Here is a 72,089-nt window from a genome sequence, read left to right on the forward strand (position 1 = left end):
CACATACAACAGAAAAGCCATATCATTGTGATATTTGTGGTAGATCCTTCTCTCAAATGTGTAACTTGATTCAGCACCAACATACACATACGGGAGAAAAGCCATATCATTGTGATATCTGTAGTAAATCATTCTCTCATAGGAGTAACTTGACTAAGCACGAGCGTACACATACAGGAGAAAAGCCTTATGATTGTGATATCTGTTGTAAATCATTCTCTGATATGAGTAACTTGACTAAGCATAAATATACACATACAGGAGAGAAGCCATATCAATGTGATATCTGTGATAAATCATCTTCTCAAAATTATCATTTAACTAATTTCAGATACATTCATACAAGGGAAAAACCTTATCGTTGTGATATCTGTGATAAATCATTCTCTGCAAATTGTGATTTAACTAGTAACAAACATATTCATGCTGGAGAGAAGCTTTTATCATTGTGACACCTGAGGTCAGTCATGCTCTTGCGAATGTACATATTCATACCACACAAAATCTACATCATGGTCCAATCTGTTGTAAATCATTCTCTCATAGATCTAACTTAACTGTAAATGAATGCATTCCTACAGGAGAGAAGCTATGTCAGAGTAACATCTGTGCTAAACCATTCTCTTGAAAAAAGCTACATCCATACACCTGGGTATTCACAACAATTGTAACTGTACCAATGTCAGGATTTATTAAAACATTACAACAATTAAGTCTGTTTTGCCAGCTGTAATGCAGGGTTTTTCCCATCATCAATTTTGATGTCATCAATTTGAATACCATCAGTGTGAATCTCAAATCTGTCATCATCTGTCAAAATATTGACTCTGAGTTAACTTGATTGCTAAAAATGCTTGTGTTTGGATTTTGAGGAATTTGCTACAAAAGAATAATGAATAAAAAATCAGAATAAAAGTTAGACCATTTTGTGTTCGTTTTGTTACTCATTATCTAGACACTGTCTCCTCTATACCTTAAATCTCTCAACTGGCACAATGGCACACCCGTTCAATAGTAACTGCCCACCTCCCTGTTGTGGGATTTTTTGTCACCTGGGGATTTGGTGACCCTTTTGACGCTGATGTTACGTGTCCTTACATACTGTTAAAGTGCTGCTATTAACAGTGTATTATTCAAATTCCTTGTTTCTATTGGCTCCTGTAATTTATATGTAATCTTTTAGTCTTTTAATCTTTGACGTATTTCAGTCATTTGACTGAGGCCATGCTGGAGCACCATCTCCGAGGGTGTCAGTGGCAGAAATCGATCCCAAGACTTAGTCTTTGTAAGTCTAGTACTGATTTTATCGTTGACTTTTGCTAAACCGCAGTTACAGGGACATAAACACACCAGTACCAATGATTAAGCGCATGGCAGGTGGACAAAAAAAGACACAGACACATACCCAAATACACATAGATATACACTTATATACTCTCTTTATTCTTTTACTTGTTTCAGTCATTTGACTGCGGCCATGCTGGAGCACCGCCTTTAGTCGAGCAACTCGACCCCGGGACTTATTCTTTGTAAGCCCAGTACTTATTCTATCAGTCTCTTTTGCCGAACTGCTAAGTGACAGGGACATAAACACACCAGCGTCGGTTGTCAGGCAATGCTACGGGGACAAACACAGACACACAAACATACGTATATACGACAGGCTTCTTTCAGTTTCCATCTACCAAATCCACTCACAAGGCTTTGTTCAGCCCGAGGCTATAGTAGAAGACATTTGCCCAAGGTGCCACGCAGTGGGACTGAACCCCAAACCATGTGGTTGGTAAGCAAGCTACTTACCACACAGCCACTCCTGTGCCTATATATATATCTATACATTTATATATATATATATGTAGTAGCCTAAGGTCGAGTTGAGCTGGCAGAAACATTAGCACCCCGGGGAAATGTATAGTGGTATTTCATCTGGTGTTACGTTCTGAATTCAAATTCCACCGAAGTCGACTTTGTCTTTCATCCTGTTTGGGTCGATAAATTAAGTACCTATTTCTTTATTACCCACAAGGGGCTAAACACAGAGGGGACAGACATAGGTATTACATCGATTACACCGACCCCAGTGCGTAACTGGTACTTAATTTATCGACCCCGAAAGAATGAAAAGCAAAGTCGACCTCGGCGGAATTTGAACTCACAACGTAACGCAGACGAAATACCGCTAAGCATTTCGCCCGGCGTACTAACGTTTCTGCCAGCTCGCCGCCTTAAATTAAGTACCAGTTACTCACTGGGGTTGATGTAGTCGACTTAATCCCTGTCCTCGTTTGTCCTCTCTGTGTTTAGCCCCTTGTGGGCAATAAAGAAATAAAAAATCAACCCCAAGACAGGGACATAAACACACCAGTACAGTTGTTAAGCGATGGCAGGTGAAAAAACATAGATACACACATTTATACACGTACCCAAATACATACATGCATACACACACACATTATCATTATCGTTTAACGTCCGTTCTCCATGCTAGCATGGGTTGGACGGTTCGACCGGGGATCTGGGAAGCCAGAAGGCTGCACCAGGCTCCGGTCTTATCTGGCAATGTTTCTACAGCTGGATGCCCTTCCTAACGCCAACCACTCCGTGAGTGTAGTGGGTGCTTTTTACGTGCCACCTGCACATATATAGTAGCCTAAGTACCCAATGTTGCCCCTTTTGATACCAACCCAGCTGACACCCCCTCTGACTCTGCTTTACAAATGTCACGTTTTCATAAGTTTTGAATTTAAATTTTGCACCAAAATTCATTCACAGTTTATGATCCTGAAACTAGGTTAATGATAACCACCAAGTTATTTTATGAAGCTGTTTGTTATAATTATAATGAATTAAATGACACACAGAGCATCTCTACAGAATTCATCATCATCATCGTTTAACGTCTGCTTTCCATGCTAGCATGGGTTGGACGATTTTGACTGAGGGCTGGCAAAACAGATGGCTGCACCAGGCTTCAGTCTTGATCTGGCAGAGTTTCTACAGCTTGATGCCCTTCCTAATGCCAACCACTCAGAGAGTGTAGTGGGTGCTTTTACGTGCAACTGGCACGGGGCCATTCAGACGGTACTGGCAACGACCTCGCTTGAATCTTCTAATTATGGTAACAAAAGTGTTAAAGGAAATGAATGTATTTATTCTGATAAAACATATATTTTCAGAACAATTCTATCAGATGATGTGTATAAACAATATCAGTAAAACAAATCTTGGAATCAGTCGCAGTTTAATTTTGTAGAACTTGCAAATTTACAATCTTTTCAGCACCCACTACATTCTTGGAGTGGTTGGTGTTAGGAATGGCATCCAGCTAGCAAGAACAAATTGCAGCCTGGTTCAGCTTCGTGAGTTGCCAGTCCTCAGTTGAACCGTCTAACCCATAGAAAACAGGTGTTAAATGATGATGATGATGATATCATACAGGGTCAGGCAAAATGATCTGACACATTTGTAGGTTAAGTAAAAGGCATTGTTTTTCATTTCTTTTTCAGTTGCTGCCATGAATTGGACTGGTGAGCATCGCGCTTTCATTGTGGAAACGTTTATCAAAACAAACGATTCTGTAACTGCAACACAAAGAGCGTTCCGTTTGCACTTCAATCTTGCTAGACATGATCCCGTACCAGCTCGAAACACGATCTTGTTATGGGTTACCAACTTCAGAGCTACTGGATCTGCATTGAAACGAAAATCAACCGGCCGACCTCGCACCGCCAGAACTTAAAGATGCAATTCGTCAAGAAATTACTGCCATTCCACATGAAATGACCCGCCGAGTTATTGACAACTTTCGTGAACGCCTTCGACAGTGTGTGGACAATAATGGATCCCATTTGACTGATTTAATTTTTAAAACATAATGAAACAAAATGGCATTATATGTACTTTTCAAAAATAAAAACACTTTTTTGTTTCTTTACCTCATTTGCCTACAAATGTGTCAGATCACTCGCTGTCTCTCTCTTTCTCACTCACTCAACACAAAGAAGACACGTGATTTCCTCGCCAAAAATTGCAAAGGGAAACTGCTTTAGCGTTTCAAATTTATTCTGCCATCTGGGATTATTATATCTTATATATTTTATATTCAGTGACTCTAACAGGTATAAAAAGATAATTTTGTTTTAATATTTATACTTTTAGTTGTTTCATGCACAAACTAACATGCATTTCTCTTTAGACTTATTATTGATCCTTATTTCTCTCTCCACTGTCTTCGGTACCACTGTAACTTCAATAAGCTCTGCTTTTTCACTTATTTATTTCAAAATTTATTTATTTCAAAATTTTCAATTTAATGTAATCCACACTCTCTTGAAAACATGTTTCTGCAAAATGTCATCTAAAAATATGGGTAGATAAAGAAACAGCAAAAAATATTGGGGTGGCGTGTAGGCTGAAATGTCTGACGCTTCCACCACACCCCATCCTGTGTTTCAAACCACAAAAAAAGGGTTTTTGTGGCCTAATATGAGGTCACCAGAATTCATTCAATGACACAAAAAAGATATTTCCAATGATTCTGGGATGTGCTGTGGTTTCTCACCCACCCCATTTTCTGAACAAAAATGAGGGGTTTGCAGCATATTAGGTCAGGGTATTTGATTCCACACAAAAAACCCGAGATTTTTTTTTTTTTCTCAGTGAAAATAAGGGGGAAACAACTCCAGCAGCACTTGATCTTCATGCCAATTCAATTATTAACTATGCTAAACATCCTTTTGAAGGGTTCGGGTCCTTGCTTCTGATATATATTTATATATATATATATATCATCATCATCGTTTAACGTCCGTTTTCCATGCTAGCATGGGTTGGACGGTTCAACTGGGGTCTGGAAGCCAGGCCCAGTCTGATCTGGCAGTGTTTCTACAGCTGGATGCCCTTCCTAACGCCAACCACTCCGTGAGTGTAGTGGGTGCTTTTTATGTGCCACCTGCACAGGTGCCAGGCGAGGCTGGCAAACGGCCATGATCGGATGATATATATATATATATATATATCTACACACACACATATATATATATAAAACTTAGATATGTTTCGACCAAAGATTGGTCCAGGCTATGTCTAACTTAATAGTACCACCTGATAGGATTATCTAAATCCTGTTTAAGTCAAGTTTTGTTTATGGTCCATTCAAGTAGTGAGTTTTTGTTGGGTGAGTTGGATCAAATTATGGGTGGCTTATCTGGTATTCCTTGAAGGAATCTATCCAGACTCCGTTTAAAGTTGATGGGATCCTTTTCTTCTTTGATCTCTTTCGGGACAATATTAAATAGGGCAGGGCCTGTTGAGGAAAAGAAATTATGTTGCAGTGTACATGTATGCTGTGATCTTGAATTGGGCAGGGGACGTATGGCCCGTGGTCCCATATATATATATATATATATCTACACACACACATATATATATATAAAACTTAGATATGTTTCGACCAAAGATTGGTCCAGGCTATGTCTAACTTAATAGTACCACCTGATAGGATTATCTAAATCCTGTTTAAGTCAAGTTTTGTTTATGGTCCATTCAAGTAGTGAGTTTTTGTTGGGTGAGTTGGATCAAATTATGGGTGGCTTATCTGGTATTCCTTGAAGGAATCTATCCAGACTCCGTTTAAAGTTGATGGGATCCTTTTCTTCTTTGATCTCTTTCGGGACAATATTAAATAGGGCAGGGCCTGTTGAGGAAAAGAAATTATGTTGCAGTGTACATGTATGCTGTGATCTTGAATTGGGCAGGGGACGTATGGCCCGTGGTCCCATATATATATATATACATATTTATATATATATATATATATAGGCGTTAGGAAGGGCATCCAGCTGTAGAAACATTGCCAGATAAGACCGGAGCCTGGTGCAGCCTTCTGGCTTCCCAGATCCCTGGTCAAACCGTCCAACCCATGCTAGCATGGAGAACGGACGTTAAACGATGATGATGATGATGATATAAATTTGACATGGGCGATTCTTGTCCTGGAATTAACGATCAAACGGCTGGGTGGAATTGCACTAAAGATTACACAGATATGTAGATTTACTTTCTAATCGTAATCTATACCCTGTGAAAAGTATTTATATAAAATTTCATTTCAGAGAAACCCCATTTTCCTAAAAGTTACGAGTGTAAAACTTCGGATCTTGTGTATTTTCCGAAGGCTTCCCTCCAGCCCCATTGCTCTCCGCACATTTTTGTCTTCAGATTTGTTTTCTACACCTTCTTTTACACCCGTTGCACCATTTTCTTCTTTTTTTTTTTTGTTTCTTTGGATTTCGTTTCTGGGTAATAATGTCAACATTAACCGAAATCAATTTGTAAAATGAGAGGAATGTGGCATAACTAACTGGTGACATGAGAGGAAACTGATTCAAGAATGGATGGAAGCACTCCGTCGGTTACGACGACGAGGGTTCCGGTTGATCCGAATCAACGGAACAGCCTGCTCGTGAAATTAACGTGTAAGTGGCTGAGCACTCCACAGACACGTGCACCCTTAACGTAGTTCTCGGGGATATTCAGCGTGACACAGAGAGTGACAAGGCCGGCCCCTTGAAATACAAGGTACAACAGAAACAGGAAGTAAGAGTGAGAGAAAGTTGTGGTGAAAGAGTACAGCAGGGATCACCACCATCCCCTGCCGGAGCCTCGTGGAGCTTTTAAGTGTTTTCGCTCAATAAACACTCACAACACCTAGTCTGGGAATCGAAACCGAAATCCTATGACTGCAAGTCCACTGCCCTAACCACTGGGCCATTGTGCCTCCACTGATTCAAGAATAACACTTTGATAAATGTTGTCCTGTTGTTTATGAAGCACTGATAAAACGTTCAGTTGACGAAGATTTCCTTTATGGTTATATTAATAATACTAATCATGATGAGGGTTTCAAATTTTGGTCCGGTGCCAGCAACATTTAATGCTCGCGGGAAGTCGAATACGTGAAACCCAGTATTTCCCGAAAGAGATGAAAGGTAAAGTCAACGTTGGCTGTATTTGAACTCGGAACTCTATACCGAGCTGGATTTTTGCCTTTAATTCCTTTCGAGATGCACAAAATAATACATCTATAGTAAAAACGATTTTCATGTCATTCATTAGCTAATACATGAGTACAACTGAGCACCTTTTCAAACTCCACCCATCTAACACCCGTGGACATATTTACAAAATCAGAAAACAGCACAGCTCCCATGACTTCAGGAAACATTTTTTCACGCTGAGAGTTACTGAAGCATGGAACAAACTGCCGGCATCATTTGTTAGTTGTTGGAGCACTGCATCCTTCAAAACTTCCATGCTTCCTGAGATTCGCCAACACTACACCTGATTTTCTCCCCTCCATACACATGCAAGCATGTATCTGACTCTTGCATTGTTCGCTTTCCAGACATTTGTACATTACTGCATATACTCTGACAAGTTGTGGTGCATCTGAGCACTGTATACAATAATTTCATTATTATTATATTATAACTACACTGAATATGAGATGAATTCGAAGAGAATTGATGCTGGCAGCCAAACCAATTAGATCCCTCAAAGGGGTGATAAAGTGAGAGAGGATTAATTCGATATTACATTGATATAGCTTTTCCCCAGTTTGAATAGTGTTTCCAGGTGAAGTGATATTCCACCAAGTTCAAACATGTTCACACCGAATATTGGAAAGAAATATTTCTTCTCTGACAATCATTTACAAGCGTCACACAATGTCAATATCCAGCTGTGGAAACTCTACTACAGCAGATGGTCATGCTTGGTGCAGTCTCCTGTCGTACCAGCTTCTTTCAAACCGGCCTGTACATGCTAGCACGGAAGAGAGACATTAAACGATGATGGTGGAAGCACTCCGTCAGTTACGACGACGAGGGTTCTGGTTGATCCGAATCAACGGAACAGCCTGCTCGTGAAATTAACGTGTAAGTGGCTGAGCACTCCACAGACACGTGCACCCTTAACGTAGTTCTCGGGGATATTCAGCGTGACACAGAGAGTGACAAGGCCGGCCCCTTTGAAATACAAGGTACAACAGAAACAGGAAGTAAGAGTGAGAGAAAGTTGTGGTGAAAGAGTACAGCAGGGATCACCACCATCCCTGCTGGAGCCTCGTGGAGCTTTAGGTGTTTTCGCTCAATAAACACTCACAACACCCGGTCTGGGAATCGAAACCGCGATCCTACGACCGCAAGTCCGCTGCCATAACCACTGGGCCATTGCGCCTCCAAATGATGATGATGATATATATAAAACAGTTAACATGAACCCCACGACACAGAACCCCTGCTGAGATGGGGTGATAATCACAAATTGGATTTGGGACTCGCATATTTATGGTATCTTAAAAGCACTTGGTGTCTACAAAAGCTGTTTCCTTTTTCTGAAAGTTGTGTGTTTGTACCTAGCCCTTTTTGGGTGTTCTTGTATGGTGATGTGTTTTGATTCTCAAGGAATGTTTAAAACTAATTTCTATATATATCATTCCAACATACTCTGCATATCAAAGTCTATTTTGCCATGTTTGTATGGATTGTCTTACTTTTATTATAAATCTCAAAGAGAAAGGCTCCTAAAACTAAGGATAGCCTTCTACAGGTCTTTGGATAAAGCCATGTGATAACTGCTGTTTCTAGCATACTAAATGACCAGCAGAGGATGAGCTACTTTTGAATTTGTTTAAAAGAGAGAAGAGAAGTTTTTCACAACTAATTTTGATATAATTATAATCTATGCCACTGGAAATTCATTAAAACACAACTTTTAAAATAAACTAGCACTATACCCGGCGTTGCCAGGTCATAGTGCTAGTGCATGCATATACAGTTGCGTGCGTGCGCACATACACGTGAGTACTGTCCAAATCTCCGAGCAATCACATACAGCTAGCTGGCATTCAATTGGCGTATCAAGTTTTGGGCATTTTGATAGAATATTCACAAAAAAGTCACTTCTATTGATTTTTTAATAGCTTTGCGGGGAGACTGGGGTAATGTAAAGATGTGCACGACCACCCTTGGACGGTTTTGAATGACCATAGAAAGTGCGAGCCCTCTAACTGAAAAATTGTGGATTTGTATAAAGGACACACACACAGACATTTTGCCATTTATATAGAGAGAGATTATGAGGAAAGAATATCGAGGTGTGTAAATCATTCTTGTATATCCCACTGTCTCCGTAAAAGGTCCTCAAGACAAATTCGTATGTAATCATAATCTATACCATTGGTAACGTATTATCATTGTAATCTGCATCATCAGGAACGTAGTCATAGAAAATTTTGAATCTTTCATCTATTTCTTTTATATCACGTCAGACTGAACCCCAAGGTCGTCATCATCATCGTTTAACATCTGCTTTCCATGCTAGCATGGGTTGGACGATTTTGACTGAGGGCTGGCGAACCAGATGGCTGCACCAGGCTCCAATCTTGATCTGGCAGGTTCTACAGCTGGATGCCCTTCCTAACGCCAACCACTCCGAGAGTGAAGTGGGTGCTTTTTACATGCCACCGGCACGGGGGCCAGTCAGGCGGTGCTGTCAATGACCTCATTCGAATCTTTTTACACGTGCCACTGAAGCGAGGTTGGTAACAATCACGCTTGAATGGTGCCCTTTTACACGCCACGGGTATGGAAGCCAGTTGGCTGCTCTGGCAACGATCACGCTGTGTTTTTGAAAATAAGATCTAAGATCTAAGGTGTTTTGACTTTGTCTTTCATCCCCTTTCGGGAAATACTAGGTCTATTTATTCAACTTCCCACTTGCATTAAAGATTGCTGGCCCTGTGCCAAACTTTGAGACCCTCATCATCATTGCTATTATTAATATAACCTTAAAGAAAAACCTTTGTCACCCTTTTATCAATGCCTAATAAACAGGACAACATTAACTGATGCGGTATTCTTCAATCGGTTTCCTCTCATTTTGCTTATTATGTCACATTACACAGTGGAGGCACAATATTCCCAGTGGTTAGGGTAGCGGACTCGCGGTTTCGATTCCGAAACCGGGCATTGTGAGTGTTTATTGAATAAAAACACCTAAAACTCCACAAGGCTCCGGCAGTTGGTGGTGGTGAACCCTGCTGTACTCTCTCACCACAACTTTCTCTCATTCTTTCTTCCTGTTTCTGTTGTACCTGTATTTCAAAGGGCCAGCCTTGTCACACTCTGTATCATGCTGAATCTCCTCGAGAACTACGTTAAGGGTACACGTGCCTGTGGAGTGCTCAGCCACTTGCACATTAATAAAATGAGCTGCGATGTCACTGGTGCCAAACTGTATCGGCCTTTGCCTTTCTCTTGGATAACATCGGTGGTGTGGAGAAGGGAGGCTGGTATGCATGGGCGACTGATGGTCTTCCTATAAACAACCTTGCCCAGACTTGTGCCTTGGAGGGTAACATTCTAGGTGCAATCCCATGGTCATTCATGACCGAAGGGGGTCACAACAGCACATTACACACATTTTACAAATTAATTTCCTTTATATCACATGCAACAGTCAATGATAGGCTTTCGTAATTAACAGATTATTATTTCGGTGTGGACAAATTATTAAGTTTGCTTGACGTTTTACAAATGTCAGAGAGATTAAAATTTGAATACTCCGTGTCAAAAAGGTTCCGACATGAATAGGCAGAAAAGAATTCTGTTTATATAATCAGCTTGATTGGTCACCTTCCTCTGTCAGTTGAGTAAAGTGTCATCCAAGCTGATGTTTATTGGTAAGGAAACTTAATTTGCAACACCTGTGCGTTTTTATCAGCCTCACTTTTGTTGGTAATTCTCGTCAACAACTTTTCTTGTGATCATGATTTGATAAGACATACAGCAGTATGCTAAAGATCGGACATAATCTCTTGAGGGCAAGAAATCATATCTATAAAAGGCATGATGTGTGTGTGTGTGTGTACGTGATTGTAATTTATGCACATCCACAAATTAGCACGCGTGTTGCTCAAATTTTAGGAGGACATTCGTCAACATCCTATCTGGGTTTTGTCAACTTATTTTTTTCCCCCGAGGCACCCGCGGATAGCGTAAAAATCTATTTTTAGCCATAAAATATATCAGCCATGGCTTTTTTGATGGCGTCTAACAAAATAAAAATAAAGAAAAGTGGAAGAGGGGCAGAGAATTTCACAGGAAAGACAGAGGGAGAGAGAGAGAGAGAGAAAGTGACGACATTCATAAAAATAAAATGTAAAATGTTTTGTTTTTTCTTAAACATGAGATATAGTGTTCAAGTTCAGGATGATTTTGAAAGACACTATATTTTATAATCATAGTATATATACTTTCTCACACAACAATTACAATATATTTATTTTAATTCATTTATTTATTTTAAACCGTCCATCTTTCTCCTCCCTCTCTCTCTCACACACATTACTTTCGGTGCGAAAGAGTTTTGTTTTTATTTTACGCCGAGTAAAAAAGTGTTTTGTTGAGAGTCGATATTACTTAGTTTGGTTTGAAATAAAGAACTTGATTAGCTTAATAATCGTAACTTAATCTCGGGCAAGGCCAGGTTATACTGCTAGTGTAAAATAAAGTTTATTATAAACAACACAAACACTTAGTAATTTAATAGCTTTCAATGTGATACCTGTTCAATAGAAATTATCTTTATTCAATAAAAATTTAATTAAATCCAATCAAGAGTAAGTGAAATTCTGCTGAATAAAAACTAAATTAAAAATATTTATCCCTGGCTGTCTCGGCAATACTCAGAACTTTCAGGTGAGAATTTTACATAAGTAGGACAGTTTTTGGATCTTTTCGCTTTGACCGGCAGATTTTAAAAATAATTTCTATGTAACTTCATATACTGGTAGAATGTGTTTATAAAACATCTTTTTCTCTTGGCTTTCTTGAGAAAATTCTGTAGTTTGTAACAAATTTGTTGTTTAATTTCTTGCATTTCGGCAATTTCAACCAATCAATGACATCTATTGATGTGAATTCAATTTCTGCCGTAACATTTTCTGGCAGCGTCATATGAAAATGTCCCTTACATATTATATATTCGTTTAAGAAACAGATTGGGTTTATTTACATTTCTGAAGAAAAAAAGACACCCTTCCCCCCACCCCTAACCCTAAAACAGATTGAAATGCAATAGATCGATACTAGGGTCATAATTATGGGTGGACACTAAAGAGGGAACGGTTTTGTTATCCAGCTCTGTTTACAAGTGACCCCTCAGTTTATGGCCAGAGGGTATCTTTTTTCTCATAAAAAACAGGGACATTTTCATATGACGCCACCAGAAAATGTTACGGCAGAAATTGAATTCACCTTAATAGACGTCATTGATTGGTTGAAATTGCCGAAATGCAAGAAATTAAACAACAAATATGTTACAAACTACAGAATTTTCTCAAGAAAGCCAAGAGAAAAAGATGTTTTATAAACACATTCTACCAGTATACGAAGTTTAAAATTTTTTAGTTACATAGAAATTATTTTAAAAATCTGCCAGTCAAAGTAAAAAGATCCCACTTGTTTTAACAAATATCATCCTGAAAATCATCTCTGTCAATTACACGGGTGTACATAGGTGTTTACAGTGCTTGTGTTTAGTCAAGTGATACTTTTTAGAAAATGATTTACCAGATTTACCAACCACATGGTTCTGGGTTCAGTCCCACTGCGTGGCACCTTGGGCAAGTGTCTTCCACTATAGCCTCGGGCCGACCAATGCCTTGTGAGTGGATTTGGTAGACGGAAACTGAAAGAAGCCCGTCGTATATATATATATATATATGTATGTGTGTGTATGTTTGTGCGTCTGTGTTTGTCCCCGTAGCATTGCTTGACAACCGATGCTGGTGTGTTTATGTCCCCGTTACTTAGCGGTTCGGCAAAAGAGACCGATAGAATAAGTACTGGGCTTACAAAAGAATAAGTCCCGGGGTCGAGTTGCTCGATTAAAGGCGGTGCTCCAGCATGGCCGCAGTCAAATGACTGAAACAAGTAAAAGAGTAAAAGAGTAAAGAGTATATGTATGTGTTGAATCAAGTTACACCCATAAGAGAATGATTTACCACATATTACAAAGATATGGCTTTGCTATTTGCCAGTGGCACGTAAAGAACACCATTCGAGCATGATCGTTACCAGCGTCGCCTTACTGGCACCCATGCCGGTGGCATGTGTAAAAGATTCGTGCGAGATCGTTGCTAGTGCTGTCTGACTGGCCTCGTGCCGGTGGCATGTAAAAGCACCCACTACACTCTTGGAGTGGTTGGCGTTAGGAAGGGCATCAAGCTGTAGAAACTCTGCCAGATCAAGATAGAAGCCTGGTGCAGCCATCTGGTTCGCCAGCCCTCAGTCAAAATTGTCCAACCCATGCTAACATGGAAAGCAGACATTAAACGATGGTGATGATGTGTATGTTTGTGTCGAGTCAAGTCCTATAAGACATTATAATGATATTTCTTTTCTCCTGTATATGTATGTATGTGTTGAATCGAGTTGCACCCATAAGAGAACGATTTACCATGTGTTACAAAGATACGGCTTTACTGATGCATGTGTATACTCGTGTTTAGTCAAGTTACTCCTTTTAGCGAATGACCTATCACAGATATCACAATCATATGGCTTTTCTCCTGTGTGAGTACGTTTATGTTGAGCCAAGTTACTCCTACACGCGAACGATTTACCACAGATATCACAACGAAACGGCTCTTCTCCCGTATGTGTGCGTTTGTGTTCAGTCAACGTACTCCTTCGAGAGAATGATTTACCACAGATACCACAATCATATGGCTTTTCTCCTGTATGTGTATGTTTGTGGTGAGCCAAGTTACTCCTACAGGAGAATGATTTACTACAGATATCGCAATGATATGGCTTTTCTCCAGTATGCGTATGCTTGTGTTCAATCAAGGTATTCCTATAAGAGAATGATTTACCACAGATTTCACAGGAATGTTGCTTCTCTCTTGAATCTGGTTTTTTTGGTTTAGCTAATTTGCTCATTATGAGAGAATAATTTATTATACATATCACAATGATAATGTTTCCTTCATCTCTATAAACATCTTTGTTTTCAGTTCTGCCACTTTTTCTAGAAAAGAATTCGAAGCTGTGTTTCTTTCTCCTGTGATCTTACTTAATATCTAAATCTGCAGGTGGAAATTGTCATCTCGTTTGTAAAGTTATCCAACCTTAATTAACCTGTAAGGCAATCACTTCCTCTACATTCCAAACAGTGAAGACAAGAAAAAAATATTGTATTCTTAGATTGTATTCATATAAATTTTGATGTATTGATGAATGCTCCTGATAAATTATGTCATCTTGCTTTAGTTGATGAAACGACGTAAAAATATGAAAGGCACATCTGAATGAAGACGTTTCTTGTGGGTCAACATAAGGTGATATTCTGAAATAGGAAAAGAAACATTAAGATAAAGAGAATAGTTAAATGATACAGTAATTCAATGTTGCAAAATTTAACATTGTCATCCATTAAATGGTTCCAGGGGTCAGAAAATTGTAATTTGTTTGTTTAACGTAGTTTAATTTTTCGAATTTTAACCAATGAATCGCCTCTAGTGAGCTAAAATCATTTGCTGCGTCTAAAACTGAGACAACATTCTGTCACTAACCCTAACCCTAACCCTAAATTTTAGCCTTTCGTTTTTTGTTTTTTTTTCTTAATTGTAAAATTAATTTGATTGTTACGCGTGTGTCTAAAATTATTCGCTTAGTTTTTGTTTTGAGTTTTTGCTTCGTTTTAGCCTTTCGTTATGTATACGTATGGAAAGCATGTGTATAAAATTATAGAATTATTTTGTTTGTTAATTGTTTAAATTATTTTCCATTGCTTTCGTTTTTTTTTTTTTTTTTCCTTAATTGTTATCCTTAAATTAATTTAACAATAGGGCCCTGTACATCTTAAGTTTCAAAGCACGAACTCATTCCAGTTCGACTTTGCCTTGCATCCTTTCCAGGTAAACAAAATAAGGAGCTCCTTTAGAAACGCATCTCTCCAAGAAAATGAAATGCAATTGAAAAAAAAAACCATGAAAATATATACAAAGTAAATGATGTATGCAAAAAAAATTAGAAAGATTTATCTGTTTTTAAATATTTTATACTAAAGAATAAAACAGACGGAGAACGTTGCTGGTCCCAGGCCAAAATTTGAAACCATCATCGTTATTAATTTATGCAGCCCGAAAAAAGAAGTCCAGCTCTCAGTGGAAATAGGGCCGAGGTCGTATTTGCCTTTCATCCTTTTCGAGAAATACTTGTTTCTTTACTACCCACAAGGGGCTAAACATAGAGGGGACAAACAAGGACAGACAAAGGGATTAAGTCGATTATATCGACCCCAGTGCGTAATTGGTACTTATTTAATCGACCCCGAAAGGATGAAAGGCAAAGTCAACCTCGGCGGAATTTGAACTCAGAACGTAGCGGCAGACGAAATACTGCTAAGCATTTCGTCTGGCGTGCTAACGATTCTGCCAGCTCGCCGCCTTTTCGAGAAATACTGAGTTCAATGTATTCGATTTCAGGCTCGCATGAAAGACTTCTGGCCCCGGGCGAAAATGTGAAACCATCATTACGATTATCAAAATAACCTTAAAGTAAATCTTCGTCAGCTTAATGTTTTATCAATGCCTCATTAACAACAGGACAACATTATTAATTAATGCGGTATTCTTCAATCGGTTTCCTCTCATTTTGCTTATTAATTGCGCCGCTTTACTTTCATTTTACAAATTAATTTACTTTATATGACATGAAACAGTCGATCATTGGTTTTCATAAACAATAAATCAACATTTCTGTTTGGAAATTATTAAGGCGAGGAAATACATTTCCCTATTGTTATGCCTTCGAAATAATTACTCTAACATCGAGAGGGTCACATAATTCTATAATTTACATTATTATTATTATTATTATTATTAGCATTACAGCCTTAAAGAAAATCTTTGTCAACTTACCGTATTCAGATACAAACAACGAGTCAGTGATCAGTAATTAAGCACCTTAATTAATAATTCACTTGGTCGTCGCTTGAAGTGTTGTATAAGTTACTTCCCTCTATATTATTGTATTTCTTCAATTCTCCCATAGATGGCGCTTCCCACCACTTTACTTTCGTTTTATAAATTAACTAGCAGTATCGCCCGGCGTTGCTCGGATTTGTAAGGGAAATAACTATATAACCATTTTTAGAGAGTTATAGCCAAAACATGGCAAAAAAATGCATTAAAAATGGAAAAAAAATGATGGTAAATTTTTTTTTAAATCGTTGACTGGTCGTAGACATTTTTAGAGAGTTACTTCCCTTATATAATAGCGAAAAAATGCATTAAAATGGAGAAAAATGATGGTAAATTTTTTTTTTTAATCGTAGACTCATCGTAGACGCGCGCTAATACCCAGAAGAGCTCGATATGAATCACGACTGTAAAGATACCCGGTTTTGGTTAAACTGCACCGCAAAATGTGGGAGTAGTTAGGAATCCAAATCGTAGGAGACAGACACACAACTTCACTTTTATATATAAAGATTTCCTTTATATGGCATGAGACAGTCGATCATAGGTTTTCCTAAACAATAAATCGACATTTCTGTCTGGAAATTATTAATTAAGACGAGGAAATGTATTTTTCTGTTGTTCTGTTTTCGTTTCAAAATAATTACTGTAACATCGAGAGGTTCACAGAATTCTATTAATTACATTATTATTATTATTATTAATAGTATTATTATCACCATTACAGCCTTAAAGTAAATCTTTGTCAACTTACCGTATTCAGCTATAAACAGCGACTCAGTGTTCGGTAATTAATCACCTTAATTAATAATTTAATTGAATGGATGTTGATGTGCTGTAGAGGTTATTTCCCTTGTGATAATTCTATTCCTCATTTCTCCAATAGATGGCTCTACTGACTGGCTGGATTCATTCGTCTTTTTCTTTGTCCCATTCTGTCAGCAAATTTGCATCTTTTCGGTTTGACCGGCAGTTTTCTAAAATAATTTCCACGTAACTAAACAGTTTTAAACTTCGTATACTGGTAGAATGTGTTTATAAAACATCTTTGGCGAAGTTTCGCATGTCGTAGCACAGATTTCCGTCGATTTCCGTAAAAAACTTTTATTTTTTTACATAAGTAATGAGAGCGAAAGAGACTAAGAGGAAGCGATTTTACGACGAGAAGGTTTCTCTTTGAAGTCGGCCTGTGTGTGTTTGATGGGGTGTGGGAGACAGACAGTATGTTGTGTAAGTGAAGTGCTTCTGTTAGTGTGTGCGAAGAGACAGAGAGAGTAATGTGTGAAAGAGATAGATAACTGATTTTTTACTCGGTGTATGTGTATATGTATGTATGCATGTATCTATGTATGTGTGTGTGTGTATGTATGTATGTATGGCCGATTCATCGTAATTTTTTACTCGGTGTATGTGTATATGTATGTCTGCATGTATGTGTGTGTGTGTATGTATCTATGTATGTGTGTATGTATGTATGGTCGATTCAGTGTAATTTTTTACTCGGTGTATGTGTATATGTATGTCTGCATGTATGTGTGTGTGTGTATGTATCTATGTATGTGTGTATGTGTATGTATGTATGTGTGCATGTATGTATGGTCGATTCAGTGTAATTTTTTACTCGGTGTATGTGTATATGTATGTCTGCATGTATGTGTGTGTGTGTATGTATCTATGTGTGTGTGTGTAAGTATGTGTGTGTGTATGTATGTATGTGTGTGTGTGTATGTATCTATGTATGTGTGTATGTGTATGTATGTATGTATGTACTCGGTGTATGTGTATATGTATGTCTGCATGTATGTGTGTGTGTGTATGTATCTATGTGTGTGTGTGTGTGTGTAAGTATGTGTGTGTGTATGTATGTATGTATGTGTGTGTGTGTATGTATCTATGTATGTGTGTGTGTGTATGTATGTATGTATGTACTCGGTGTATGTGTATATGTATGTCTGTCTCTTCGCAAAAATTTCAGTTATCTCTCTCTTTCACACATTACTCTCTCTGTCTCTTCGCACACACTAACAGAAGCACTTCACTTACACAACATACTGTCTGTCTCCCACACCCCATCAAACACACACAGGCCGACTTCAAAGTGAAACCTTCTCGTCGTAAAATCGCTTCCTCTTAGTCCCTTTCGCTCTCATTACTTATGTAAAAAAATAAAACTTTTTTACGGAAATCGACGGAAATCTGTGCTACTACAACCGAAACTATGCCACGCCACATCTTTTTCTCTTGGATTTATTGAGAAAATTCTATTCTATTTGTAAGATATTTGTTGTTTTTTTTCTTTAATTTCTGCAATTTCAACCAATCAATGACGTCTATTGAGGTGAATTCAATTTCTGCCGTAGTGTGTCAACAACAATTATTTGCAGTGTCATATGAAAATGTCCCTGTTTTTTATGAGAAAAAAAGATACCCTGTGGCCATAAACTGAGGGGTCACTCGTAAACAGAGTTGGATAACAAAACTCTTTAGTGTCCACCCATAATTATGACCCTAGTATCGATCTATTGCATTTCAATCAGTTTTAGGGTTAGGGGGGGAGTATCTTTTTTTCTTCAGAAATATAAATAAACCCAATCTGTTTCTTAAATGAATATATAATATGTAAGAGGAACATTTTCATATGACGCTGCCAGAAAATGTTACGGCAGAAATTGAATTCACCGCAATAGACGTCATTGATTGGTTGAAATTGCCAAAATGCAAGAAATTAAACAACAAATATGTTACAAACTACAGAATTTTCTCAAGAAAGCCAAGAGAAAAAGATGTTTTATGAACACATTCTACCAGTATACGAAGTTTAAAATTTTTTAGTTACATAGAAATTATTTTAAAAATCTGCCGGTCAAAGTGCAAAGATCCTCCTTCTCGAAGCTGAGTTATTTTCAAAATCACCCTGGGGCGTTTTTGAAAATAACGGATCTAAGACAAGGAAGCATATTCTTCCAGTGTTGTTACGTGTTTTCGTTCGCCTTTACTCAGAAAGTGCGAATCACATCCAGTTCGCCTTTGTCTTTCATCCCTTTCAGGAATTACTGGGTTATATGTATTCAACTTCCCACTCACATCAAAGATTGCTGGCCCTGGGTCATAATTTGAAACCACCATCATCATTACTATTATGAATGTAACCTTAAATAAAATCTTTGTCATCGTTTTATTATTGCCTAATAAAGACAGCATTAATTAATGTGGTATTCTTTAACTGTTTCCCTCTCATTTTACTTATTAATTGGAAAAGAAGGACTTGGAAGCTTAAGAACTATTCATATAGTCAGAGATTTAGGGATATCCTTACCGAGAAATTTGATGACATAGAAGGCAGCTCGGAATTCCTGCGAGACTGCTTGCTGAGTGACACAGACCAAATCTGTGACTGGTGCAAAGTCCTTTCCAGACCTAGGGGGCGAATTACAACCGTGTTTCATGGTCTGCTACCACAACAGCTCCTTTATAGGATCCAGTTAGCTCAAGACATCATCAGGCGGAACCACGTCCGGTTTCGGCCCCTACTCCTCTACTGTTTTGACATGGTGGGGCCCTCCCTTTCGGAGGTGTCTTCAGCTCTGGTGTTGGGTGCATGTCTTCTTTCTTTTGTTCCCTGGCCTCTTCGATGTATCATCAGCAAGTGTCAGCTGGTGACTGACTGACTTGTCAAATTTTTCCCTTTAAATACCTACCGCTAGGCTCCAGCAGGAAGCCCCAGCAAGTTGTCACGTGACACTGTCTCACCTTAACTGGCTAGTGAAGGCGCGTAGTTTTAGCCCGCGCATTCCCTAAATGATCGTCACCTGTCAGTCAGCGAAGCTGATTCAGTGTCAACTTGTCTCACCTAATGATGTTATAACATGGTGGTGGAACAATACTGTAGACAGGACCATTAGTGCAAAGAAACAAGCCTGGAATGCCTGTAAGAGTTGGGGTAGCAGGAGAATGTATCAGATAGCCAAAGGGAAACTAAGAGACAGGGAGTTGTAGAAGAGAAGAGGTTTGCTAATGTTCAGCAATGTGAGGACCAGAGAAATGAAGTATTTTGGATTTCAAATGTGTGAGAGAAAACCGTGATGTCATAGGAAAGAAATGTGTCCGCATAGATGATGGTGCCCTTGCGTTTAATGATTCTGCAAAGAAAAAGGCTTGGCAAAGCCATTATGGAAGACTGCTGAATGTGGAGAATGAATGGGAGGAGAGACTGACAAATATTGACCAAGTTGAGGGACCAGCTATCCGAATCAACAGTACCCAGGTAGATGAAGTAATTAAGGATATAAAGACAGGGAAAATCACCAGGTCCAACAAGAATCACTGCTGAGATGCTTAAAATATTGGGTTGTGTTCGTTATGGTCTTGTCACCCACATCGTAAATCAGGTAGTTCATGAAGGAGTCATACCCAATGACTTGTGTAGCAGCACCATAGTCAACTGTTACAAGGGGAAAGGTGATACTTTAGACAGAAATAACTACAGGTGTATCAAATTATTGGATCAGGTGTTGAAAGTCACAGAGAGGGTTATAGCCCAACAAATTAGGGAGAGAGTTAGCCTAGATGAGATGCAGTTTGGTTTGTGATGGGCAGAAGCACCACTGATGCTGTATTTCTGGTAAAGCAACTGCAGGAGAAATTTACATAATATTGGTGTCATTTATTCTTTTGTTGTCATATTATTATTAACAATATATAACAAACAAATTAATGTGCCCTTTTAAAGCGTAGCCAGGCTCATGGGCCCGGTTTCCAGGTTTCAATGGCATATGTGTTTCCCAGCTGGATGGGACGCCAGTCCATCGCAGCGTTACTCATTTCTGCCAGCTGAGTAGATTGGAGCAACATGAAATGAAGTGTTTTGCTCAAGAACACAACGCGTCGCCCGGTCCAGGAATCGAAACCACAATCCTACGATCATGATGCTGATACCCTAACCACTAAGCCACGCGCATCCACATTAATAATATATATATATATATTCTTATTCCCCGTCTGTCTTGATAGACAATGGGTTGCGCCAAGGGTGGGGCCTACTTTGATGATGTGCAGCGTCTGCTGACTGCACATATATATATATATGTATATATATATATATATACAGATATATATATATATATATATATATATATATATATATATATAAACACTATTCACTGAAGGAGGAATTATGCTAAGAACAATTAGTGTAATTTATAGGGTTCTTTCTTCTCGAATTTGTCATCGTCAGCCTCAATTTCGTCACTGCTGTTAATATTGATTTCATCATGGTCAAACTTCAACATCGTCACTATAAAACAAAAAGCCTGATCTCATGATTATACATTGACATCGGTAATTATTTGTAACGTATGTGTAAAGAAAAAAATGCAAACTTTAATAACTCTGTATAATAAAAATGAGTTTTCAAACAGGGGAGATAAGCACCTCCACCCAGCAAAGACTAGTTTCAGAGCCATAACCCTTCATCAGTCTGGAGTAGCTGGGCTTGCTAGCTGTGAATGCTTTTCCCAATGAATTAAGTAACAACATTGTAGACAGAAATTGGTTCCTTACACACACACACAAGAAGCTTGCTTCCAAACTATATGGTTTCATGTTCAGTCCCAGTGCACAGCACCTTTGGTAAGTGTCTTCTACTATATACTTGGGCTGACCAAACCCTTCTGAGTACATTTGGTAGAGGGAAATTGAAAGACGCTTGTATATATATATATATATATGTCATACGATACAGTGTATATTTAAACACATAGGGAATCCACATGAATTCATGAATTTCTAAATTTATTCCTGTCGAAGTTTATCCCCAATTTTGTGGTTGTGGAGTTTGGCTGCTCTTTCTAGCGTGTGGAATCCCTATGTGTTTATATATACACTGCATCGTATGACTAATATATAGTCTCTTTGACTAAATTTTTTTACATGTTAGACCACTGGATATGTAAATTTTAATTAAATGTTTTTAATTTTTATTAAATTCCATTTCCCTTTGATATGATTATATATATATATATGTGGGTGTATGTATGTATGTTGGGTAGGTGGGCTCCAAAAGGGGTCTCAGTGAGTGGTGTCCCTGCCTTCCTAAGCTAGTTTTCAACCACATTTCTTAAAAACCATGGCATGGTAGAATCCATGTATTCTGGAATACTCATGTCTAGAAACTGAGGTTGTGGCTAAGCAAGGGCATGCTCCCCATAGAAAATCCAGCTCCAAAAAAGCCTCATGACAGCAGGTAAAAATGGGCATTAGCAGCCTGAAGGTTGGGGTGGGCTGCACCTGCCTGCCTCAGTTGCTAAAGCATTGAGATAGATCCGGCAACCCCAGTTAGCGGGGACAAATCCTGGATTTAAAACACTGGATGATAATGATGATGTACATATGTATTTGAGTATGTACATATGTGTGTGTGTGTGTGTGTGCATTTTTCCACCGGCCATCGCTTAACCATTGGTACGGGTGTGTTTATGTCCCTGTAACTGCGGTTTAGCAAAAGTCACCAATAAAATCAGTACTGGACGATTTCTGCCACTGACACCCTCGGAGATGGTGCTCCAGCATGGCCTCAGTCAAATGACTGAAATACGTCAAAGAATAAAAGACTAAAAGATTTCATATAAATTACAGGAGCCAATAGAAACAAGGCATTTGAATAATACACTGTTAATAGCAGCCCTTTAACAGTGTGTAAGGACATGTAACATCAGCACCAAATCCCTAGGTGACAAAAAATCCCACAACAGGGAGGTGGGCAGTTACTATTGAACGGGTGTGCCATTGTGCCAGTTGAGAGATTTAAGGTATAGAGGAGACAGTGTCTAGATAATGAGTAACAAAACAAACACAAAATGGTCTAACTTTTATTCTGATTTTTTATTCATTATTCTTTTGTAGCAAATTCCTCAAAATCCAAACACAGGCATTTTTAGCAATCAAGTTAACTCAGAGTCAATATTTTGACAGATGATGACAGATTTGAGATTCACACTGACGGTATTCAAATTGATGACATCAAAATTGATGATGGGAAAAACCCTGCATTACAGCTGACAAAACAGACTTAATTGTTGTAATGTTTTAATAAATTCTGACATTGGTACAGTTACAATTGTTGTGAATACCCATGTTTATGGATGTATCTTTTTCAAGAGAATGGTTTAGCAAAGATGTCATTCTGACTTGGCTTCTCTCCTGTAGGAATGCATTTATTTACAGCTAAGTTAGATCTATGAGAGAATGATTTACAACAGATTGGACCATGATGTAGATTTTGTGTGGTATGAAAATGTATAGTTAAAACACTATTTTCAAAAAACAAATGACCACAGGTATTGCAATGTTATGGCTTCTCTACTGTATGTGTCCATTTGTGTTTAGTTAAGGCACTTATCTGAGAGAATGATATATTAAAGGAATATTTAATTTAAGTTTTATTTAAGGGATAGCATTAATTGACAGAATTGTCAACATACAAATCACTACACGGCTACACGGCATTTCTTCCAGCTTTATGTTCTGAGTTCAAATCCCATACTCTTACTCTTTTACTTGTTTCAGTCATTTGACTGCGGCCATGCTGGAGCACCACCTTTAGTCGAGCAAATCGACCCCGGGACTTATTCTTTGTAAGCCCAGTACTTATTCTATCGGTCTCTTTTTTGCCGAACCGCTAAGTGACGGGGACGTAAACACACCAGCATCGGTTGTCAAGCAATGCTAGGGGGACAAACACAGGCACACAATACACACACACACATACACATATATATATATATATATATATATATATATACATATATACGACGGGCTTCTTTCAGTTTCCGTCTACCAAATCCACTCACAAGGCATTGGTCGGCCCGGGGCTATAGCAGAAGACACTTGCCCAAGATGCCACGCAGTGGGACTGAACCCGGAACCATGTGGTTGGTTAGCAAGCTACTTACCACACAGCCACTCCTGCGCCTTTCATTTTTTTTTTTTTTGGGTCCATAAAATAAGCATTTATCAAGTACTGGGGTTGATGTAATCGACTAGCTCTCTTCCAAAATTTTACCTATTATAAGAAAGAATTATATAGTTATATATATAACACATTTCAATCCTCTTTTAAGAGACCAAATTAGAAAAATCGTTCAAAACTGTAACATTTCTTTGATAACTCAGTTACCTTTCCATTGACACGCAACTGAGACATTCATATTTAAGTGGATTACCTCAAAAGACGGTGGATTGGCAGAATTTTTAAGCTAAATACCACCGAGGTCAATTTCACTTTTCATTCCTTCTGGGATCGATAAAATAAATGTTCAATGACAAGGTCCCTTGGGAGATATATTGGTCACAGGGCAATCTTTCGTCTCAAGTAGACCTTTCCGTCGATTTCCGTTAAAAAAATTTTTTTTTTACATATGGGCTTGCGGGAACTTTTGAAGTAATGAGAGCGAAAGAGACTAAGAGAAAGCGATTGTATGACGAGGGAAGTTCTTTTGAAGTTACCGTACATGGGAAGCATTGATGTACATGTGTGTGTGTGTTTGATGGGGTGTGGGAGACAGACAGTATGTTGTGTAAGTGAAGTGCTTCTGTTAGTGTGTGTGAAGAGACAGAGTAATGTGTGAAAGAAAGAGATAACTGAAATTTTTTAGTCGGTGTATGTGTATATGTATGTATATTACTTCAAAAGTTCCCGCAAGCCCATATGTAAAAAAAAAAAGATTTTTTTACGGAAATCGACGGAAAGGCCTACTAGAGACGAAAGATCGCCCAAACATGTATAGAGACTGTTGAAACTGAACATAAAAGAAACAAAAGATGGGGAGAATTTCGAAAACGGAGCAACAATCTTAAAATACGATAAGTTATAACAAAGTTATCTCCCTTTATTCAGTAATCTCACAGACACACACACACACACATATGTATTTTGTTATTGTTGTTCTCTCCTTTCAGTACTAAACAAGTAGACATATGATCAAAAGATACACCACTTGTGATCATCCCGTCTTTTGTTTATGTATGTCTTTTTAGATAGAGTTTATCTAGGGCTACATTATCCAATGTATCCTTTTAAACTTTTTTATACAGTAAGATGGCATTTGAAGAAAATTTGGCTGTTATTTCCAGCAAGCCAAGTGATCATATATATACTTTTAATAATGAAATTATTTTGTATAGTGCTCAGGTGGACTACAACTCATCAAACGTGCATGTACGGTATATAGAATTATATATAAAAACTCAGGAAAGCGAACAGTGTTTGAGTCATGATAGACATGTGTGCAAACGTATGGAGGAGGGGATGGATATCAGGTGTAGTGTTGGCGAATGTAATGTCTAGGCAACTAACAATTGAGCAGGTAGTTTGTTCCATGCTTCAGCAACTCTGAGTGTGAAAAAACGTTTCTGAAAGTCATGGGGGCTCCTTAAGAATATGCAAATATGTGAGTGGAAGAGAGATTAAGATGTTCACTTCACAAAGTTCCATGACAAACACTTTGTGCTTGTTTTGGAATTTTCCTTGAAGACAAAGGTTCTTTTCTAGTGCCTTCCTTTATGTTGTTTTATTTTACACCCATGCCAACCCCCTTGCTTGCGAAGACATGTTGGGGCAAGCGAAATCGAAATCGAATTGAACCAGCCAGGATCCCTGGTCTGGTGGTACGTAAAAAGCACTATCCGACTCGTGGCCGATGCCAGCACCGCCTCGTCTGGCTTCCGTGCCGGTGGCACATAAAATACACCAATCCGACCGTGGCCGTTGCCAGCCTCGCTTGGCACCTGTGCAGGTGGCACGTAAAAAGCACCCACTACACTCACGGAGTGGTTGGCGTTAGGAAGGGCATCCAGCTGTAGAAACACTGCCAGATAAGACGGGAGCCTGGTGCAGCCTTCTGGCTTCCCAGATCCCCGGTTGAACCGTCCAACCCATGCTAGCATGGAGAACGGACGTTAAACGATGATGATGATGATGATGATGCATTCTTGTTGACTCTAGCCAATTCTTTCTGGGCCAATAAAGTAATTACCAGTTGAGCACTAAAATCAATTAAAATTGACTAGCCCTCTCCCACAAAAATTTCAAGCCTTGTGCCTTTGGGAGGAAAGGATTATTATTATTTTTTTTTTTTTTTTTAATGTGGTGGCAAGCTGGCAGAATTGTTGGGATGCTATACAAAATGCTAAGCAGCATTTCTTCTGGCTTTAGTGGAAGCATGTAGCTTATTGGTTTGGGGGGCTGTATCCATCATCATCATCATCACTATCATTTAATGACGATGTTCCATGCTGGCATGGGTCTGACAGCTTGACAGGATCTGGCACGGCCAGGGGCCACACTATGATCCATAGTCTGCTTTTGGCTTGGTTTCTACAGCTGCATGCCCTTCCTAATGCCAACCACTTTACAGAGAATACTGGGTGCTTTTTACATAGCATCATCACCAGTGCTTTCAATGTGGCACCAGCACCAGTGCTTTTTATGTGGAATCTTGGTCTTAGGATATCAATTCTGTTGTGGTGGGCAGGTCTTTTTGAGTACAGCAATGCACCACTTATCTTGGTCCTATGCTATCTCTTTTGTAATGCCCAACATTCTGTGATTGGCCTTCAATACTTCATCCCATGTCTTCCATAAGTTTCCTTCAAGTTGGGTGATCAGTACTTCTTTGTGGAGCTGTCCTCGTCCACTTGCATCACATGACCAAACCACACTGCATCTAATTCCTCTTATGCTTAATTTTTCTCTCAATACACTAGTGCTCTGCTACCCATGTACACTGACATTGCACATCTCTAATTTTCATGTATCCTTTGCATTCAGGGCCCATATCTCACTACCATCTAGAATTGCTGTTCATGGACATACACTCTTCTTCTCACTTGGTGAGAGAGACCTTTGGTTGCCAACTGAGGTAAAAACTCTCTGAATCTTCTCCATTTTATTCTTATTCTAGCAACTACACTTTGGTGCATCCCCCTCCACTGCTAATTAGATCAATTAGGTAGTAGAAATTATCTACTACTTCCAGAGAGACTCTGTGATATTTGAGGAAATCGGTTTTCCATACATCTTTAGTCTTTATAAGTCCTGTACATTTCCCACATGCAAACACTACTTTCTCAGTTAACCTTCCTACAATTCCACTGCACCTCTTGCGTGTCACAGCTTGCACTGGATTTTCTGCCTACACCTTTCCTACAAATTGATTAGGGTCATTTACCTGGATTGGGTAGAATCCTGTCTGATTTCTAGCTTACTAGGACCCCCATCTTTGTTTAGTTATGTTTAAGACCCTTTGATTCCTGGTTTTGTTTCCACACTTGGAATTTCTTTTTTAGCTCTGTTACAGATTCTGCTATGAATGCAAGATCATCAGTATATAGCAGTTAACATGGGTTTCCAGTCTTAAATTCCTCTGTTATGGCCTGGAGGACAATGATGAATAGGAGGGGGCTGAGGACTGAGCCTTGGTGAACATCTATCTTTACACTAAATTTGTCACTGTACTCATGGCTAACTCTTACCTAACTAACAACACCCTTGTATACGACCTCTACTGCTTTCACAAACCATTCATCTACCCCAGGCTTCTTCAGAGACCACCATTTCACAGGGTGAGGCATTAAAGCACCTCCCCTATTGGGAGTTTTAATTTGTTCAATTTTTATTGTAATTACATTGTCTACATGCAAAACCCCATTGTATGGTTCTGTTTTTTATGTTGTTGTATGTCATTTAATGTTTTTGTATGTGAGCCCTTGTGGCTAATAAAAGAATAAATTATTATCATTATTATTAGTAGTAGTATTATTAAGAAGGTGACAAGCTGGCAGAATCGTTAGCACACCAGGCAAAATCCTTAGTGGCATTTTGTCTGTTGTTACATTCTTAGTTCAAATTCTGCCCAGGTTGTTTTTGCCTTTCATCCTTTCAGGGTTGATAAATTAAGTACCAGTGAAGCCCTGGAACTGATGTAACCGGCTAGTCCTCGCCCCCAAATTTCAAGCCTTGTTTCTTCAGTAAAAAGGATTATTATTATTAAGGCAGTGAGCTGGCAGAATCACTGGGTGAAATTCATGGCAGCATTTCGTCCATCCTTATGTTCAAAGTTTAAATACCACCAAGGTCGACTTTGCCTTTCATCCTTTCAGGGTCGATAGAATAAGCACCAGTTGAACACTGGGGGGTTGATGTAATCGATTCATCCTCTCCCCCAAAACTACTGCCCTTAGCGAAGGTGGAGGTATTGTTTCATTTGCATTTGTTTGTTTGTGTGTTTGTCCATGGACAAGATATCTCAAGAACCACTGGATGGATTCGGATGAAGCTTTCAGGGATGTTTGGCCTCATGACTGGCATGAACTGATTAGGTTTTGGGACCGATCTGGTACTGGACAAGGATTCTGGATTATTTTACCTGATTTTTTACTTAATGTTTGAGAGCAGTCAGGTTCATTTTCAGTATTCTTGTTTGTAAGAGCAGTCAAGTTTATTTCAGATATTCTTATTTTAAGAATCGTCTGTGGCTAATCATTGAGAGGATGCTGGTGTTGCCTTGGTGGAGGTTTGCGCTCTCTGAGTGCACTTGTTATTATTATTATTATTATCACTATCATTATTAAGGTAGTGAGCTGGCAGAATCACTGGCATACTAGGTGAAATACTTAGTGGCATCTGTCTTTACATTCTGAATGCAAATTCCCCCATCACAAAACACCATCACTCAATACCTCATAAACTTGACCTTGTGAACAAATATTGTCAAGAAGTTCCTCACAAACTGACCAAGCTTAATGACATGTGAACATTTGCAAACAACTGCTGGCAAATCCTTGAGGTGTTGAATTTTAAATGGGAACGAAAAATGGATCTGTTTTCATAATCCTAATAAGAAAACTCAGTTGCTTCAGAACCCTTTCTTAAACAATTTAAACACAAGGCTATGGTGTGTGTCTTTTGTAATTTTGAGGGAATGTTGCATTTTGAGCTTGTCCCAAATGATCATGCAGTAAGCGCTAACCTTTATGCTCAACCACTACAGCAAGTATGTGATGCTTTGAAAGACCGTTGGTCAATTGAAGATGGGCACTCCTATAGCATGGCAGTGCCCCAGCACACACTACCAATGTGACCAAGCACAAACTTGAAGAAGTTGAGGGGCTGGAAGGGCTGCCTCACCCTGCCTACAGACCACACCTTGTATAAGCAGATTACCACCTTTTCCAAGCCATAGCTCATTTCCTGTATGGATGGAGATTCATCAATGTGAATGAGGTTGAAAACAGGTGCAGGGAGTTTTTTTTTTTTATCTAAATCAGCCAAATGTTGAATTCAAATGTTGGAAAATTTAAAACTATGCAGAAATGACAATTTGAGTATAGCACACCAATTTGGACAAAATTATCATTTTTATAGGAATTGAATGGATCATATCTGAAAGCAGCTCCAGGAGTTGTGAAGAACGAATTGTACATAGTCTGTTTCTGAGAACTGGACTGCTATCTAATCATTAAAACGATTTTTTAATGATTCAGCATTAAATGCTGCAGCATGCATTTGCTGATCTTGGGAATGTCTCACTTCCCTTCTGTTTTGAGACTCCATCTGACGTGCTGCAAGTATGCCTTTGCTGATCTTGAGAAAGTCTCATCTCACTTCTGTCTTGGGACTCCATTTGACATCCTACAGCATGCATTTGCTGATCTTGCGGAAAGTCTGTCTTTTATTTCTGTATTGAGACTCCATCTGACATGCTGCAGTATGCCTTTACTGTTGCTGATGTGTCATGTTGTTCACATTGGGGTATAATTAGAAGTAATGACATGCATAAGATCTGGTCATCAAATCTAAGTAGAGACTTCAAACTTGAAATATTCAAAGCCACAGTCGAACCAATTCTACTATATGGCTCAGAAACCTGGACGTTATCAAAGAAGCTTGAGAGGCGGTTGGATGGAACCTACACTCGCCTCCTTATGAGAGCTCAAAATCTCTCGTGGAAGCGCCATCCAACCAAAATGCAAATATATGGGAAATTACCACCTGTCATCTCTTGTGAAAGGTAGGAGAGTCCAGTTTGCTGGACATTGTTGTAGAGCTGAAAAAGAAGTAATTTCTACTCTTCTCCTCTGGAAGCCATCTACTCGCAATACCAGAGGGTGCACACTCTCCTACCCTGATGTAATCTCCAGGGATACAGGCATCCAGCAACAGGACCTCTGTAATGCTATGATGGACCGTGAAGTCTGGCGTAACATAGTAAATTCCATTGTCTCGACCACGGTCGAACAATGATGATGAATGAGAAGTGAAAGAATAAAAGTGAAACAATATCATCTCACATTACAATATAGATGTTATTCTTTCACTTTTGACATGTAATACCGAACCAGTACCAATGTTGTATTGTTTTAATCCAAATGAAAAAAAAAATACATGCTGACACTTAGTGGGTCTGATACTATTACCATGCAAGATTTGGTTTGGCTGAGCCATTTGAGAATGCATTGGGAAAAGACAGACAAAGAATAGTGTATATATATATACATATATATATATATATATATATATATATATATATAAATGTTTGTGTGTAAATCTATGTTGACTCACCAGAAATAATAAATTACAGAACTCAATACATAGGTGTAGAGTATTCTTTAATACATTATAACAGAAAAGCTCCTAATACCAGTATTCTGAGTTATATGTTTTCAATCATTTAGCTGGCAATCTTAGCCTGCTTTTTCTTTGAAATATTTATTGCTTGAATATATTTTTGAAATATGAAATGAAAGTTCTGAAGAAACACATATCTCCTGTTTTTATTTTTAAATAAAAACTTTGCAAGCTATACATGCAAAAACAGTTGCTTTAAGTTCATGTTTGTCATTTCATTTCTGGCTCTCATGGGAATATTCCAAATGTCTTAAACTTCATATAAGTGAGGTCACTCTAAAAACTTTCCTCATAAAATTGTATTGTTGTTTAAAGTAATTCTTTAAAGTACTATTTTTAAAACAGTGAATGTGTTTCAGTTTAATGTCCACTTTTCCATGCTAGCATGGGTTAGACAGGGAGTTATTCAGCTGAGGCAGGATTTTATGATCAGATACTCCCCTTGCCTGTTTGTCAAGTATATATAGAAATATGTGCATGTGTGTGTGTGTGATTATCATCCTCATTTAATATTAATGTTCTATGCTGGCATGGATTGGATGGTTTAACCCTTTTGATACCAACCCGGCCAAAACCGCCTCTGGCTCTGTAGTACAAATGTCTTGTTTTCATAAGTTATGAATTAAAATCTTCCACCAAACCTTAGTCACAATTTATGTTCCCAACACTAGCTTAATGATAACTAAGTTGTTTTACTAAATTCTTTGTTATATTTAAAATTAATTGATTGAAATACAGAGCATCTCAAAATAAATAAGGTAACAAAAGGGTTAACAAGACCTGATGTGTCCAAGGACTGCATTGTGATCTAGTGTATTTGTTATGGTTTCTATGGCTGGATGCCTTTCCTAATGCCAACCAGTTTACAGCATGTAGTGTGCTTTTCTTGTGCTACCAGCACTAGTGAGGCTGCTATACAGCTTGTAAGACTACAAAAACCCAAGGCAGAGTGGGGTGCTTTATGCTTGGAGATGAAAGTTAAGGTATAAGAGGAGATGGGGCAGAGCAGGTCCTCGTAGACAAGCTACATGACTACTTATATTTATGAGTGAATTAATGAGCAGTAGTAGTTGTGATGAGATATCATCCAGATTGCACCTCAAGATATGAGGTGAAAAGTGAGTGGAAACAGAGGAAACTAGGAGTGCAAGTGGGTGGGAATTTTCCAAATAATTTTAACAAATTGTACAAAGTTTAGTCTGTTCCCCATTTAATAATTTGAACAAACTCTAGTGTCTGGTTTATCCTTCTGACTGTTTAGTGCTGTCTATACAATACAACACTTGACTATCTTGTACACTGTTTGATCTGTCTCCCAGACTTGTACAGTTTGATCTGTCCTTCAAACTGTACAATTTTTGGTCCGTTATCTGTCTGTCAAACTCTTCTTCAGACTGTAAAGTGTTTGGGCTGTCTTTCATATTGTATGAAGTTGAGAGAATTCACCGTTGAATAGTGCACTAATGAGTTTGATAAAATTGTACGTTTGATCTGTCCTTCTTCAGTTTCAGTCCATACAATATTGAACATGTCCTCCTTCAGTCTGTATTTGTCCTTCTATCCATATTGTGTTGAATGAGACTATACAGTATTGGGCAAGACCCCTCTCTATCTGTAGTGTTGGATTCAACAAACTATAAGAGTGTTGAATTAATCTGTATTCAGACTATACAGTGTTGATTCCATCTGTCATAAATATAACATATTTAACAGAGCTGGAGGTCTGTCTTCCTTCAAGCTTGTCCACCTTCAGTTATATAGTACCGAGTCTATTTTCCTGCAATAGATATAGTAAACCGTACGTTATTGCTTCTGGCCTTCTTCAGTAAGTATAACAAGAATGTCTTTTAAAGGTTGATTCATAAGCAACTATGCTGTCAAACTTGAGATTCAACTGAGAAAATCTATTATACGTGCGGCTATACTTTTGCCAACTACGTTGCTCAGACTCTCGAAAGAGGCTTCAATTATGCCGTTGATGGAGCCGAAATTTACTAACAATAACTTTGCATTGGTAACACCTAGACCTGGTATACATTGCAGTGTTGCCAATAGAGAACTTGAACTTTGATCTTCTTCAGAAGAATTTCGTATTCGCTTGAAGGGATTCTTCTCTGGTTGCGTGCCTGTATAAAAGAGTTGTGTGAGAATCCCGGCGGCGTCAGCTTGCGAGGAAACAGGTAGCAAGACTAATCCTAGTTCAAACACGCAAAAATTCTGGACATTGGCGTAATACTGTGTCGTCATGGATGTCTTTTCGGCGAGGACGATTATTTTGAAGACGTCAGCTCTTCTCAGTCTCACCATCTTTTTCTTATAGGCTGTAGCCTGAGACACCAACTCTGCCTCCGAGATGTAAACCACGCACACACTATTTGCAGGACGAAAATCGATGTCGGGTTTGTCGTCGAAGAACAAAACACGAACATTGGCCTGAATTTTGGTCACCAATTCTGAGTTGCACCAACGTGAATTAACCATGATGTGATTTGGGACGATTTTATTTTCGGGGTCTACTGAAGTTTTACTTTGCTGTGTGTTCAGTTGTTGATTAGAAATATTCATTGTCAATCTGAAGTGTATTGTGAGCTACAAAGAAAGGAAGAGTAGATGAGAGAGGGGGAAAAAAGAAAGACATTCAAAATGTGAAAAGTGAAAGTCAAAACAAACCGCCATCAAAATATGAAACTTTAGAATATTTACTTTCGTACTTGAAAAAAAAATATTAGTTTTTGTAACTTATTTTATTTTGTTATTTCTATTGAAAATATAAAAAAATAATATCATTATAGCGATATTTTGCATAAACGTTAATATATAAAGACTAATACAACGTATGCATATGTCGACCAAATATTACTGGTTTTATTTTTATTTTTAAATTAATGATTTAATTAGCTATTGCAAAATATTAATGCTGTAATTACAATTTCCATTTACTAACAATATATATATATATAGACACACACTTTATATATATATATATATAGACACACACTTTATATATATATAGACACACACTTTATATATATATATATATATAGACATACTTTATATATATAGACACACACTTTATATATATATATATATATATATATAAGGATTGCCGGAAAATTTTATCCTGCAAATATCAACTTTTTTTTAAATAAAGCAAAAATAAATATAATGAATTACAACTAAACTAAATTTACATACGCACATAATATTAATAATATTTTTTGTTTAAACACATGGCAAGTATTTTTAATGTTGTTTTGGTAAGGAGGGCGTCTACAGTTGACTACATAAATTCATACCTGGTCTCTTATCGATACCTTACGAATGAAAGACAAAGTCACCGGCGGGATTCGAACACAAAACAGAGAAGATCACTACTGAATATTAATTTACTTTAAATACGGGCACAAAAGAGCACATGTACCTACGTATACGTGTTTAAGTGAGGTATTAGCTTTATGTTTATGTACGTGGGGTTATGTGTAGAAGAAACCAGTTGGGACGACGTTCCTTGTCTTCAGAAATGTCTTGAAGCCACCCTAACCCGATCTACAAGTCGACCAACGTCGCCACCACTAACAACAACTGTCCTTACAATATGCATCATTAATTAAGGTTAAAAGTAATAAACATCTTGGAAGATAGACACAACATGGCCTCACCCATCCGGACTTATATAACTGTCGGCAGACAAATCTTACGGGGAAATGGAATATTTCAATATTATAGGCTGTCGTCAAAGCCAAGAAACTTCATGAATTTGTCGACTAATTCCCTGCGAGGACACGGTGAGAAGCTGAGACATTTAAATTTACGATTATTAAGTACTTTGGCGGGCCTCGGGCTCTTAGGATCTGTGGGCTTAAAGTATTATTTGAGACCAGTTCTTGCTGTTTCTAACGACAAGAACGATGATGATTATAATGAAGACACTGAAAATACTTCTAATACAGTCAGCAATCGTGTTAAATACAATTTCATTGCTGATATAGTGGAAAAAGCTGTGCCAGCTGTCGTTTATATAGAAGTTGTGGCCAGGTGAGTTTCAATTAAATTTAATTAAAAGATTCAAAGTTGGAATGCCAGATTAGCTTAGTTAGATATAATTTTTTCGAATTGGATATCTATTTTAATATATTTTGATCTATGTTGTTATAATGATTAGGTATCTTACTTACTGTTAAACTTCCACGTGCTCACTATAAATGATGCAATACCTATGGAACCGGAGTTAGACCTTCGGACTATTAGGAAGTCTGTACGCTGTATATATGATCATACTTCATTCAGTCAAGTCTGGGACCGTTTTATATAACTCACATCACAATGTTTGGTTATATGGGGATGTATTATACGTAGTGGTAATTGCTGTTTTGTCCAAGCTCAACACTCACCGAGATCTATGGCTCGGTCCGATCCACAGATCCCTATCTCCGGATAAACCACACCTCCGTTTTGGTTGAGGAACACTGTATTCTGACATGCAGTGGTTGATTGAATATGGTGCATGTGTTACAGTCGGAGCTTGTTGCACCCTTTTCACTGTTCAGTTTGTTTTTGTTTATTTATTATTGTGGTTGTTTAACCTCGGGTTAACTCTGATCGAGTTGATCTATGGCCAAAGGCGCACTCTCCAGATGTGACTGACTTGTTTTTCTTTTTTTCTCCCAAGCTGTAATTTTTAGGATTACATCATTATCTAATGTGTTCTCACTTGAGTGAGATTTGGCTGCTATTTCTAGCAGACAGTGTTGCATGGTTAAGAAGTTCGTTTCGCACTCTGTGGTGGTTTCGGGTAGGTCCCATTGTGTGGAACTTTTAGCAAGTGTATTTCACAATAACCTAAAGTTCAGCAAAGCCTTGTCAGTGGACTTTGGTTGATGGAAGCCCGGTGGAAGGGACGTCAATGTTCTTCGTTAGCTGAACTAATCGGTCACCTGTATTAACACCACCACCTTTGCCTGTTTGAAAGGACTTGGGCTAGATCTCCGATCCTTCCTTCATCCCCACCAATTTGGGAACTCTAGAACTGGAAAAAAAATCTTGGGCACTGTCCTTCACTCTCCGAATGAGAGACCCCTCTCACCACCACTGATATTAGAAAGGTACTAGCGATCATGTTGAGCAGTATTTCTTAACCATTTTTTACCTAGGGACCCCTTTGATTCCTATTTTACAATACTGGACCCTCATAGACATTTGATGTTTAAAAAAAGTATTTTGTGTATTGTAGAAGTATGACTAATGTATTGTACTTAAACTTTAACAACAAAATCTTATATGTCCCCGCAAGGGTCATATGGACGCCTGTTGGGAACTACTGATGTAGAGGTCAAATGGAGTTTGGGAATGTCTAGCCCTCGAAGCCCTATACTTCATGAGAAGAGGAAAGAGAGAGGTTTATTTCCTTCGTTTTCTTTTAATATTCTTGTGTTTCATACAACGGAAATTATAATTCTCAAAGAAATTAAAAGAATTATTTTTTTTAAATTCAGATATTGTTTCAGTCCATTTTCTTGCTTTTCACCCCATTTCCTTTCCCCATAATAGCTATTCCAAAACTCCACAGAGGATCCTTCATTAGATTTTGCTGGTGGTGATCAAGGTGAACACAATTCAAATGTGAACCGTCCAACCCATGCTAGCATGGAAAGCGGACGTTAAACGATGATGAGGATGATGATGATCTTATGTAGAAAACAGCAGAGCAGCTGTCTGAATGTATTGTATTTGAGATGATACAGTGTAGACGTAGTAGAGGGCAATGTGAAGTGCTGTTATTTCTAAGTCATTCTATGCGCATAGACATTCCAACCACAATCATTCCATCTTCTTGTATATTTAAGATTACATTCTTTGTTATCTATTCTTGGCTATAGATAAAAAAAAAAAAATGGTTGAGAACCCCTTAGACCCTCTCTACAAGAATTTCAAACCTTATGTCTGTGGTAGAAAAAATTATATAGCCTGAGGTATTTAGAATATAACATGCTCAAAGGCACTATAGAATGCTCTCATAGGCGCAGGAGTGGCTGTGTGGTAAGTAGCTTGTTTACCAACCACATGGTTCCGGGTTCAGTCCCACTGCGTGGCACCTTGGGCAAGTGTCTTCTACTGTAGCCTCGGGCCGACCAAAGCCTTGTGAGTGGATTTGGTAGACGGAAACTGAAAGAAGCCCGTCGTACATATGTATATATATATATATATATATATGCGTTTGTGTGTCTGTGTTTGTCCTCCTAGCATTGCTTGACAACCGATGCTGGTGTGTTTATGTCCCCGTTACTTAGCGGTTCGGCAAAGGAGACCGATAGAATAAGTACTGGGCTTACAAAAGAATAAGTCCCTGGATCGAGTTGCTCGATTAAAGGCGGTGCTCCAGCATGGCCGCAGTCAAATGACTGAAACAAGTAAAAGAGTCAAGAGTATAGTGGTGAATTAGCAGTGATCAGAGCATTGGACTGAAGGCTTCGAAGTATTTGTATTTCTTCTTACTACCTGTGCTTAGAGCTCAAATCCCACCAAGGTCAACTTTGCTTTTCATCTTTTATGGAGTTGATGAAAAGAAAAGTCACAATCCAAGGATGTGGATTGATGGAACTGTATGTTGACTGGATGCTTTGTGTTCTGAGTTCAATTCCTGCCATGGCTTCCTTGGCAGGTTGACTTAATATGTCACCTGGTTTCAACACCATTGCTTGCCACCTTTGGTACATTTAGCCAACTCTACTCTATTGCAAGCATTCGGGCCACATCTCTGGTTTGAGGCTACCTTTCTCTCTTCTTCTCTTCTACCAGCTCCAAATAATAAAATTTATAAGAAGTTATAGGCAGCACCTTACCTTTTGACTGAAAGGTTTTTAAAAGAAAAAGTCATTTATAATCATAAACTGTAATTTATTTGATATCATAATTGTCAGCTTACTACAATATAAACTACATTTTTTATTAGCAGTATATGACAGAATTGAGAATATGAATGCAAAAGTCTTTCAAGTATTTTGTAATATCATCCTGTGTTCTGATTTCAAACCTCACAAAATAACAACTTTTATCACTGGAAGAGATATCATACTTAGTTATCTCCCTTCTCTTTCTGAGTTGATAGCACACGCAAATGAAGTTTACTGTTTCATCATTTCAGGATCAACAAAATAAGTACTTCGAGTACTGGAGTCAAGAGTATCAACTCTCCCAATTTAAAATTGTTGGCCTTATGCCTAAATTAGACACTATTATTATTATTATTATTATTATTATTATTATTGAGTGAGAGAGCAGTGCATGCCATCAAAGTGACACTGGGGTAATATATACGAAGCCCAGTATACCCATCATGACTACCCGTCTGATAAGGGTTCACTAGGCACATGCATCACAACCATATGTGTGCAACATGGTTATTTCATATCAAGATAAACAGCACATGATCTTGCAAGTGGGGCCCAGTTAGAATCTTCTTCTGGTCGAGTAACCCATCCCGCTCAAAAGGTCCCTGAATAATGGTTGTTTAAGGATGTTGAACAAAACACCCATGTTTCCAGAAGCGAATTATTCAAACCCCAAAGAATTCCTGTCAACACATGGCTATGATGCTCCCCCATTACTTCTGCTCATGATCAGAGATGCACATATCGTCAGCCACTAAGGGGCATGCTCAACTGGTTACGGTCAAACAACTGACAAGCAAATCTGTGGTATTGAGCAGAATATTTGCTGTAGCCCATCTTTTATACCAAGACAAAACAATGTACATGATAACACTTCCAATCAGTTAAGATCAGAAGCCATGAGAGCCACTGCCTGGTACTGCATCAGGGCATTATCATCATCATCATCATCATCATTTAGCGTCCGTTTTCCATGCTAGCATGGGTTGGACGGTTCTACTGGGGTCTGTGAAGCCAGAAGGCTTCATCAGGCCCAGTCAAATCTGGCAGTGTTTCTACGGCTGGATGCCCTTCCTAACGCCAACCACTCCGTGAGTGTAGTGGGTGCTTTTTACGTGCCACCCGCACTGGTGCCAGACAGAGCTGGCAAACGGCCACGAACGGATGGTGCTTTTTATGTGCCACCGGCACGAGGGCCAGGCGAGGCTGGCAACGGACACGAAACGGGGCGGTGCTGGCAACGGTCGCGAAACGGAAAGTTCTCTTACATGCCACCGGCACTGGTAACACATCTGCAATTTCCATTGATCGATTTCGATTCTGATCCTCACTTGCCTCATATTATTGTTATTTCTGTCTTTGTATTATCCTCCTTATCCTTCGCCCTGGTGGCAAATAAAAGAAACCATTATTATTATTATTATTGTTATTATGGAAAGCAGCAAGCTGGCAGAATCGTTAGCACACCAGGTGAAATGCTTAGTGGGATTTTGTCTGCTACTACGTTCTAATTTAAAATTCCACTGAGGTCAACTTTGCCTTTCATCCTTTCGGGGTCAAAAAATTAAGTACCAGTGAAACACTGGGGTTGATGTAATCAACTAGTCCCTTTCTCCAAAATCTCAGGCTTTGTGCCTTTAATACAAAGAATTATTATTATCATTATTAGATATTAAGGTGGTGATCTGGCAGAATTGTTAGTACACTGGAAAAAAGCTTATCAGCATTTCATCCATCTTTATATTTTGGTTTAAAATTCTACTGAGTTAACTTCACCTTTCATCCTCTTGTAGTAATGAAATAAATATCACTTGAGTATTGGGTTTGATGTAATTGACTTGCACACCTTCCCAAAAATTGCTGGCTTTGTGCCAAAATTTGAAGCCATTATTATGATTATTATTAGACTGGCAGAATTTGTAGCTCTGAGATTTCTCATTCTGCATATACATATCCAACCGTGCTGTGTCAAGTTTGCTTTTTATTGCTTGTTTCTTGTGCCAATGTTAAAAATCCTAAAATTATTTATAAAGATCCTATGCTTTTCATCAGTCTAAAATTGATAAAATTAGACCAATCAAATTCATTTGAGTGAATTTAATTTCAGTCCTTTGTGCTTCTCATACAAAATAATTATTACTGAATAAATAATTTGAGCATTGGACAAAATGCTTTCCAGTATTTAGTTACGATCCCTTACATTCTGAGTTCAAATCCTGCTGAGATCAGTTTTGCCTTTCATCCTCCTGAGGTCAGTAAAACAAAGTACTTGTCAAGTACCAAGTGGCAGGCCATTATGGAAAAAAATAATAATAAAAATAATAATAATAATGAAATTATTGTATACAGTGCTCAGGTGCACCACAACTGGTCAGAAAGTGCATATAAAGTACATGCAGTAATGTAGAAATGTCTGGAAAGTGAACAGTGTATGAGTCAGATACATGCTTGTGTGTGTATGGAGGGGAGAAAATCAAGTGTAGTGTTGGCGAATCTCAGGAAGCATGGAAGTTTTGAAGGATGCAGTGCTCCGACAACTAACAACCGATACCGGCAGTTTGTTCCATGCTTCAGCAACTCTCAGCGTGAAAAAATATTTCCTGAAGTCATGGGAACTGTGCTGTTTTCTTACTTTGTAAATATGTCCAAATAAGAGAAGGTATAGAAGAAGGAGAATGGGAGAAAGCAAAAAGTGTTGAAAATAAATGAAGAGGAGCATCACCACCACCACCACCACCTTATCTCTGAAGGATAATTTATAGTTGTGAAATTGAATCACAAGTCATTCAGATTAATACTGAGCTTCCACAAATTTAGTAAAAATGAAAATGTGCCAAATGAGGAGGAAGATATAAAGCTGATATACAAAAGAGAGGGAAACAATAGATTGTTAGGAAAGATCGAACGAATAATTCTCTCTGATTTTGGTACAGAGCTAGCAATTTTGAAGAGAGGTATGTAAGTTGATTATATCACCCCACCAGTGCTCAATTAATACTTATCTTATTGACCCTGAAGGGATGAAAAGCAAAGGTGACTCTAGCAGTATTTGAACTCAAAATGTAAGCCAGAAGAAATGTTGCTAAGCTTTTTGTCCAGCATGGAAATAAGATAATATTAATGACTAGCAGTATCGCCCGGCGTTGCTCGGGTTTGTAAGGGAAATAACTATATAAGCATTTTTAGAGAGTTACTTCCCTTATAGATGCCAATTCGGGCTTTCTTAGCCATTTCTGTTTTGGTGTCTTCGAGCCATGAAGTCGTTGTTCTAAAAGAATGCTGGTCTCCTTGACAACGCTTTACGACGTTGATTTCTTACACTCCCTTCCCCACAGCTTCACGAGGGAGGGAAGAAGGGGGAAAAGCAACACAGGTGCAGGTGTGACCATGGACGCCAACTCTGCCGCCATCGACACACGGCAAAATATGCATTAAAATGGAATAAAAAATGATGTTAAATTATTTTTAAAATCGTAGACTCATCGTAGACGCGCGCTAATAGCCAGACGGGCTCGATATGAATTACGACTATAAGATACCCGAATTTGGTTAAACTGCACCACAAAATGTGGGAGTAGTTAGGAATCTAAATCGAAGGGGACAGACACTCACACAACTACAGTTTTATATATATAGATATCAAACAGAAACACCCAGAAAACATTGAATGCTTTTTAACATTAACACAAAAAGTACATTGGAGGTACCTTTAGGTGAACTCATTCTCAGTGTAACCAGCATTGTTTTCTCTTTGCAGGAGTCCTTTTCATTCTGTTTTGTCAAATGGATCTGGTTTCATAGTAAACGAAAATGGTATTATTCTTACAAATGCTCATGTGGTAGCTAACAGAACAAATGTTGTTGTTAAATTACATGATGGGAGGAAAATAAATGGTACAGTCTTAATAACAGACCCAGTGTCGGACCTGGCTACAATCAAGATAAATGCTGTAGGTATTCATTTCATTTCATTTGAGTTTGAGTCCATGCTCAGGCCAAGTCGAAGACTCCACCCTCAGAGTCTGGTGTGGTTGCCAGGTTGTATTCTCTGTTTAATTTTGACATGTGTAGGAGCGAGTTTGAGTCAGTTTGTGCTCGTTGTGTATATCCTGGGAGATGGGGTTCATCTCTAATGGTGCTTAAGTATCTATCCAGCTGCAATTTGAATGATTCCACACTACATTCTGATAGATTTCTGACATATACCGGAATGGAGTTGAATAGTTGTGCTCCTTGAACCAACAGACTTGACTCTCGCAGGGTTTTTGCTGCCTGGCCAGCCTTTTTGTTGATTGGTGGTAGCTGGCAGCGTCTTCCGTGGCGCAGGGAGTGGTAGGTTTTGATACCAAAGTTTGGCACCTTTTGCTCTACCATATATAAATATGTTACTGAAGATATTTAACTCTTTCACATTCTCTGTCAAGTGTAATGCTTATTTATTCACATTGCTTTGAATTAATCATGCATTATCCTGTAACTTCAAAATTTCAATGGTAAAATTGTTCATTTTTTTTATAAAAGAAGTAGAATATTTGGGTCACATATGGTTGGTTTAAACACTAAAGGGCTAAACTTGAATATTGTCACACTAATTTTGTCTGAGGATGATAGGGCAGTGGTACTCTAACAAATACCACACACCCTCCTAAAAAAAAAAAGTGAAAAATTTTGTCTCACACCCCTCAGTATACATGACTTTTCGACCTTTGTGTCTATTCTTCAGTCAAGTTTCAATTTCTAAGATTTGAACTATTTCACTTTAACCCTTTTGATACCAACCTATCTGAGACTACCTCTGATTCAATGATACAAACTTCTTTGTTTTAAAGTGATTTAGCTGCATTTCATCTGTCCTTACATTCTCAAGTTCAAATTTCACCATGGTCGACTTTGCCTTTTATCCTTTCAAGGTCAATAAAATAAAGTACCCGTTGTACCGTTGGAATCAACTTATCCCTTTCCTCTGAAATTACTGGCTTTGTGCCAAAATTTGAAACTAATTCATGTTCCAAACTCTAGCTTAATTATAACTAAGTTTTCTAAATACTTCTTAATTTTCAAAATCATTTGAAACAAAGGCAGTGTATTGCATCAGAAATATATGAAAAGGGTTACGATAACAAAATAAATTTGTTTATGTGTTTTATCTTTTTTGATATCTTTCAGTCCAAACTGCCTGTCTTGAAACTGGGAAAGTCAGAGTCTCTACGGACAGGTGAATGGGTAATAGCAATGGGAAGCCCCTTTTCTCTAGCAAACACTGTCACATCAGGAATTGTAAGCACACCATTGAGAGGCAGTGAAGAGCTGGGACTCCATCATCAGAACATGTCCTATATACAGACAGATGCTGTCATAAACGTAAGCTTGTTATTGCTGTCTTGTAATTTCCACAACAATGACAGAGAAATATTTTTATTGGTTTTCTTCATTCCAGGTTTCCAGTTGACCCAGTCATGAATTTACTGTGTTTTTAATGATGAGGGTGACAAAGGATAATGTATGGTAGAGCGAATTTCAGAATAGCTTTTCATTTCTCTTGACAATATTCACATCCTTCAAAGAGGGGCATGTGTCTTCTACTCATGAGGCTTTAGTCAGCCTCATGAGTAGATTTGGTAGATGGAAACTGAAAGAAGCCCATCATGTGTGTGTGTATATATATATATATATATATGAGAGAGGATATGGAGATACATATATATATATGTGTGTGTGTGTGTCTGTATTCATCCTCACCACCACTTGACAACCCAGTGTTGGAGTATTTACATCCCTGTAATTTAGCAGTTCTGCAAAAGAGACTGATAGAATGGGTACCAGGCTTAAAAAATAAATTCTGGGGTCGATTCATTTGACTAAAATTAACTAAAATGTGTGTGTGTGTCTGTTTATACACACACACACACACACATATGAGAAAATGAGATGACAACATTTTCTTATTACCACTCTTTACTCAACTAATCCTTTGTTCTGAAGTATATGAAAATTGAGTTTTACACCAAGTGTGTATATATTTATGTGGGTGTGTATACATAGGTGCAGGCATGGCTATGTGGTTAAGACAAAGAAAGAGAGATGTAACAGATGCTTACACACACACACACATATACGCATATATGATGGACTTTTTTCAGTTTCTGTTTCTCAAGTCCTCTTGTAAGGTTTTGGTTGCACCAGAGCTATAGCAGAGAACACTTGCCCAAGGTGCCATGCAGTGGATCAGTTTTGAAACAAACTTCTTCCTACACAGCCATGCATGTGCCTCTGTGTGTGTTTGCGTGTGTGTGTGTGTGTGTGTTGTGTGTGTGTGTGTAAGGTGTCAGAAGAAACTCCATATGGTGTACTCAGTGCAAGCTATGTACACACAAGAGGTGCGGTGGTATCACTGAATGACTAACAGAGAAAGTATTTTTACATGTGACAGATGTGCAGGTACATTAAACAACAGGATTGTACAAAAAATAGATTCCTTCATGTCAGGGAGGATCCTTAGAAATAGTAGACAATTTCTGTTACGTAGGTGATCAAGTTAGTAGTGTTGGAGGTTGTTCTGAAAGCATAGCTGCTAGTATACGAATAGGCTACAGAAAATTTAAAGAGCTACTATCTCTGTTAGTTAATGAAGTGCCTCTCCCTCAAAGTGAAACTCAGATCGTATGATTCCTGTGTACAAACAGCTGTGCTACATGACAGTGAGACATGGGCTGTGACTACTGAGGATATGTGAAGGCTTAAAAGAAATGAAGCTAGTATGCTCTGCTGGATGGGTAATGTCAGTGTGCATATATGACAGAGTGTAAGTGATTTGAGATAAAAATTGGGTATGTGAATCATCAGATGTAGTGTGCAGGAGAGAAGACTGTGCTGGTATGGTCATGTGATGCATATGGATGAAGACAATGGGATAAAGAAGTGCCAATCCCTAATTGTGGAGAGAATGTGTGGAAGGGTTTGACCCAGGAAGATATGGGACAGTGGTGAGAAAGGATCATCAGACATTGGGCCTCACAGAGGGGATGATAGGAGACCAAGACAAATTGCTATTTGCTGTGTTTGAGAAGACGCATCAAGTTAAATAAAATCAAGGTTGTCCTTGCATACAGGTATGTCTCCTGCATCCCTCTCCAATTGAGCATTCCTAATCTTGCAGGCTCCTGGGTGCTGGTGCCATGTAAAAAGCACCTGTGCTGGTGCTGTGTAAAATCACCCAGTACATTCTGTAAAGTGGTTAGTGTTAGAAAAGGCATCCGGCTGTAGAAACCATGCCAAAACAGACAAGGAATCTGGGCAGCTCTTCAGCTGCCCAGCTCCTGTCAAACTGTCCAACCCATGCTAGCATGGAAAATGGCCGTTAAATGATGATGTATAAAGGCAGGCTTCTGTAATTTCCTTTTACCAAGCCCTACTGTCCATGATTATGGTAGAAGATACTTTGCCAAGGAACTGCACACTGGGACAAAATCAAGACCACATACTGCAAAGCAAACTTGTTAACCATAAGTAACAATAAGAAGTGGTAAACTCCTCTGTGTACTGAGAAAAATCTGGTTTTCCTTCATGGCTGGTGTATTTACATTATATCTGATAATATACTCTTAACTCTTTATATTCAGATTACGCTATCAAATGTAATGCTTATTTATTCACATTGTTTTGAATTAATCATTTGTTATCCTGAAGCTTTGAGATTTCAATAAGACTTTATTTTTAGATTGACATTGTAGATAATAATGAAATTATTGTATACAGTGCTCAGGTGCACCACAACTTGTCAGAAAGTGCATATAAAGTACATGCAGTAATGTAGAAATGTCTGGAAAGTGAACAGTGTATGAGTCAGATACATGCTTGTGTGTGTATGGAGGGGAGAAAATCAAGTGTAGTGTTGGCGAATCTCAGGAAGCATGGAAGTTTTGAAGGATGCAGTGCTCCGACAACTAACCTTTGAAGGATGCTGTGCTCCGACAACTAGAGTAGGTGTGAGTGGCCAATTGAACATAAAAAGAAAATGATTTGGGCTATTTAAGGCCAAATTAAATGCTAAAGGGTTAAAAAGCAGTATGAATATCACAACACCTCATACCTCCAACATTTCCAAGAAATAGGTCACATTTGAGCCAGGTGGCTATCCCTCTAACAGCTGTTCTTAAGTTACTAGAAATAGCAGTCAAATCCTCCTTGAACCCTGTTATGGTGTTTTATAAAAATAGAAGGCAAGTCCTGATCCCAGACACAACATATATAAGCCTTCTTTATCCGATGTGTCCCTCAATTCTGAAGTCAATAATGTGTAGTGTAATATCATTTAGTTGCTATCTCTACAGTTCAAGCATCCATGTTGTTTAGCCTCAGGTCAACCTTGATTGAGTATGTGTGTGTGTATATATATATATATATATATATATATATATATATATCTCATCATCATCGTTTAAACGTCCGTTCTCCATGCTAGCATGGGTTGGACGGTTCGACCGGGGATCTGGGAAGCCAGAAGGCTGCACCAGGCTCCAGTCTTATCTGGCAATGTTTCTACAGCTGGATGCCCTTCCTAATGCCAACCACTCCGTGAGTGTAGTGGGTGCTTTATACGTGCCACCTGCACGTATATATATATATATAGAGAGAGAGAGAATGACATTCCAGTTATGGTCAGTCACTTTTCTATAAGTCCCTAGGTATTTCCCTAGTGTGTTCTTTCTTGTTTATGAAGCTGGAATGTGATTTAAGCCTGAATGTGTTATTTGTAGTAGGTTCACCAACCACATACAGTCACCATTGCTGGTTTATTGTTGCATTCTTTCTTTCCGTTTGTCAATCTACATATCTTCTATCTATCTCACTGTCTTTCTCTCTTTCTCTCTCTCAGATGATATAAATGTTGATTGGCTGATTCCTAGTCATGCGTTACTTCATATAGACAGAATAAAAAAAAAGAGATAGAGAGAGAGTCAATATCATCATCATCATCATCATCGTTTAATGTCCGCTTTCCATGCTAGCATGGGTTGGACGATTTGACTGAGGTCTGGCGAACCAGATGGCTGCACCAGACCCCAATCTGATCTGGCAGAGTTTCTACATCTGGGTGCCTTCCTAATGCCAACCACTCTGAGAGTGTAGTGGGTGCTTTTACGTGCCACCAGCACGAGGGCCAGTCAGGTGGTACTGGCAACAACCACGCTCAATGCAAAATGAGCCTCTTATAATTTTGTGAAAGATGCATAATTTTTTAACTAAAATTTTATAGTGATAGGTTCTCAGTGGAGTAGATTGCAATTATGTTGATAAAAATTTAGAAAAAATCATAACATATATTTAAAGAAATATACAAATGAGAAATTTATTTTACTGAAAGATAGATAATTGATGTTAGTATTTTGTTTTGTTCCTGTATTTTTAATTTATTTTAAAAATCTTTTATACTTTCTAGTTTGGCAATTCTGGTGGACCCTTGATCAATCTGGTGAGTTTTATTGTAATTTTTTAATTAGCTATGAAAATAACACTGGTCAACAAAGAATTTGTCCCAAGAAAAAGAATATATGTATCATGTTTTTTGCATGTAGAATTCAAAAATTAAGTCAAAATATCTGTATCACCCACAGTTTCTCTGCTCCACGATATCTCTCTCAGTTCCTGTTACGTGGACTAAATTTCAGTTAAGCTGTTGAAATGTGAAGCTTCTGGTTTAAGAAATACTCCTAATTTAAATGTTTATGAATAGAATTAACCTGACACTGCATCCTTTAAGGCCCTCATGCTTTCCGAAATCCGCCGAAACTACACCTGATTATATATACACTTTAGATGAGTTGTAGTGCACCTGAGCACTGTACACAATTATTATTATTATTATTATTATTATTATTAATGAAATCATAAATCTAGCTATGAGTCACTGAAGTTTGGCAAACACTGAGTCAATGAGTCACTGAAGCTTGGCAAGCACTGAGTCAATGAGTCACCGATGCTTTATGAGTACTGTGCTTGAAGTGTAGGTGTGCGGTTGTGTACTAAGTTCACGTTTTCCATTCACCTTCATAATGCCAAGAAACTGTATAAACATTGCCAACAACTTTTGCTATATTTGGGATAACTTAACATTCAAGTCACAAAGACATTTAACACCATTGATTAAAAAGTGTTGTGTAACCAGTGTCAGGCTGCTCACTGCATGGGCCAAAGGTTCCTGCCATATATCTTTTGCCATCCCTATGATTTGGAGAGAGCCTAAAGATCACACTTCAGATTGCTACTTCTGCATGACAAATATACAAGGTATAACATCAAAATCCAAGCATACTGTAAAATATTTTAATTTACAATCTGCTATGAAACCAGTACTTCGTAGTCAACACTTACCTGTACCTGACCCTCCAAAACAAATGACACTTAGTGACAAGTCAAGAGATGAAGATTTGGAGAAAGAAACAGAAACATGGACTTTGAGCCTATCTGTTTTTCAAGTGAATCACATTTGTTGAGTCAGGGAGATCTGAATGATTTTGTGCAGGATTTAAACTTGTCGAAAAAGCAAGCTGAACTTCTTGGTTCCAGTTTAAAGAACTGGAATCTTCTCCAGAAAGAAACCAAAGTTAGTTTTTATCGTGCTCCACATTGTAATTTTGCAAATTTTTTCTCACTTGAGGATGGTGTGGTATTTTGTAATGATGTATATTCTGTTATGAAGGAACTTAACCACAAATATAGCACGAATGAGCAGCGCTTGTTTATTGACTCCTCAAAAGTAAGCTTGAAAGCAGCTTTACTCCACAATGGAAATAAGTTTCCTTCTGCAGCTAACATGAAGGAAAATATTAAGCAGTCTTTGTGAAAATATGATTGTTGAAAATCCTAATTTACCATATTCACCACCTCTGACATCAAATTTTATAACATCTGTAAAATTTACACCTGCAATACTGCGACACTACCTCAAGAATAAGTGCAACCATTTCTGCTGGTCTTGACGGTGTTACTTATCTACTTCTCAAACACAGCGAGTTCTTTCTTTTGCATCGGCTTTCATTCTTCTTCCAATTCTGCCTTACTACCTATGTCACTCCAGAGCAGTGGAAAATTGCCAGCATCATTTCCCTGTTCAAAAAGGATGATCACAAATCATATGTCAACTCCTATTCAGTCAGTCTTATTAGTTGCATCACCAAACTGATAGTCCTGTGTCAGAGAAACACTCTGGAACTTCTGGAACTCACACAGCTTTATTTGACCCTCACAATTTGAATTTATCCCTAACTCCAACTATTACTGCCAACTCATCAAGTTTCTTGAAGACATTATCCAAATCACTGATTGGCTGTTGTCTATCTTAACTTTGCTAAAGCCTTCAATTTTATGCTACACAAACGATTTATGGTGAAAGATGATCTTTATAACTGATAGTCCTGTGTCAGGGAAACACTCTGGAACTTCTGGAACTCACCCAGCTTTATTTGACCCTCACAATTTGAATTTATCCCTAACTCCAACTATTACAGCCAACTCATCAAGTTTCTTGAAGACATTATCCAAATCACTGATGGGAGCTCATGGTTGGCTGTTGTCTATCTTAACTTTGCTAAAGCCTTCAATTTTATGCTACACAAACGATTTATGGTGAAAGATGATCTTTATAACTGGTTGAAGTCCTTCATTCTCAGTTGAATAGAGGTAGTTATGGTTCTAGGACAGCATTCTTCACCCTATGAGATGACATCTGGTGTATTATTGGGATCCATTCTTAGACCCCTATTTTTGCATTTAATTTAATTAACGACACAAATGCCAATTTGAAGAATGTTACAGTGTTGAAATATGCAGATGACATCAATGTTGGGATAAAAAAAAACAGATTCTATATGCAATTATGGATCTTTTCTGGACACAATGTAGCAATGGATTACTGACTGATAACTCAAACTGGCTGTGGATAAGCATACCATTATACATTTTGGAAAGGAAAACCCAGCTTTTACATATTCCCTCTATAACACCAATCTTAAGAAGTCTGCATGTGAATGTAACTGGGGCATTATTGTCAACGGTGATTTCTAAAATTGTCAAGAAGGCCAAGGGTAACTTAGCATCATGCAGTAAAACCTGTCAGCTGCTCTCCAGCTATCTATTTAAAGCTGTATATAGCTATGGTATGTCCACACTTTTTGCATCACCAGTCTAGAACCCCTATCTTGCTCAGCATATCAATCACATGGAAACTATCCAGAAATGTGCAACCAGACAAATACCTACCATCAGGCATCTGCCATACTCTGAATGTCTTGCTTCTCTGGGCATAAGCACATTAAAGCTCCCTCTGGCAACTGACTTGGTTGATACCCACAAAATTATCCACCATCTTTCCAACAACAACCTTGGGCACTATTTGAATTCCATATGTTTAATACTCATGAACATGCTTACAAAACCAAACAACAACACAGCACCCATGACTTTTGGAAACATTTTTTCATTTCTCAGAATTGCTGTAACAGAATAAACTACTTGCATCAGTAGTTGGTTGTTGGGACACAGCATTCTTCAAATCTTCCATGCTTCCTGAAATTTGCCAATAGTACACCTGATGTCACCCCCAATTTATTTATTTTTCTTTCTTTTACGACTTATTCTATTCATGCACTTTCGGCTCCTTTTCTGAGTTGTAGTGCACCTGAGCACCGTATACAATAACTTCGTTATATCATCATCATTATTACTATTACTACAATTAAGACAGCCAGCTGGCAGAATTGTTGGTACACCAGACAAAATGCCAAGTAGCATTTTGTCTGTCTCTATGTTCTGTCTCTGTGTTGTGAGGATCGACTTTGCCTTTCATCCTTTCAGGGTTGATAAAATAAGTACCAGTTGAGCGCTAGAGTTAATGTGATCAACATATCCCCTTCCTCAAACTTGTTGGCCTTGTGCCAAAATTTGAAATCATCTTTATTACAACAACTATTAAATTCAAATTTAAATTCATTGAATGTGCAGGTGGCACGTAAGAGGCACCCACTACACTCACGGAGTGGTTGGCATTAGGAAGGGCATCCAGCTGTAGAAACATTGCCAGATAAGACTGGAGCCTGGTGCAGCCTTCTGGCTTCCCAGATCCCCGGTCGAACCGTCCAACCCATGCTAGCATGGAGAACGGACGTTAAACGATGATGATGATGAAGAGAAAAATATTGTCAGTTTTTTTTATAAAAAAAAAGATACAACTTAATGAAAAACAATTGAAACTGAATCTTTGATGACATTTAAAAAATTGAGTTGATTCTTCTGTTGTTATTTTCAGGATGGCGAAGTTATTGGCATCAATACACTCAAAGTCACTACAGGAATCTCGTTTGCCATTCCTAGTGACTATGCAAAGAAGTTTCTTTTAAAAACTGAACAGTTTCTGTCTAATACACGTAAGATGTTATTGTTGTTATTTATCTGCATGTCAATCCTGAATGATTAGAACTATGATCAAATGCTTTCCAGCTATGACCATCCTGTCTTTTTTCTCAGACATTGCATGTCTAAAACTACATTGTACAGTATGCCTGATTTCTAATTTCACTGAGGTCAATGTTACTATTTATTCTTTCATGTTGGCCAGTACTGTCTGAGTGGTATTTGATAAATGGAAACTTGTGACCAAGCTTATATATATATATTTTTTTACTTGTTTCAGTCATTTGACTGTGGCCATGCTGAAGCACCGCCTTTAGTCGAGTAAATCGACACCAGGACTTATTCTTTGTAAGCCTAGTACTTATTCTTTCGGTCTCTTTTGCCGAACCGCTAGGTTACGGAGACGTAAACACACCAGCATCGGTTGTCAAGCGATGTTGGGGGACAAACGCAAAGATATACACATACATGCATATCTATATATATATATACAAAATGAGAAAATGGAGAAATATATCTAAATCATTCATCAACTATCAGATAATACCGAATCATATACTTTATTAAAACACTACACAAGAGCATTAAGATTAGACATTAATACAGTACAATAATTACAATCAATATAATGAGATATAACTAAATAAATATAACAAGATATAAAAATACATATACATTATAACTGACAGCTGTTTCGGCCATGCAGATAAGTATGTCTCATTTAACCTATTAGCCATATATTGCAGGTATAAATGAGACATTAACAAAAATATCTTACGGCCTCTTCAGAGATTCTAATGTAAGTATGAGTACATATCCAAAAATCTTTTACATATAAATATAAATATGAGTGCATATATACTCATATCCTTATATATATACACATATACATATACATAATAATATAAAATAATATAAATAATATAAATCAATATATATCAATAAACATAATAATGTTCTATATTGAATGTTGCAGTTCCTCAACTAATATTAAGAAATTACAACAGATATATTCATACCTAATGCAGACATATATAGTAAACAGTTCATTATATTAATTTGTGTTACTTTACAAAAAGTTAATAATGTTAATATTCTTACTACTAACAACATCATTACTAATAAAACAATATATATATCACACAACAACATTGTAGCAACACTGAAGACCAATAAATACCACCATAGTATTATTCAAGGCAAATAGATATCTGCATATATATGCAATCAGTCAAATTCTTCTGTTTGCATGGTATTAATTTCCACAGATGCATTCGATTGGCCTATACTTTTAAATTTGAATTACAATAGATATTTTACGGTTAGTTAGCTACGACAGGCTTCTTTCAGTTTCCTTCTACCAAATCCATTCACAAGGCTTTGGTTGGCCTGAGGTATAGTAGAAGATACTTGCCCAAGTTGCCATGCAGTGGGACTGAACCTGAACCATGTGGTTCATAAGCAACCTACTTGCCACACAGCCACTCATATATATATATAAACTTGCTTATGTGTATTCGTGTGTGTGTGTGTGTGTACGGGTGCATGTATATATATATATTGGCCTGCTCGCTTAGCCAGCGGGGTGGCGTCATTCGAAGGCTAAAACAATGCGAACGCATTGTGACCAGCAATGTGTAGCAACATCTGATGGTCTGGTCGGTCACGTGATATATATATAATAATAATAATAAAAATAATGAAATTATTGTTTAGTGCTCAGGTGCACTACAACTTATCAAAAATGCATGTATAGTACATAGAATTATGTACTAATGTGAGGAAAGTGAACAGTGTGTGATCATGATATACGTGTGTTCATGCATGTGGAGGATGGGATATCAGGTGTAGTGTTGGCAAATTTCAGGAAGCATGGTGGTTTCAAAGGATGCAATGTCTTGGCAGCTAACAACTGATGCAGGTAGTTTGTTCCATGCTTCAGCAACTGTGTGTGTGTGAAAAAATGTTTCTGAAAGTCATGGAAGCTGTGCTGTTTACTGACTTTGTAGGTATGCCCACGTGTGTTAGACACATAGAATTTTTTAAAAAGTGCTCAAGGTTGTTGTTGGCACAATGGTTAATAATTTTGTGGGTATTTACCAACTCAGTTGCCAGACATCAGAGTTTCAATGTATCCATGCCCCAGGAAGCAAGGCGTTCAGAGTATGGTAGGTGCCTGATGGAGGGTAGTTGGTTGCACGTCTATAAACAGTTTCCAGGAGGTCGATGTCCTGAGCAAGATAGGGATTCCAGATTGGTGCTGCAAATTCCAAATGTGACCACACCATATATAGCCTTAAATAGATAGCTGGAGAGTGGCTGATAAAGGCCTTTCTGAGGGATGCCAAGATACCCTTGGCCTTTTTGACAATTTTAGAGATGTGCTTTGTCCAATGCAAGTTGCTGCTGACAGTAATGCCCAGGTCACATTCACAAGAAGACCTCTTAATATTAGTGTTGTGGAGGAAGTATGAGGATGCTAGGTTTTTCCTCCCAAAATGCATGGTGGTAAACTTGTCCACAACCAGCTTGAGTTGTCAGTCCATGATCTGTTGCTGCATTGTGTCCAAGTTCGATTGCAGGAAAGATCTAATATATATATATATATATATTAGAAAAAAACCACCTTTTATCAATTCAACAATGAAAAAATTACATCCTATAGAATAAATTAAATATAAGATAAAAACATATACCAATGATTAAATAATGTACAAAATAATAAATATATATTTGGTATATATTTACCAAATATATACATTTTATTTATCATTTTTCACATTACTTAATCATTGGTATATGTTTTTATCTTATATTCAATTTCTTCTATAGGATGTAATTTTTTTCTATATGGTATAATTTAATTTTTTCATTGTTGAATTGATAAAAGGTGGGTTTTTTTTCTAATTTGTGTATATATATATATATATATTATATTTTGAGAAATTTGATTTAGTATTTCTAAATTGAATTTTTTCCTTGTAAGTTTGGAATAATATTCCCTAATATATATATATATATATATATATATATATATATATATATATATATAATCTTCTTCATAATCAACATTTAATGTCCATTTTCCATGCTGGTATAGGTTAAAAGCTTTGATAGGATCCAGCAAGATGAAAGGCTGTGCCAAAATCTTGGGTTAGCTATGGCATGTTTTCTATGGCTGGATGCCCTTTCTAATGCTAATCACCTTACAGTGTGTACTGAGTGTTTGTTTGTTTGTTTTTTGTGTCACAAGGCACTAGTGTGGTTGCTAAGTAAGTTGAAAGATATTAAAAAGAACAGGAAAGGGGAAAATCCCTGTGAATGTGACAGGTGAAAGTATAGGGAGGAGGGAGTAGCTTTATACCAGGTGCAGGGATGCTGAAGTACAATATAGGGACAAGTATAAGTATAAAGGAGATACATGGCTTACCCCACATTATATAAAAATATATTAGCTGGAAAGAAGATAAAGATGGTAGTGATTGGCATCTGAGCGAACTTTTAAACAACAAGATGAGCATAAAACAGGATACAGTTAGTGAAAGGTGAACATAAGAGAGGTTTTATGTGCGTGTGTGTGTATATATATATATATCATCATCATCATCATCATTTAGCGTCCGTTCTCCATGCTAGCATGGGTTGGACGGTTCAACTGGGGTCTGTGAAGCTGGAAGGCTTCATCAGCCCAGTCAGATCTGGCAGTGTTTCTATGGCTGGATGCCTTTCCTAACGCCAACCACTCCGTGAGTGTAGTGGGTGTTTTTTACGTGCCACCTGCACAGGTGCCAGACAGAGCTGGCAAACGGCCACGAACGGATGGTGCTTTTACATGTCACCGGCACGGGGCCAGGCGAGGCTGGCAACGGACACGAACGGATGGTGCTTTTACATGCCACCAACACGGGGGCCAGACAGAGCTGGCAAACGGCCACGAAACGGATGGTGCTTTTACATGTCACCGGCACGGGGGCCAGGCCAGGCTGGCAACGGACACGAACGGATGGTGCTTTTACATGCCAGCGACACGGGGGCCAGACAGGGCTGGCAAACGGCCACGAACGGCCACATATATATATGTGTGTGTGTGTGTTGCCAGATCTGACTGGCCTGGTGCAGCCTTCGGGCTCCCCAGACCCCAGTTGAACCGTCCAACCCATGCTAGCATGGAAAACGGACGCTAAATGATGATGATGATGATGATGATGATGATGTATAAACACCAATCAACTTCTGGAGAGTAATTTAATCAATTAACACCTGCATCCTGCTTTCTGGTCTTGTGCCTATGATAAAAGTTATTATTATTATACTCTGTAACACAATTTTTGTCCTTGGGTAGCATATGTTATTTCGTATTTGCTTACTCTTAGAAAGTATGAAAAATGGCTAATATTTCCTTCAAACTTTGCGTTTATTCAAACTCCAAAGTATCCCACTCAACACATTACTATGATGCTCCCTCATTACTCCTGCTCATTATCAAAGATGCACATATTGTCAGCCACTAAAGGACACGCTCAAATGGTTATGGTCAAGGAACTAACAAGCAAATCTGTGGTATTTAGGAGAATATTTGTGCTATGACGATATTTCTGCTTCAGCAACTCCACACCTAATCTGTCTGAAATGTAATGGAAAATAGGTCAGTTTCAAAGCATTGATGTCCAGGTTGCCAAAGTAAAGTTTGAAGGGAATAGTAGTCTTGATTTCTAGATAAAAGCAAATAGGAAATAACACTTATAATAATAATAATAAACATTTTGTACAGTTCTCAGGTGCACTACAACTTATCTAAAGTGCATATATAATCAGGTGTAGTTTCGACGGATTTCAGAAAGCATGAGGGCCTTAAAGGATGCAGTGTCATGGCAGTCAACAACTGACGCAGGCAGTTTATTCCATGCTTCAGCAACTCTGAGCGTGAAGAAATGTTTCCAAAAGTCATGGGAGCTGTGTTGTTTTCTGACTTTGTAGGCATGTCCACGTGTGTTAGACACATGAAGATCAAAAAGGTGTTCAGTGTTGTTGTTGGTGAGGTGGTTGATAACATTGTGGGTGTTTACCAAGTCCGTTGCCAGACGCCGGAGCTTCAGTGAATCCATGCCCAGGGAAACAAGGCGCTCAGAATATGGTAGGTGTCTGATGGAGGGTATGCGTTTGGTTGCACGTCTCTGAACAGATTCCAGGAGGTATGAAAAAAGACGAAATAAAATTTTTATTTTGTTATACAGGGTTATCATTTAATTTTCTTTCAGATAAGAAATCCTGGATTGGTAGCAGCAGCCCGACATTTGTTGCACAACCCCGTCACTATATTGGTATCACCATGCTTACTTTAAATCCTTCAATCCTGATAACCTTGAAGGAACGCCTTATTGACTTCCCCGATGTTTCTCATGGCATCTACATACACAAAATAATCATAGACTCTCCAGCAGATCGGTAAATATTTCACAAAATGTTTCAAACAATTGTTTTTCTCTTCTTTCTCTTTCCTATTTTTCCTTCTGTTTAACATCCAGTTTTCATTTCTCTCTTGTTTTCTTTCCTTTTATTACACATTGATAAAAAAAGTTACCAGGCGCAGGAGTGGCTGTTTGGTAAGTAGCTTGCTAACCAACCACATGGTTCCGGGGGGTTCAGTCCCACTGCGTGGCATCTTGGGCACGTGTCTTCTGCTATAGCCCCGGGCCGACCAATGCCTTGTGAGTGGATTTGGTAGACGGAAACTGAAAGAAGCCTGTCGTATATATGTATATATATATATATATGTATATGTGTGTGAGTTTGTGTGTCTGTGTTTGTCCCCCCTAGCATTGCTTGGCAACCGATGCTGGTGTGTTTACGTCCCCGTCACTTAGCAGTTCGGCAAAAGAGACCGATAGAATAAGTACTGGGCTTACAAAGAATAAGTCCCGGGGTCGATTTGCTCGACTAAAGGCGGTGCTCCAGCATGGCCGCAGTCAAATTACTGAAACAAGTAAAAAGAGTAAAGAGTCATATACTGAGGTGGGAGAGTGGTGATCTGGCAAAATCATTATCATGTTGGACAAAATGCTTAGCATTCATTCATTCATCAGAAAAGTTGCTTTGTGTTATTTGTTCCAGCTTCTGATATTCTGTGTTCAAGTCTCACTATGGTCAACTCTGTCATCATTTTGGAGTACTCTCCAATTGAGCATTCCTAATCTTGCAGGCTCCTGGGTGCTGGTGCCATGTAAAAAGCACCTGTGCTGGTGCTGTGTAAAATCATCCAGTACATTCTGTAAAGTGGTTAGTGTTAGAAAACGCATCCGGCTGTAGAAACCATGCCAAAACAGACAAGGAATCTGGGCTGCTCTTCAGCTGCCCAGCTCCTGTCAAACTGTCCAACCCATGCCAGCATGGAAAATGGCCGTTAAATGATGATGTATAAAGGCAGGCTTCTGTAATTTCCTTTTACCAAGCCCTACTGTCCATGATTATGGTAGAAGATACTTTGCCAAGGAACTGCACACTGGGACAAAATCAAGACCACATACTGCAAAGCAAACTTGTTAACCATAAGTAACAATAAGAAGTGGTAAACTCCTCTGTGTACTGAGAAAAATCTGGTTTTCCTTCATGGCTGGTGTATTTACATTGTATCTCAGATCAATGGTATCAACAAAACCCTTTCTCTTAAAATTGCTGGCCTTGTGCCTAAATTAGAAACAGTTATGCTGTGCAAAAGTACAATGCTCCCTCGCGAGATTGGACAGGACCACTACATATAAATAGTAGAGGTCTGAGTAAGTGAGGTAGTTTGTGCTACTTCCACAGTTCATGTGTTGATAGCAGTGGCAGCTCTTAGATAAAATGAGTTGGGGTGCTGCTTCAGAAAATTTTTAGCTGTTGTTTTAATATTGTGTAAAAGGAAACAAACATATAAAAAGAAAATTTATACATAAATTTGATTGGCTCATGATTTAGCCACTGCCAGGTAGTGTCTTTAATTTGTTCACTGAACACCACCACAAATTCCCCCTTGTTTTTCAAAGATCCTTACTAAATCACAAATTAAGGGGGAAATATGCCCCTATTTTTCAAATCCTAGCAGCAACACTGAAGCTGAAAGGAGGATAATAATCTAATTCTATACGCTTTATCACATTCAAGAATATAAACACATTTTTAAGTACAACACACGTGGAGTCGAAAAGAAACACTACCTTTCACCAGCACACCAGAGTCAGTACTGCATGAATGACAGTGCTCTCTCTTCCTAGCATGAAGCTTCCTATTTCAGACATGTGCACACCAGCCAAACACCACATTGCTGGAACTGTGAAGTGCACAGTTCTATACAAGGTTTTTGTATTATTTTCATAAACTAGGAGATGGCTACTAACACTAAGCTTAAGGATTATATAATGTACAAGTATAAAAAAAGAATTAAAGAAAAAAGGATTCATTATATTATATTGAATGTTATCGATAATACCAAGTGGAAATAGGGGGTGCTGCAGTTCCACAGTGCCTATACACAAGCCTCCACTTGTTGATAGTTCAGTTTGCAGTTCGAGTTAGGGTGTTGGATTGTTAGTTCTTAAAAGCTTGTCGTTATGTTATGTGTGGTTACTGTTTCAGTTATATTGTTATTACACTGTTGCAGTGTATTCTTTTATCTACAAGGATATAACAAATTATCATCAAAATATTAAGCTGGTAGAATCATTAGAGCATCACTATTTCCTCTGACTCATTAACATTCTGAGTTCAAATTCCACTAAGGTCAGTTTTGCATTTCATCCTTTCAGGGTTGATAAAATAAGTACCAGCTGAGCACTGGAGCTGATGTAATCAATTTATCCCCTCCCCCAGACTTGCTAGCCTTGTACCAAAATTTGAAATCATCATTATTATTATTATTCAGGCAACAAGCTGGCAGAAGCATTAGCACGCTGGGACAAATGCTTAGTAGCATATTGTCCATCTTTATATTCTGAGTTCAAATTCTGCTGAGGTTGATTTTGCTTTTCATCCTTTTGGGGTTGATAAAATAAGTACCAGTTGAACACTAGTATTTATGTAATCGACTTAAGTCCTCCTCTTAAACTGCTGGCCCTATACCAAAATTTGAAACCATTATCATCATCATCATAAGTATAGTGGATTGGCTGAATCATTAGTGCATCAGAAAAATACCTTACTGCATTTTAGTCTTGCTCTATATGTCTTGAGTTCAAATCCTGCTGACACCAACTTTGCCTTTCATCCTATCAGGGTCAATTGAATAAAGTTCTAGTCGAGTACAAGGGTCAATGAAACAAGCTAACCCCCTCACCCAAAACTCTTGACTTTGTGCTTAAATTTGAAGGCATTATTATTGTGGAATTATGTCAAATAGTTGTCATGTGTCGGCCAGGTTGTTTTGAGGATTACCTCATTACCTTCTTTGCCAAGAAGAGCAAGCCGTTTTCCTGTTTGATGGCCATGCCAAAAGAGGCTGGAGCATGGACGAGTCATTTTCTTTTTCAAGTTCCACATTGAAAGAAGTGCTACCCTCCAGTATTTTTGCTAAAAGGTGCGTAAAATTGGCAGGACAAGGCTTCTTCATAGTTTCTGATGTTGATCAGTCCAAAGTTATACTAGTAACCACAGAGCCATACTTGCATAGATCTCCCTCTCTAAGCAAGGCATTGTAAGCCACACTATAATTTGCAAAAGAATTTATCTGCATGCAGGGTATGCATTTCTTCTCTGATGCTTTTTTTTTTCCATTCACTATTATTTCTATTTGTTTTTCTTCCATCAGGGCTGGCCTTAAAGTTGGAGATGTGATTGTTGCCGTAAACAATAAAAATGTCAGTGATTCATCTGATGTCTACAAAGCTATTGAGTCCGGTCAACTTTTGACACTGTCAATCTGCCGTCGGAGACAGACTTTAAATATTAAAATTGAACCAGAGATGATATATGATTGATTGTGAATTTCATATTAGTGGAATTTGTTTGTGATAAAAAAAAAATGAAATAAATATAAAAGAAAAAAAAACACTTTTTTAATTTAATCAAAAACTTGTTTTTAATAATATCATACTATGTAAAACAAAAAATACAAAGAAATTTTGATTGTTTAATTTTAAAAGATTTTGGCATTTTTCCTGTGCGTAAAATGGAAATACATCATATATGATTGAGTGAACAAATGAAAGAAAGTAATATTCAATACATTTGGTTGGAGCTAATAGCAGTTTGTCTCAGCTCCACATGACTTAAAGTTTCATGGATGAGTAGGATGCATTGTTCTCATCAGATGGTAGGAAAGAGCATCTGATGAGATGGACATGTTCTATGCATTCACAAAACTTGAGCTGAGTCAGGCTGTCATTATATAATCAATCATCATTTTATGTCTACTTTTCCATACTACCATAAGTTGGATGAATTTTTTGTGTCAACAATTTTAATTGCTTCTTATGACATGCAAAGTAAAGTGTACCTAGTTTAAAACTAGGATGCACATAATGTATGTGAGTGTGTGTTTGTATGTATATATATATAGTTTATCTTTGCAGCCACACCAGGACAACACCTTGAAAGGTGTTGAACATATTAGCCCCTAGTACATTTTTACTTAAAGTCTGGTACTTATTCTGTCAGTCATTTACTGGACTGCTATGTTATGGAAGCATAAACTAGCACAGGTTGTCAAACAGTAGAAGGAAGACGAGCACAAATACAAAGACACACACATATGTATATATACAAAGGGCTTCCATGTAGTTTCTGTCAACCAAACACTCATAAGACATCGATTAGCCTGGGGTTGTAATAGAAAGTGTTTACCCAAGGGGCTGTGCAGTGGAACTAAACTCAAAACTATGTAAGGGTGCAAAGGGAGTTTCTTAACCATATAGCTAATCCCTGCACAAATATAGTTTTATTACAATCATACAAACAAATCAGGTAATATAACTCAAAGTTTCACATAAGTCTGATAGACCTACAGTCATCAGATGTGCCTGTAAGGATTGTGTATGGTCATGGCCAAAATAACTATGGAGTCCCTTTCTCCACAACTATTTTCATTGTGACCATTTTGTGTATGTATTCATAGACAGATAGGTATAAAGATATAAACTTAGTCATTAGATATGCTTGTTTGGATTGAGAATGGTCACTGCCAAAATAGCTATGGAGGTCCTTCCTCTACAGCCACTTTTGCAGTGACCATTGTAGACCATACAGGCACAAAGCTCCTAGTTATATAACCGTTTTGCTTATAAAACTATATATTGTCTCTGCTTTCCAATCTACTCCTGAAAAAGCACACACACAGCCAAATACAATCATACTTATATGTATTAACACATACATGCACCATAATTATAGAACACAAACTTCTACAACTTTGCTGCTGTATCATGCAAATAGTTATTGTGAACTACATCCTAATTAGTTTTGCATACAGGATTATCTATAGCGCTTTTACATAATATGTAGCTAACTTTAATAGTTGCTACCCTAAATTTATTAAATCTTTTCTAAGATATTCAGCGATGTATTCACAATTGTCACCCATCCTTCCATATATGGCACAATACTTGATAATAAAAATATACAACTCCATAAAGAAATCTTGCATGTGTGTAAAGAGTATAGAAAGTTAGTTATCGTTTTAGTAGCCTCTTGATCCAAAGTTGAATCCAATCAGCCTTTTTTTTATGTAAATATATTTAGTCACTTATTACATGAATTTTGTATACAAAATAACAACAATGTTGATATTCTGATTAAGATATTGGTCTTGTATTATATTTAAACTGGCTCCGTCGACTTATGTAGATTATCTCCCTTGTAATCAGTTAGCCAACGTGGCCTTACAAGCTGTATAATGTTTTTCCTTTTATTTGTTTCCGTCACTGGACTACGACCGTGCTGTGACACTGAATAATTTCGCACATAAGTTTTATGAAAAAATTTTTAAATTATACATTAGTATGAATAGAAGCAAGGTTTATATCTTTGCTTGTATGACAATGAAGCTTGTTTACATGTAACATGCAATATCAAAACGAGAAATCACACACACACATACACAGTTTCAGTTTCCATAAATCAAATTCACTCATAAAGCTTTGGTTAATCCAGGTGTGTAGAAGAAGACACTTGCCCAAGTTGCCATGCGGTGGGACTGAACTTAAAACCATGTGTTTGTGAAGCAAGCATCTTATCCACAGAACCATACATGTATCTTATATATGTTATCAATAACAATTAACTGATAATAATTGTTGCATATCAATTAATTTCATATAAGGTAACATGACATTTTTTAACATGTCCAACTAATCAATAATAAGTATTAGTATTTATTGAATTATTTTCCATCACCTCATTCAATATAATAATAATAATAATGAAATTATTGTATACAGTGCTCAGGTGCACCACAACTTGTCAGAAAGTGCATATAAAGTACATGCAGTAGTGTAGAAATGTCTGGAAAGTGAACAGTGTATGAGTCAAATACATGCTTGTGTGTGTATGGAGGGGAGAAAATCAAGTGTAGTGTTGGCGAATCTCAGAAAGCATGGAAGTTTTGAAGGATGCAGTGCTCCGACAACTAACAACCGATGCCGGCAGTTTGTTCCATGCTTCAGCAACTCTCAGCGTGAAAAAATGTTTCCTGAAGTCATGGGAGCTGTGCTGTTTTCTTACTTTGTAATGGTCTTGATGGAATCTCTGAGTAAAATTAGCTTCCATAAGTTTGCCACAAGGAAGAGGAGAAGTTTGATGTTTCAGGACAACATCCTATTTTCTCAGTACTTGATGGATACTTTATTTTATTGATCCTGGATGAAAGAATATGAAACATGAGAGCAAAGTTGAACTCAGAACATAAAGATCTAGATGAAATACTGCCAAGCATTTTGTCTAATGTTCTGACAATTCTTCCCATGGATATCTCAGACAAATGCCTATGGTATTTAGTTATAGCTATGTATATTCTAAGTTCAAATCCTGTCAAGATCAACCTTGCCTTTCATGCTCTTGTTGGGGTTGATAAAATAAAGTACTAACTATGTACATGAAGTTAATTCGGTATTTCTATGTAAAGTATATCTTAGATGTGAATGGAATTAGAAGAAAATGAGGAAAAAAAAGACAGCTGAGCAATAGCAACCAAACATTTGCACTCAGATCCCTTTCTATTTTCTTTAAATAAAAAATGAAATATACATTTGATATTGTAGTCCTAGATACATAATAGCTGAAAAATGAAACTATTAGATGGTTATAGCTTAAACACCTCTGATTATAAGCCTGCTGAATTTGAGCATACCTGAGACTGAAAGCAATATTTTAACAGTGTCTACGGCAGTAAGCTTTACATGCTGTGTTCAAATTCTGACACGGTTGACTTTGCCTTTTGTCCTTTTGGGGTTGATAAAATAAGTACCAGTTGAATGCTGGGATATATATGTATCTTGTCAACTTACCCCACCCCCTAAAAAAAATTGCTGGTCTTGTGCCAAAATTTGAAATCAATATTTTAACAATGTATTGCCTCTGTGTTTGTGAACATGTGTTGCCTAGTGGTTAGGATATTCAGCTCATGATCATAAGGTCATAGGCTGGTTGGGGGTGACACTTTGTGTCCTTCAGCAAAACACATCAGTTCATGTTGTATCAGTCTGCTGAACTGTAATGAGTACCTGGCAGGTACTCGTATAGCCATCCCTCTTCCTTAAACTATCACATCCTGAATGTTCTGCTGGATCAAAGGTTAGGGGTCCTACAGGGACCTGCATCTTCTTGCAACTACAGAGGCAGTTAAAACAATTAGCCAAACCATGAGAGATATTACCAAACCATATTCACATAAGAGTAACAAGTGTACTATACTGTACTGTTATACTGATTGTAGGAGGAGACCCCCTTCAGTCATGAATGACCATGGGATTGCACCTAGAGCGTTACCCTCCGAGGCACAAGTCCGGGCAAGGTTGTTTGTGGAAGGCCAGCAGTTTCCCATGCATACCAGCCTCCCCTCTGCACACCACTGATGTTATCCAAGGGAAAAGCAAAGGCTGATACAGCTTGGCACCAGTGATGTCGCAACTCATTTCTACAGCTGAGTGAACTGGGGCAATGGGAAATAAAGTGTCTTGCTCAAGAACACAATATGTAGCCTGGTCCGGGAATCGAACTCACAACTTCACAATCATAAGCTTGACACTCTAACCACTGAGCCATGCGCCTCCACTATACCGATTGTATGTACCAAATACATAACAGGAAGAAGAAATATTATTAGTTGGTTGAAATGGTCTTTTATTTTCATCATTATAATATAAGATACAGCTTCTTTGAGCTGTAGTACAATAATCATTCACAGCACTGATATCCATTTCATAGGGTGTTAGAGTCATCTGTGAATGACTGCTAGAAGACTGGAGGAAAAGGAAGAGAGAGAAAGAGTAAGAGAGTCTACCTCTCTGATCTGACAAGTACATAAGGTGAAAGATGTATTGTCATGTGATGTCAATCCATTAATGAAGGGAAAGAAATAATACTCTTCAGTTAGATGCCAAATGACCAAAGAGATAGAACTAATTTGGAGGTTCTGTATTTATATTTTTCTAACTGAATTAGGTCAGGCTAGACAAAAGATTTTCTGTCTCTTATCTGCCTGAGCCCTATTTAGTAAATGTGACAGTTGATTGTCAGAAACTTCTAAGTGCAAAAACCTAGAACCATAGTAAAGGAACTGGTAGAAAAATGTAGATTTGGCTTCAAATCCTGGTTTAAAATCTAGAAAGCTACAAGAAAGTTACACTGCACTACCTCCATGTAGTGCTTAATGGAAGGACCCAATGTTTGCAATAAGTACAGACCAATTTGTATGGAACTATTACAATATAAGTGAGGTAATGGGGAAGCAGAAAAAGTTGGTAATAGATTAAATGTTAAATAGGTATTTCAGTTTCATCCCTCTGTCATCATTATCATCATCATCATCTTTTCCATGCTGGCCTATGGTTTTTCTGAGACAGTTTTTTTTATGGCCATATGCCCTTTCAGTTGCCAACCTTTTTAATCACTTCTTCTTAAGGGATGCGGTGTACTTATTCTAAAATTAAGACCATCCTCATTGTCATTTTAATGTCCACTTTTCCATGTTTGTATATGTCAGATGGAATTTATTGAAGTGGATTTTCTATGACTGGATGCCATGCCCTTTCTACCATCAACCCTCTTTTGTTCCCAAGTAAAGTAATATTGTCCCCTGACCAAGTGTGTGTTTTCATGGGAAACTGGAAATGAAGGACATGGCTTCAATGACAGCAACATTCATTTATAAATATTATGCATTGTCAAGACAAGGAGACACTAACACACACAAATGCACATATCTGACTGGCTTCTTTCAGTTTCCATCAAATCCACTCCCAAGATGCCATGCAGTGGGACTGAACCTGAAACCACATGGTTGGGAAGCAAACTTCTCACCACACTACCATTCCTGTGCAAGTAATTCCATCCTTCTATAATTTGAGAACAATTTCTCTCTCAGGGATCAGCTTTACTTTTTGTTCTCCACCCTGGGTGGGTATTATAAATATGAATCATGTAGTGTGGGGTCCTTTCAATCATCAGTACATCTTAAGAAATGTGGAACCCTTGTGCCAATCTAAGAAAGAAATCAAAATAAGAATATTGGGATAATTAGCTGCTTTCAGCTGTAAGGGTAAAGACCCCCTTCGGTCATGAATGACCATGGGATTGCACCTAGAAAGTTACCCTCCTAGACACAAGTCCGGGCAAGGTTGTTTATGGAAGACCAGCAGTCGCCATGCATACCAGCCTCCCCTCTCCACGCCACCAGTGTTATCCAAGGGAAAGACAAAGGTCGATACAGCTTGGCACCAGTGACGTCGCAACTCATTTCTACAGCTGAGTGAACTGGAGTAACGTGAAATAAAGTGCTTTGCTCAAGAATAAAGTGCTGTAAATCAACCAAATACCAGTAGCATTTAATTACAGAACTTAGCATTTTGAAATCAAATTCTACCAAGATCAATTTTACTTTCATTTGCTTAAAATATGAGAATTGCAATAAACACCACTCCACATTATCAAATATGCTGAAAGAAAGAGCATTTATACAAATCAAAGAAGGATTACTATACTAAAAAAAATAACAGCTAAACTTTCCATAAATCACATTCTACTGTCTTAAAAAAAATAAAATATAAGGTAAGACACATTTGATTTGATAAATGTAGTTACTGATACATTATACCTATTTCTTTATTACCCACAAGGGGCTAAACATAGAGGGAACAAACAAGGACAGACATAGGTATTAAGTCGATTACATCGACCCCAGTGCGTAACTGGTACTTAATTTATCGACCCCGAAAGGATGAAAGGTAAAGTCAACCTCGGCGGAACTTGAACTCAGAACGTAACGGCAGACGTAATACCGCTAAGCATTTCGCCCGACGTGCTAACGTTTCTGCCAGCTCGCCGCCTGATACATTATACCTGAAAATAAAAACAAAATATTCGTTGCTGAAAAATCTTTGATTACAGACCTGGTGAGTCAGAGTTGATTTGAATGCTAAATGGCCACAAAACTTGATTAATATACTTAAAATATTCATTTAATGAACACCATGCATCTTTTAACCCTTTAGCATTTAAACAGGCCAGCTCCAACCTCTCACACTTATCCTACAATATTATTCTAAAAAGAAACAGTTAAATCATTAAAATCTCAAAGCTACAAGATAATGCATGATTAATTCAAAATAATGTTAATAAATGAGCATTACATTAGACAAAGAAATATGAATGGTAAAAAGTTAAAGAATTTAGGAAAAATGATACAATTGCCATTGTATTACTATCTCTTGAATGCTGTTCTATTTATTCAACTATTATATATATCCAAAGGCAAATATTCTAGGTTACTAAAAACATATGAGATAATAATACCAGTATTAGTATGGGCATTATGAATGCAACACAGAATACACCAAATGATACTATTTATCAATGACTATTCTACCAAAAAATACAATTAATATTTTCTGTGAGTCAAGTTGTTTCAATAAACTTGACATATCTCATCAAAAAATAGTTTTGAACATGACATTCCTCAACAAAAGACAGACTAGTATATAAAACTGCTTTCTGCAGTTAAGGGTGATGAAATTTTGAGTTGATGTATCTGATTTCCATAGTAAAACGGTTAACACCTCTAATTCCACATTAAACAGTAAAGTTTCTGGAATACAAGCCTTCTTGCAATGCTGGAAATTTGTGTGTTAAATAAAACAGTTTCTTTTTTTTCATGTATATGTAATTAAAAAATTTTTTTTTATGCACCCTTTCCAAGCCTAGCCAGGGTCATGGGCCCGGTTTCTATGGCGTATGTGTTACCCCCAGCTGTCCATCACAGCGTTACTTAAGAAACAGGAAGAAAGAGTGAAAGAAATTTGGGGCGAAAGAGTACAACAGAGGTCGCTACCACCTCCTACCGGAGCCTCATGGAGCTTTAGGTGTTTTCGCTCAATAAACACACACAACGCCCGGTCCGGGAATCGAAACCGCGGTCCTCTGACCATGAGTCCGCTGCCCTAACAACTGGGCCATTGTGCCTCCACATGTATATGTAATGCCATTTTATATATTGCGTTATCATATAAAATTCCTGAATTATCAATTATTAAATGACTTAAAATATTGTTTAACTCTTTTGATACCTACCCACATGAAATCATCCCTGGTTCTATGATACAAACTACCTGTTTTAAAATGACCTAAATTCAAACCATGCATCAAAATTTCATGTTAATTTATGTTCCAATCACTAACTTAATGATAACAGTTATTTCATTAAATTCATCATTATTTTGAAAATTAATTGAATCAAAGGCAGTGTATTTCAATAAATATATAGTATGAAATGTAATTAATTGCTTCAACTATTAATTATGATATTTAAAGAAAATGTAACATTTTTTTTCCTTTAGCAAAAACTATAACTTTATTCCCTGTAGTTTTATTTCAGTTCAGACTGTAAGATGGAGATTACCTTCTGATCATAAATCTAAGAACAGTCATACCCTACAATAAAAAAAAAACAAGATGTCCACACTTAGAATGCTTATCAAACACTTCTTTAATCAATTATCTATGTTCTTGCAACTTTGTGTGTTTGTGAACTAACCTTGTTGCGAGGTCAAACACTCATATCCTGTCATTGAAGCTGTGTTATGTCTATAGCCCAATTCTTCATAAGCTTTTAAAGATAGTGACACACTTTTACTTCACAAAAGTAAATAATAAATATAATCCTCCATTTTTTTCTAAAATTAAACATCAAATCCATGCACAAGCGAAACTGGAAATCAGCATTTAACTCTTTGATACCAAACCACCTAAGACCACCCCAGATTCTATGAATACAAACTTTCAATTTCAAAAGGACCTAGAATTAAACCTTTCTCTAAAAGTTCAAGTAAATTTATGTTCCAAATACACACATTTTTTTCTCTTCTTGTTCCTTTCTGTGGAAGAGTGTAGGCTCAAAACATTAAAGATTTTTTCAATTCCCGAGCGTTATACAAATACATGTGTTTGTTTTCTACACCACCTGTCTTCGTCTTGTTTTTTTTTGTGAATTCTCCCTATACGATAGGTAGTCCACCAGTGTCTGATGACAACAAAGTCTGTGTCCTTAGCAATGAGAGCACATGTGACCCTGCTGCCCAACATATAGATCAAAGCCTGCAAGCACAATGGTTACACTCATCTCACTATTGGTAAATGAGTGTAAGAGAACAAGCAAGACAGCAAACAGAAATCAAGTATGTTTTTACAAATGGCAGCGAAACAATTTAAAATGTATTTATACATAAAAGTGTGGACAAATAACAAAAACTCATCATGCATCAAGTGACATGCATGGTTCTTGTAGGTAGTATAAGGCCTATTTTTTCCCCCCAATCCTAACAATCTTCATATAATGCATAGTATGTATAGATGACATAAAAACATGAAAAGTTATGCACCATGAAATAAATTTCAACAATTGGTTATAAGTTATGAACATTTAAAGAAGGAAATTGTGTTAGCTGATGCAATTGGTCCTTCTAGTGTTAAAATTGCATTGTACTCAAGCAAATATGGTATTTTACTTTTTCAAGAGTATTCTGAATCATCAGAACATATCTTCTATTCAAGCAAGTTGTACCTGCTTCTGTCCTCCGTTGACACCAAAAACACTTTACCTATCTCACCTTCATTTTAAAAGAATGTCAGGATGATGATGATATAACCTTTGCTGTTTATTGATTCTTTCTGTTAGTTTAAATGGAAACAGTTCAAACATATTTATGACAACCAGGTTCCATAGTAATACTAAAGTATAAAAATGAGAGAATGAGAGGAGAGAGAGGGAGAGTCAGATAGACAGACAGAAAGAAACAAAGAGAGAGAGAGAAGCTGCTCAATAAAAAATGTCAGCTAATGGGTTATTTTATCTTTTACTCAAGAAGGGTAATGCTCACAACTTCTTCCGGGACCTTTGAGACAAATGGGAGAGAGAGGGATGGGAATATATCTTCAAACCAGAAACTTTACCTTTCATCCTTTCAGGGTCAATAAATAAAGTACCAGTCTAAAACAGTGGACAGCACCAAACAGGCTGTCTTGTGGTATTTGCACAAGACCTTTGCATCCTGCGTCAAGTCCCACTTCAGACTACTTGATTGATAGGCACAATCTGTCATCTGGTTTAACTGGCACTTAGGGTGCCTTTAATAGAGTCCAGCATTCAGGCCAGATCTCTGGTTTAAGAACAACTTTCTCCCTCCTTCCCTCTCATTAACCTCAGAGGCCTTCTGAAGTATTGTGGTCCCTACCTTTCCCTTCTGACCAAAAGATAAAACATAATACCACCAGAAAACACAAAGATAGCTAAAAAAGCTAAAAACAACAACAACAAAAAGAGGGTAATTAACAAAAAGCATTTTAACTGGGGAAAATTTTAGAAAAGCAAACTCTTCCATAGGCAAACCCCAAATAAATGATTAGTCAATTGACAAACTGTAGAGATGTGTTTAGTTCAGGGTTCAGTCCCACTGTGTGGCACCTTGGGCAAGTATCTTCTACTATAGCCTCGGGCCAACCAAAGCCTTCTGAGTGGATTGGTAGACGGAAACTGAAAGAAGCCCGTCGTATATATATGTATATAAAGATATATATATATATGTGTGTGTGTGTGTATATATGTTTGTGTGTCTGTGTTTGTCCCCCTAGCATTGCTTGACAACTGATGCTGGTGTGTTTACGTCCCCATAACTTAGCGGTTTGCCAAAGACTAAAGGCGGTGCTCCAGCATGGCCACAGTCAAATGACTGAAACAAGTAAAAGAGAATAACACTTGAAAAAAAGGCTCAGGATCTATGTTTTCCAAGTAGGCACAATAAAAAATATAAACTACTGCAGAGCAAGAAACCTGATTATCATTTATGTAGCTAACACTAGCATAGCTAGAGTGTGTGCTGCCTGGGGGTAGCCCTTCCATTTGTCACCCTCGGACCCCACAAAAAAATACATATTGCCTGCAGCAGACCCAAAAAAGCGACACCCCCACTTAAAAGTGCCACCCGGGACAGACCACCCCTACCACCCCCTAGTGGTAGCAAGTTTAATTCTTTTGATATTAACCCACTTGAGACTACCCTGATTCAATGATACAAATTGGTACTTAGGACACATCACATACCCTGCTACCTGGCCCATCTTAGTTACGCCACTAAGTGACAGATGCAGATGGGTATTTCGTTAGGGCAGTGGTTGGTTCTCAACCCATTTTAATCTATGGACTGCTTTGATTACTATTTTATTTTGGTGGACCCCTTGCCACTTGATACAAAATTTCTATTTTCTTTTCCTACATTAAGTTGTGTAGATTGAACTATTTAACATGTTTAATAAAAAATCTCAGGTGTTTCTTGCAATAAATGCATCTGAATCAAAACTATTGTGGATCCTCAGTTTACTATTTTGCTTGCATGGAGCCCCCAAAATCTTATATGGACCCTGAGAGGTCATATGGACTCCAGTTAAGAACCACTGTGCTAGGATATATTCAATGCTTCAGCAGTAACGGTTCATACAAGAAGGCTGTGACATTGCTAAAACAACAAAAATAGCAGTAACAGCTTATAGGCTATCTTGAGATTTTCAGATGTTATATTTGAACTTGGTAGCTTAAATTCTTGAGAAAAATTTTAAAGCATATAATTCCTTGGATAAATTGTTTATCTAAAGTTAGCCTTGATTAAACAGGGATAAATTTAGAATTTAACATTTTGAGCTTTGTCCTTTGTAGCATAAGAATGAAAGAATGAGAAAAGACAAGGTAGCATTGTGGTTGTTTAATCCCGGGTTCGATTGAGCGAACCTGTAGCTAAAAGTACTTTAGTCAACACGCGTCCTTTCACCAGCCATTTTGTTTCACCTTGCAAACATCCACAAAGCAAAATGCCCAATCATCGACTTGCAGCTAAACTGAACATGAATTTCATGAATATGACACGTGTCAGAAGGCTTGAGAAGATCTTGGTCCTATTCCTACCTTCTGGCTAACACCATTAATATATATATATATATACTTATGTGTGTGTGTGTGTACGTATATACATATCTATGTATTTTAATGGTGTTAGTCAGCAGATAGGAATGTGACTATATATATATATATATATATATATATATATATATATATATATATATATACACACATACATATACACATGCATATATGTGTATGTATATATATATATATATATATATATATATATATATATACACACATACATATACACATGCATATATGTGTATGTATTTAGGCTTTTTATAAATAATGTGTATATCTAGTATACACACCTGAGCGACATATTTCGCCACGTTTAAGCACCCACCCCTATATACACACACATGTAATTGTATGTATGTATATATGTAAGCATGCATGTATGTATGTATGCCTTTTAAACTAAGGCTGTGT

The 72,089-nt window shown here is 37.7% G+C and overlaps 4 protein-coding genes across 7 annotated transcripts in view; 2 read left to right on the plus strand and 2 right to left on the minus strand.

Annotated features, from left to right (window-relative positions):
* LOC118766334 (zinc finger protein 85-like) overlaps positions 1-3,273 on the plus strand; it is a 4,348-nt gene extending 1,075 nt beyond the window's left edge. The window contains exons 2-4 of the mRNA XM_036509703.1: positions 141-243; positions 2,858-2,879; positions 3,117-3,273. Coding sequence (XP_036365596.1) covers positions 141-243; positions 2,858-2,879; positions 3,117-3,216 — 225 coding nt within the window. The 3' untranslated portion in view covers positions 3,217-3,273. The remainder of the gene's footprint in view (positions 1-140; positions 244-2,857; positions 2,880-3,116) is intronic.
* Positions 3,274-13,303: 10,030 nt separating this feature from the next.
* On the minus strand, positions 13,304-16,997 carry LOC115219959 (zinc finger protein 248-like). Of its 2 annotated transcripts, none has more exons than XM_029790260.2 (2): positions 16,806-16,997; positions 13,304-14,415 (listed from the first exon to the last, which is right to left on the minus strand). In XM_029790260.2, exon 2 carries the CDS (start codon positions 14,007-14,009, stop codon positions 13,521-13,523), a length of 489 nt encoding a protein of 162 aa, XP_029646120.1. In that variant the 5' UTR covers positions 14,010-14,415; positions 16,806-16,997; the 3' UTR covers positions 13,304-13,520. The 2 variants fall into 2 exon arrangements, with proteins under 2 accessions (XP_029646120.1, XP_029646121.1); XM_029790261.2 differs by lacking the exon at positions 16,806-16,997 and adding an exon at positions 15,992-16,129.
* A 14,513-nt stretch (positions 16,998-31,510) lies between these two features.
* LOC115219869 (Fanconi anemia core complex-associated protein 24-like) lies at positions 31,511-36,342 on the minus strand. 3 transcript variants are annotated; one of them, XM_036509701.1, is made up of 2 exons: positions 35,126-36,342; positions 31,511-33,323 (listed from the first exon to the last, which is right to left on the minus strand). In XM_036509701.1, exon 2 carries the CDS (start codon positions 33,297-33,299, stop codon positions 32,625-32,627), a length of 675 nt encoding a protein of 224 aa, XP_036365594.1. In that variant the 5' UTR covers positions 33,300-33,323; positions 35,126-36,342; the 3' UTR covers positions 31,511-32,624. The 3 variants fall into 3 exon arrangements, with proteins under 3 accessions (XP_036365594.1, XP_036365593.1, XP_029646026.1); XM_036509700.1 differs by having other exon boundaries at positions 34,949-36,342; XM_029790166.2 differs by having other exon boundaries at positions 34,910-36,341.
* Positions 33,956-60,063, plus strand: LOC115219868 (serine protease HTRA2, mitochondrial). Its single transcript, XM_029790165.2, has 7 exons — positions 33,956-34,769; positions 41,379-41,571; positions 42,788-42,982; positions 47,061-47,093; positions 50,925-51,042; positions 56,287-56,473; positions 59,808-60,063. Exons 1-7 carry the CDS (start codon positions 34,384-34,386, stop codon positions 59,974-59,976), a joined length of 1,281 nt encoding a protein of 426 aa, XP_029646025.1. The 5' UTR covers positions 33,956-34,383; the 3' UTR covers positions 59,977-60,063.
* The last annotated feature ends 12,026 nt before the right edge of the window (positions 60,064-72,089 follow it).

Source organism: Octopus sinensis, linkage group LG15 (genome assembly GCF_006345805.1).
Source record: "Octopus sinensis linkage group LG15, ASM634580v1, whole genome shotgun sequence".
Lineage (NCBI taxonomy): Eukaryota > Metazoa > Mollusca > Cephalopoda > Octopoda > Octopodidae > Octopus > Octopus sinensis.

Coding starts and splice junctions, on each gene's coding strand:
- LOC115219869 (XM_036509701.1), bottom strand. CDS start 33,299: ATGAATATTTCTAATCAACAACTGAACACACAGCAAAGTAAAACTTCA.
- LOC115219959 (XM_029790260.2), bottom strand. CDS start 14,009: ATGAGCAAATTAGCTAAACCAAAAAAACCAGATTCAAGAGAGAAGCAA.
- LOC115219868 (XM_029790165.2), top strand. CDS start 34,384: ATGGCCTCACCCATCCGGACTTATATAACTGTCGGCAGACAAATCTTA. Junction 41,572..42,787: donor CTACAATCAAGATAAATGCT/GTAGGTATTCAT, acceptor GATATCTTTCAG/TCCAAACTGCCTGTCTTGAA. Junction 42,983..47,060: donor AGACAGATGCTGTCATAAAC/GTAAGCTTGTTA, acceptor TATACTTTCTAG/TTTGGCAATTCTGGTGGACC.